Genomic DNA, 72,089 nt, shown 5'->3' with positions numbered 1-72,089 from the left:
TCTTCACATAAAAACTAGACAGAAGAATTCTGAGAAATTTCTCTGTGATGTGTGCGTTTATCGCCCAGATTTGAAACTTTCTTTTTATTGAGCAGTTTTGAAACCCTCTTTTTGTAGAATCTGGAAGTGGTCATTTGGAGCGCTTTGCAACCTATGGTAGTAAAGGAAATATCTTCACATAAAACCTAGACAGAAGCAATCTGAGAAACTTCTTTGTGATGTGTGCATTCATCTCACAGATTTAAACCTTTCTTTTGATTGAGCAGGTTTGAAACTCTCTTTTTGTAGAATCTGCAAGTGGACATTTGGAGCGCTTTGCATCCTAAGTTTGAAAAGTTAATATTGTCACATAAAATCTAGACAGAAGCCATCTGAGTAACTACTTTGTGATGTGTGCATTCATCTCACAGAGTTAAACCTTTCTTTTCATTGAGCAGTTTTGAAACTCTCTTTTTGTAGGACCTGCAGGTGGACATTTGGAGCACTTTGAGGCCTCCGACGGAAAAGGAAATATCTTCACATAAAGACTAGACAAAAGAATTCTGAGAAACTTCTTTGTGATGTGTGCATTCATCTCACAGACTTGAACCTTTCTTTTGATTGAGCAGTGTAGAAAAACTCTTTTTGTGATATCTGCAAGTGGACTTCTTGAGCACTGTCTGGACTACGGTAGAAAAGGAAATATCTTCACATAAAATCTATACAGAAACAATCGGAGAAACTTCTTTGTGATGCGTGCATTCAACGCACAGAATTAAACTTTTCTTCTGATTGAGCAGTTTTGAAACTCTCTTTTTGTAGTACCTGCAATTGGACATCTGGAGCGCTTTGAGGCGTATGGTGGAAAAGGAAATAGCTTCACATAAAAACTAGACAGAATAATTCTGAGAAACTTCTTTGTGATGTGTGCGTTCATCTCACTGAGTTGAACATTTATTTTGATTGGGCAGTTTGGAAACACTCTTTTTTTAGAATCGACAAGTGGACATTTGGAGTACTCAACAGCCTATGGTAGAAAAGGAAATATCTTCACATAAAATCTAGACAGAAGCAACCTGAGAAACTTCTTTGTGATGTGTGCATTCATCTCACAGAGTTAAACCTTTCTTTTGATTGAGCAGTGTTGAAACTCTCTTTTTGTAGGATCTGCAAGTGGACATTTGGAGTGCTTTGAGGCCTGTGGTGGAAAAAGAAATATCTTCACATAAAAACTAGATAGAAGCATTCCGAGAAACTTCTTTGTGATGTGTGCATTCATCACACAGAGTTAAAACATTCTTTGATTGAGCAGTTTTGAAACTGTATTTTTGTAGAATATACAAGTGGACATTTGGAGTACTTTGAGGCCTACAATGGAAAAGAAAATATCTTTCCATGAAAACTAGACAAAAGAATTCTGAGAAACTTCTTTTTTATGTGTGCGTTCATCTCCCAGATTTGAACCTTTCCTTTGATTGAGCAGTGTAGAAAAAATCTTTTTGTAGAATCTGCACGTGGACATTTGGAGCGCTTTCTGGCCTATGGTAGAAAAGGAAATATCTTCACATAAAACCTATACAGAAGCAATCTGGGAAACTTATTTGTGACGTGTGCATTCAACTCACAGAATTAAACTTTTCTTTTGATTGAGCAGTTTTGAAACTCTCTTTTTGTAGTATCTGCAGGTGGACATCTGGAGCACTTTGAGACCTATGGTGGAAAAGGAAATATCTTCACATAACAACTAGACAGAATAATTCCGAGAAACTTCTTTGTGATGTGTGCGTTCATCTCACCGAGTTCAACATTTATTTTGATTGGGCAGTTTGGAAACACTCTTTTTTTAGAATCGACAAGTGGACATTTGGAGCACTCTGCAGCCTATGGTAGAAAAGGAAATATCTTCACATAAAATGTAGACAGAAGCAATCTGAGAAACGTCTTTCTGATATGTGCATTCGTCTCACAGACTTAAACCTTTCTTTTGATGGAGCAGTTTTGAAACTCTCTTTTTGGAGAATCTGCAAGTGAACATTTGGAGCACTTTGAGGCCTATGGTGGAAAAGATAATATCTTCACATAAAAACTAGATAGAAGCATTCTGAGAAACTTCTCTGTGATGTGTGCATTCATCTCCCATAGTTGAAAATTTCTTTTTATGGACCAGTTTTGGAACACTCTTTTTGCAGAATCTGCAAGTGGACGTTTCGAGCACCTTGAGGCCTATGGTGGAAACTGCACTATCTTCACATAAAAACTAGACAGAAGAATTCTGACAAATTTCTTTGTGATGCTTGAGTTTATCTCCCAGAGTTGAACCTTCCTTTTGATTGAGCAGTTTGGAAACACTCTTTTTGTAGAATCTGCAAGTGGACATTTGGACCACTTTATGGCGTATGGTAGAAAAGGAAATACCTTCACGTAAAATGTAGACAGAAACAAACTGAGAGACTTATTTGTGATTGTGCATTTATCTCACAGAGTTAAAACTTTGTTTTGATTGAGCAGTGTTGAAACTCTCTTTTTGTAGAATCTGCAAGTGGACAATTGGAGCTCTTTGAGACCTAAGGTGGAAGCGGAAATATCTTCACATAAAGACCAGACAGAAGAATTCTGAGAATATTATTTGAGATGTGTGCGTTCATCTCGCAGGGTTGAAACTTTCTTTTGGTTTAGCAGTTTGGAAACACTCTTTTTGTAGAATCTGCAAGTGGACATTTGGAGCGCTTTGCGTCCTATGGTAGAAAAGGAAATATCTTCACACAAAACCTAGACAGAAGCAATCTGAGAAATTTCCTTGTGTTGCGTGCATTCATTTCACAGATTTAAAGCTTTCTTTTGATTGAGCAGTTTTTAAAATCTCTTTCTGTAGAATCTGCAAGTGTACATTTGGACCACTTTGTGGCCTATGGTAGAAAAGGAAATAACTTCACATAAAATCTAGACGGAAACAAACTGAGAAACCTATTTGTGATTGTGCATTCATCTCACAGAGTTAAATCTTTCTTTTGATTGAGCAGTGTTGAAACTCTCTTTTTCTAGAATCTGCAAGTGGACAATTAGAGCGCTTTGAGGCCTAAAATGGAAAAAGAAATATCTTCACATAAAGACTAGACAGAAGAATTCTGAGAATCTTATTTGTGATGTGTGTGCTCATCTCACAGGGTTGAAACTTTATTTTTATTGAGCAGTTTGGAAACACTCTTTTTGTAGAACCTGCATGTGGACATTTGGAGCGCTTTGCGGCCTATGGTACAAAAGGAAATATCTTCACACAAAACCTAGACAGAAGCAGTCTGAGAAACTTCTTTGTGTTGTGTGCATTCATTTCACAGATTTAAAGCTCTCTTTTGATTGAGCAGTTTTTAAAATCTCTTCTTGTAGAATCTGCAAGCAGACATTTGGAGCGCTTTGAGGCCTATAGTGGAAAAGGAAATATCTTCACACAAGAACTGGACAGAAGAATTAAGAGAAACTTCTTTGTGATGTGTGCTTTCATCTCCCAGAGCTGAAACTTTCTTTTGATTGAGCAGTCTGGAAACACTCTTTTTGCAGAATCTGCAAGTGGACATTGGAGTGCTCTGCGGCCTTTTGTAGAAAACGAAATATCTTCACATAAAATCTAGACAGAAGCAATCTGAAAAACATCTTTGCAAATGTGTAAATTCATCTCTATCCCCTCTTTTTGTAGAATCTTCAAGTGGACTTTTGGAGTGCTTTGAGGCCTATGGTAGAAAAGGAAATATCTTCACATAAAATCAAGACAGAAGCAATCTGAGAAACTTCTTTGTGATGTGTGCATACATCTCACAGAGTTGAACTTTCCTTTTTATTGAGCAGTTTGGAAACTCTCTTTTTGTAGAATCTACAAGTGGACATTTGGAGCGATTTGAGGCCTATGGTGTAAAAGGGAATATCTTTAAATAAAAACTAGACAGAAGAATTCTGAGAAATTTCTTTGTAATGTGTGTGTTCATCTCAGAGTTGAAACTTACTTTTGACTGAGCAGTGAGGAAACAATCTTTTTGTAGAATCTGCAAGTGGATATTTGTACCACTTTGCGGCCTATGGAAAAAAAGGATATATCTTCACATAAAATCTAGACAGAAGCAATCTGGGAAACTTCTTCATGATGTGTGCATTGATCTCACAGAGTTAAACCTTTCTTTTGATAGAGTAGTGTTGAAACACTCTTTTTGTAGAATCTGCAACTGGACATTTTGAGCACTTTGCAGCCTATGTTAGAACAGTGGATCTCTTGGCAGAAACTCTAGAAGCCAGAAGAGATTGGGTGCCAATATTCAACATTCTTAAAGAAAAGAATTTTCAACCCAGAATTTCATATCCAGCCAAACTAAGCTTCATAAGTGAAAGAGAAATAAAATACTTTACAGACAAGCAAATGCTGAGAGATTTTGTCACCACCAGGCCTGCCTTACAAGAGCTCCTGAAGGAAGCACTAAACATGGAAAGGAACAACCGGTACCAGCCACTGCAAAATCATGCCAAAATGTAAAGACCATCAGGACTAGGAAGAAACGGCATCAACTAACTAACAAAATAACCAGCTAACATCATAATGACAGGATCAAAGTCACACATAACAATATTTACTTAAATGTAAATGCACTAAATGCTCCAAATAAAAGACACAGACTGGTAAATTGGATAAAGAGTCAAGACCCATCAGTGTGCTGTATTCAGGAAACCCATCTCACATGCAGACACAGATAGGCTCAAAATAAAAGGATGGAGGAAGACCTACCAAGCAAATGGAAAACAAAAAAAAAGGCAGGGGTTGCAATCCTAGTCTCTGATAAAACAGACTTTAAACCAACAAAGATCAAAAGAGACAAACAAGGTCATTACATAATGGTAAAGGGATCAATTCAACAAGAAGAGATAAGTATCTTAAATATATATGCACCCAATACAGGAGCACCAAGATTCATAAAGCAAGTCCTGAGTGACCTACAAAGAGACTTAGTCTCCCACACATTAATAATGGGAGACTTTAATACCCCACTGTCAACATTAGACAGATCAATGAAACAGAAAGTTAACAAGAATACCCAGGAATTGAACTCAGCTCTGCACCAAGCAGATCTAATAGACATCTACAGAACTCTCCACCCCAAATCAACAGAATATACATTTTTTTCAGCACCGCACCACACCTATTCCAAAATTGACCAACTATGTGGTCCTCAGCAAATGTAAAAGAACAGAAATTACAACAAACTATCTCTCAGACCACAGTGCAATCAAACTAGAACTCAGGATTAAAAAACTCACTCAAAACCGCTCAACTACATGAAAACTGAACAACCTGCTCCTGAATGACTACTGGGTACATAATGAAATGAAGGCAGAAATAAAGATATTCTTTGAAACCAATGAGAACAAAGATATAACATACCAGAATCTCTGGGACACATGCAAAGCAGTGTGTAGAGGGAAATTTATAGCACTAAATGCCCACAAGAGAAAGCAGGAAAGATCCAGAATTGAAAACCTAACATCACAATTAAAAGAACTAGAAAAGCAAGAGCAATCACATTCAAAAGCTAGCAGAAGGAAAGAAATAACTAAAATCAGAGCAGAACTGAAGGAAATAGAGACACAAAAAACCCTTCAAAAATTAATGAATCCAGGAGCAGGTTTTTTGAAAGGATCAACAAAATTGATAGACCGCTAGCAAGACTAATAAAGAAAAAAAGAGAGAAGAATCAAATAGACACAATAAAAAATGATAAAGAGGATATCACCACCGATCCCACAGAAATACAAACTACCATCAGAGAATACTACAAACACCTCTACGCACATAAACTGGAAAATCCAGAAGAAATGGATAAATTCCTTGACACATACACTCTCCCAAGTCTAAACCAGGAAGAAGTTGAATCTCTGAATAGACCAATAACAGGAGCTGAAATTGTGGCAATAATCAATAGCTTACGAACCAAAAAGAGTCTAGGACCAGATGGATTCACAGCCGAATTCTACCAGAGGTACAAGGAGGAACTGGTACCATTCCTTCTGAAACTATTCCAATCAATAGAAAAAGAGGGAATCCTCCCTAACTCATTTTATGAGGCCAGCATCATTCTGATACCAAAGCCAGGCAGAGACACAACAAAAAAAGAGAATTTTAGACCAATATCCTTGATGAACATTGATGCAAAAATCCTCAATAAAATACTGGCAAAACGAATCCAGCAGCACATCCAAAAGCTTATCCACCATGCTCAAGAGGGCTTCATCCCTGGGATGCAAGGCTGGTTCAATATACGCAAATCAATAAATGTAATCCAGCATATAAACAGAACCAAAGACAAAAACCACATGATTATCTCAATAGATGCAGAAAAGGCCTTTGACAAAATTCAACAGCCTTCATTCTAAAAACCCTCAATAAATTAGGAATTGATGGGATGTATCTCAAAATAATAAGAGCTATGTATGACAAACCCACAGCCAATATCATACTGAATGGGCAAAAACTGGAAGCATCCCCTTTGAAAACTGGAAGAAGACAGGGATGCCCTCTCTCACCACTCCTATTCAACATAGTGTTGGAAGTTCTGACCAGGGCAATCAGGCAGGAGAAGGAAATAAAGGGTATTCAATTAGAAAAAGAGGAAGTCAAATTGTCCTTGTTTGCAGATGACTTGATTGTATATCTGGAAAACCCCATTGTCTCAGCCCAAAATCTCCTTAAGCTGATAAGCAACTTCAGCAAAGTCTCAGGATACAAAATCAATGAACAAAAATCACAAGCATTCTTATACACCAACAACAGACAAACAGATAGACAAACTATAAGTGAACTCCCATTCACAATTGCTTCAAAGAGAATACAATACCTAGGAATCCAACTTACAATGGACATGAAGGACCTCTTCAAGGAGAACTACAAACCACTGCTCAATGAAATAAAAGAGGATACGAAGAAATGGAAGAACATTCCATGATCATGGGTAGGAAGAATCAATATCGTGAAAATGGCCATATTGGCCAAGGTAATTATAGATTCAATGCCATCCCCATCAAGCTACCAATGACTTTCTTCACAGAATTGGAAAAAACGACTTTAAATTTCATATGGAACCAAAAAAGAGCCCCCATCACTAAGTCAATCCTAAGCCAAAAGAACAAAGCTGGAGGCATCAGGCTACCTGACTTCAAACTATACTGCAAGGCCACAGTAACCAAAACAGCATGGTACTGTTACCAAAAAAGAGATATAGACCAATGGAACAGAACAGAGCCCTCAGAAATAATGCTGCATATCTACAACTATCTGATCTTTGACAAACCTGAGAAAAACAAGCAATGGGGAAAGGATTCCCTATTTAATAAACGGTGCTGGGAAACCTGGCTAGCGATATGTTAGAAAGCTGAAAGTGGATCCCTTCCTTACACCTTATACAAAAATCAATTCAAGATGGATTAAAGACTTAAACATTAGACCTAAAACTATAAAAACCCTAGAAGAAAACCTAGGCATTACTATTCAGGACGTAGGCATGGGCAAGGAATTCATGTCTAAAACACCAAAAGCAATGGCAACAAAAGCCAAAATTGACAAATGGGATCTCATTAAACTAAAGAGCTTCTGCACAGCAAAAGAAACTACCATCAGAGTGAACAGACAACCTACAAAATGGGAGAAAATTTTTGCAACCTGCTCATCTGACAAAGGGCTAATATCCAGAATCTACAATGAACTCAAACAAATTTACAAGAAAAAAACAAACAACCCCATCAAAAAGTGGGTGAAGGACATGAACAGACACTTCTCAAAAGAAGACATTTATGCAGCCAAAAAAACACATGAAAAAATGCTCACCATCACTGGCCATCAGAGAAATGCAAATCAAAACCAGAATGAGATACTATCTCACACCAGTTAAAATGGCAATCATTAAAAAGTCAGGAAACAACAGGTGCTGGAGAGGATGTGGAGAAATAGGAACACTTTTACAATGTTGGTGGGACTGTAAACTAGTTCAACCATTGTGGAAGTCAGTGTGGCGATTCCTCAGGGATCAAGAACTAGAAATACCATTTGACCCAGCCATCCCATTACTGGGTATGTACCCAAAGGACTATAAGTCTTACTGCTATAAAAACACATGCACATGTATGTTTATTTGGCACTATTCACAATATTAACGACTTGGAACCAACCCAAATGTCAAACAATGATAGACTGGATTAAGAAAATGTGGCATATATACACCATGGAATACTATGCAGACATAAAAAATGATGAGTTCATGTCCTTTGTAGGGACATGGATGAAGCTGGAAACCATCATTCCCAGTAAACTATCACAAGAACAAAAAACCAAACACCGCATATTCTCACTCATAGGTGGGAATTGAACAATGAGAACGAATGGACACAGGAAGGGGAACATCACACTCTAGGGACTGATCTGGGGTGACGGGAGGTGGGAGGGATAGCATTGGGAGATACACCTAATGCTAGATGACGAGTTAGTAGGTGCACCGCACCAGCATGGCACTTGTATATATAAGTAACTAACCTGCACTCTGTAAACAAGTACCCTAAAACTTAAAGTATAATAATAAAAAAAGAAAACAAAATATCTTCACATAAAAACTAGACAGAAGCATTCTCATAAACTTCTTTGTGATGTGTGCATTCATCTCACAGAGTTGAAACTTTCTTATGATTCAGCAGTTTGGAAACACTCTTTTTGCAGAATCTGCAAGTGGATATTTGGAGTGCTTAGGAGCCTATGGTAGAGAAGGAAATATCTTCACATAAAATCTAGACAGAAGCAATCTGAGAAACTTCTTTGTGTTGTGTGCATTCATCTCACAGAGTTAAAACTTTCTTTTGATTGAGCAGTTTTGAAACTCCCTTTCTGTAGAATCTGCAAGTGGACATTTGGAGAACTTTGAGGCCAATGGTGGAAAAGGAAATATCTTCACATAAAAACTAGATAGAAGCATTCTGAAAAACTTCTTTGTGATGTGTGAATTCACCTCCCAGAGTTGAACCTTTCTTTTGAAGGACCAGTTTTGAAACACTCTTTTTGTAGAATCTGCAAGTGGACATTTCGAGCGCCTTGAGGCCTGTGGTGGAAAGGGAAATATCTTCATATAAAAACTAGACAGAAGAATTCTGAGAAACTCCTTTGTCATGTGTGCCTTCATCTCACAGAGTTGAACCTTTCTTTTGATTGAGCAGTATGGAAATACTCTTTTTGTAGAATCTGCTGGTGTACATTTGGAGCGCTTTACAGCCTATGGTAGAAAAAGAAATATCTTCACATGAAATCTAGACAGAAGCAATTTGAGAAACTTCTTTGTGATGTATGCATTCATCTCACAGAGTTAACCCTTTTATTTGATTGAGCAGTTTTGAAACTATCTTTTTGTAGAATATGCAAGTGGACATTCTGAGCACTTTGAGGCCAACAGTGGAAAAGGAAATATCTTCACGTAAAAACTAGATAGAAAAATTCTGAGAAACTTCTTTGTGATGTGTGCGTTCATCTCACACAGTTGGACCTTTCTTTTGATTGAGCAGTTTTGAAACACTCTTTTTGTAGAATCTGCAAGTGGACATTTGGAGAGTTTTCCAGCCTATGGTAGAAAAGGAAATATCTTCACATAAAATCTAGACAGAAGCAATCTGAGAAATGTCTTTGTGATGTGTGCATTTATCTCACAGAGTTAAACCTTTCTTTTGATTGAGCAGTTTAGAAACTCTCTTTTTGTAGAATCTGCAAGTGGATATATGGAGCGCTTTGAGGCCTATGGTGGGAAAGGAAATAACTTCACATAAAAACTAGACAGAAGAATTCTGTGAAACTTCTTTGTGATGTGTGCGTTCATCTCACAGAGCTGAAACTTTCTTTTGATTGAGCAGTTTACCAACACTCTATTTGTAGAATCTGCAAGTGGACATTTGGAGTGCTTTGCGGCCTATGGTAGAAGAGGAAATATCTTCACATAAAATCTAGACAGAAGCAATCAGAGAAACTGCTATGTGATGTGTGCATTCTTCTGACAGAGAAAAACATTTCTTTTGAATGAGCAGTTTTGAAACTCTCTTTTTGTGGAATCTGCAAGTGGACATTTGGAGCACTTTGAGTTCTGTGGTGGAAAAGGAAATATCTTCATGTAAAAACTAGACAGAAGTATTCTGAGAAACTTCTTTGTGATGCATGCATTCATGCCACAGAGTTGAACCTTACTTTTGATTGAGCAGTTTGGAAACACTCTATTTGTAGAATCTGCAAGTGGACATTTGCAGGGCTTTGCGGCTTATGGTAGAAAATAAAATATCTTCACATAAAATCTAGACAGAATCAATCTGAGAAATATCTTTGTGATGTGTGCATTCATCTCACAGAGTTAAAACATTCTCTTGATTGAGCAGTTTTGAAACACTATTTTTGTAGAATCTACAAGTGGACATTTGGAGTGCTTTGAGGCCTATGTTGTAAAAGGAAATATCGTCACATAAAAACTGGACATAAGAATTCTGAAAACCTTCTTTGTGATGTGTTCCTTCATCTCCCAGAGTTGAACCTTTCTTTTGAAGGACCAATTTTTAAATACTCTTTTTTTATAATTACAAGTGGACGTTTCGAGCGTCTTAAGGCCAGTGGTGGAAAAGGAAATATCATCACATAAAAACTAGACAGAAGAATTCTGAGAAACTTCTTTGTGATGTGTGCGTTCATCTCAAAGAGTTGAAACTTCCTTTTGATTAAGCAGTTTGGAAACACTCTTTTTGTAGAATCTGCAAGTAGACATTTGGAGCGCTTTGCGGCCTATGGTAGAAAAGGAAATATCTTCACATAAAATCTAGACAGAAGCAATCTGAGAATTTTCTTTGTGATGTGTGCTTTCATCTCACAGAGTTAAAATTTCTTTTGATTGAGCAGTTTTGAAAGTCTCTTTTTGTAGACTCTGCATGTTGACATTTGGTGCTCTTTGAGTCCTATGGTGGAAAAGGAAATATCTTCACATAAAAACTAGGCAGAAGAATTCTGAGAAACTTCTTTGTGATGTGTGCGTTCATCCCACAGAGTTGAAACGTTCTTTTGATTGAGCATTTTAAAACACCATTTTTGTAGAATCTGCATGGGTGGATTTGGAGCCCTTTGCAGCCTATGGCAGAAAAGGAAATAGCTGCACATAAATACTTGATGGAAGCATTCTGAGAAACTTCTGTGTGATGTGTGCTTTCATCTCACAGAGTTAAAATTTCTTTCGATTGAGCAGTTTTGAAAGTTGCATTTTGTATACACTGCATGTGGACATTTGGTGTGCTTTGAGGCCTATGGTGGAAAAAGAAATATCTTCACATAAAAACTAGGCAGAAGAATTCTGAGAAACTTCTTTGTGATGTGTGCGTTCATCTCAGGGTTGAAAGTTTTTTTTTGATTGAGCAGTGTAAAGCACTATTTTTGTAGAATGTGCAAGTGGATACTTGGAGCGCTTTGAGTCCTATGGTTGAAAAGGAAATATAGTCACATAAAATCAAGACAGAAGCAATCTGAGAACCTTCTTTGCGATGTGTGCATTCATCTCACAGAGTTGACCCTTTCTTTTGATTGCACTGTTTTGAAACTCTCTTTTTGTAGAATCTGCAAGTGGATATTTTGGAGCGCCTTGAGGCCTATGGTGGAAAAGGAAATATCTTCACATAAAAACTCGATGGAAGCATTCTGAGAAACTTCTTTGTGATGTGTTAATTCATCTCCTTGAGTTGAACCTTTCTTTTGAGGACCAGTTTTGAAATACTCTTTTTGTAGAATCTGCAATGGACATTTCGAGCACCTTGAGTCCTATGGTGGAAAAGGAAATATCTTCGCAGAAAAACTAGACAGAAGAATTCTGAGAAACTTCTTTGTGATGTGTGCGTTCATCTCACAAAGTTGAACCTTTCAGTTGATTGAGCGGTTTGGAAACACTGTTTTTGTAGAATTTGCAAGTGGACATTTGGAGCGCTTTTAGGCCTAAGGTAGAAAAGGAAATATCTTCAACTGAAATCTAGACAGAAGTAATCTGAGAAAGTTCTTTGTGATGTGTGCATTCGTCTCACAGTTAAAACTTACTTTTTATTGAGCAGTTTTGAAACACTCCTTTTGCAGAATCTGCAAGTGGATATTTGGAGAGCTTCGAGGCCTGTTGTGGAAAAGGAAATAACTGCAAATAAAAACTACACAGAAGCATTCTGAGAAACTTCTTTGTGATGTGTGCATTCAACTCACAGAGTTCAACCTTTCTTTTGATAGAGCAGATTTGAAACTCTTTTTGTAGAATCTGCAAGTGGACATTTGAAGCGCTTTGAAGCCTATGGTAGAAAAGGAATTATCTTCACATAAAATCTAGACAGAAGCAATATGAGAAACTTTTTTGTGATGTGTGCATTCATTTCACAGAGTTACACCTTCCTTTTGATTTAGCAGTTTTGAAACTCTTTTTTTGTAGAATCTAAAAGTGGACATTTGGAGTGCTTTGAAGCCTATGGTGGAAAAGGAAATATCTTCACATAAAAACTAGGCAGAAGAATTCTGAGAAACTTCTGTGTGATGTGTGCGTTCATCTCACAGAGTTGAAACTTTCTTTTGATTGAGCAGTTTAAAACACTGTTTTTGTAGAATATGCAAGTGGACATTTAGAGCACTTTGCTTCCTATGGTAGAAAAGGAAATAACGTCACATAAAATATAGACATAAGCAATCTGAGAAACTTGTTTGTGATGTGTGCATTCATCTCACAGAGTTAACCCTTTCTTTTCATTGAGCAGTTTTGAAACTCTCTTTTTGCAGAATCTGAAATTGGACATTTGGAGCGCTTTGAGGCCTATAGTGGAAAAGGAAATATCTTCACATAAAAACTAAAAAGAAGCATTCTGAGAAACTTCTTTGTGATGTGTGCATTCTTCTAACAGAGTTAAACCTTTCTTTTGATGGACAAGTTTTGAAATACTCTTTTTGTAGTGTGCAAGTGCACATTTGGAGCTCCTTGAGGCCTATGGTGGAAAAGAAAATATCTTCATATGAAAACTAGATAGAAGCATTCTGAGAAACTTCTTTGTGATGTGTACTTTCATCTCCCATGGTTGAACCTTTCTTTTGAGAGACCAGTTTTGAAATACTCCTTTTGTAGAATCTGCATGTGGACACTTCGAGTGCCTTGAGGCCTATGGTGGAAAAGGGAATATCTTCACATAAAATCTAGACAGAAGCAATGTGAGAAACTTCTTTGTGATTTGTGCATTCATCTCACATAGTTAAAACTTTCTTTTGATTGAGTAGTTTTGAAACCCTTTTTGGTAGATTCTGCAAGTGGACATTTGGAGCGCTTTGCTGTCCATGGTAGAAAAGGAAAAGTCTTCATATAAAATATAGACAGAAGCAATCTGAGAAACTTCTTTGTGATGTGTGCATTCACCTCACAGAGTTAAGCAACTCTGTTCATTTAGCAGTTTTGAAACTCTCTTTTTGTAGAATCTGCAGGTGGACATTTGGAGTGCTTTGAGGCCTATAATGTAAAAGGAAATATCTTCACATAAAAACTAGACAGAAGAATTCTGAGAAACTTCTTTGTGATGCATGCCTTTGTCTTACAGAGTTGAACCTTTCTTTGGATTGAGCAGATTGGAAACACTGTTTTTGTGGAATCTGCAAGTGGACATGTGGAGCGCTTTGCAGCCTATTTTAGAAAAGGAAATATCTTCACATAAAATCTAGATAGAAGCATTCTGAGAAACTTCTTTGTGATGTGTACATTGATCTCCCAGATTTCAGCCTTTCTTTTGAAGGAAGAGTTTTGAAATACTCTGTTTGTAGAATCTGCAGGTGGACATTAAGAGCACCTTTATGCCTATGGTGGAAAAGGAAATATCTTCACATAAAAACTAGGCAGAAGAATTCTGAGAAACTTCTTTGTGATGTGTGTGTGTTCATCTCACAGAGTTAACCCTTTCTTTTGATTGTGCAGTTTTGAAACTCTCTTTTTGTAGAATCTGCAAGTGGACATTTGGAGCTCCTTGAGGCCTATGGTGGAAAAGGAAATATCTTCACATAAAAACTCGATGGAAGCATTCTGAGAAACTTCTTTGGGATGTGTTAATTCATCTACCAGGGTTGAGCCTTTCTTTTGAAGGACCAGTTTTGAAATACACTTTTTCTAGAATATGCATGTGGACATTTTGAGCACCTTGAGGTCTATGGTGGAAAAGGAAATATCTTCACATAAAAACTAGACAGAAGAATTCTGAGAAACTGCTTTGTGATGTGTGTGTTCACCTCACAGAGTTAAACCTTCCTTTTGATTTAGCAATTTTGAAACTCTATTTTTGTAGGATCTGCAAGTGGACATTTGGAGCGCTTTGAGGCCTATGGTAGAAAAAAATTATCTTCACATAAAATCTAGACAGAAGCAACCTGAGAAACCTCTTTGAGATGTGTACATTCATTTCACAGAGTTAAACCTTCCTTTGGATTTAGCAGTTTTGAAACTCTCTTTTTGTAGAATCTGCAAGTGGACATTTGGAGTGCTTTGATGCTTACGGTGGAAAAGGTAATGTCTTCACATCAAAACTAGATAGAAACATTCTGAGAAACTTCTTTCTGAAGTGTGCATTCATCTCCCGGGGTTGAACCTTTCTTTTGAAGGACCAGTTTTGAAATACGCTTTTTGTAGAATCAGCAAATAGACATTTCGAGCCCCTTGAGGCCTACGGCAGAAAAGGAAATTTCTTCACAGAAAAACTAGACAGAATAATTCTGAGAAACTTCTTTGTGATGTGTGCGTTCATCTCACAAAGTTGAACCTTTCTGTTGATTGAGCGGTTTGGAAACACTGTTTTTGTAGAATTTGCAAGTGGACATTTGGAGTGCTTTTAGGCCTAAGGTAGAAAAGGAAATATCTTCAACTGAAATCTAGACAGAAGTAATCTGAGAAAGTTCTTTGTGATGTGTGCATTCGTCTCACAGAGTTAAAACTTACTTTTTATTGAGCAGTTTTGAAACACTCTTTTTGCAGAATCTGCAAGTGGATATTTGGAGAGCTTCCAGGCCTGTTGTGCAAAAGGAAATAACTGCAAATAAAAACTACACAGAAGCATTCTGAGAAACTTCTTTGTGATGTGTGCATTCAACTCACAGAGTTCAACCTTTCTTTTGATAGAGCAGATTTGAAACTCTCTTTTTGTAGAATCTGCAAGTGGATATTTGGAGAGATTTGAGGCCTATTGTGGAAAAGGAAATTTCTTCACAGAAAAACTAAACAGAAGCATTCTGAGAAACTTCTTTGTGAGGTGTGCAATCAACTCACAGAGTTGAACCTATCCTTTGATTGAGCAGTTTTGAATCTCTCTTTTTGTAGTATCTGCATGTGGATATTTGGAGACTTTTGGGCCCTATGTTGTAAAAGGTAACATCTTCAAATAAAAACTACACAGAATCATTCAGGGAAACTATTTTGTGATGACTGCACTCATCTCACAGAGTTGAACCTTTCTTTTTATTGAGTAGTTTTGAGAAACTCTTTTTACAGAATCTGCAAGTGGATATTTGGAGAGCTTTTAGGCCTATTGGGGAAAAGGAAATATCTCCAAATAAAAACTACACAGAAGTATTCTGAGAAACTTCTTAGTGATGTGTGTATTCAACTCACAGAATTGAACCTATCTTTTGATTGAGCAGTTTTGAATCTCTCTTTTTGTAGAAACTGCAAGTGGATATTTGGAACCCTTTACGGCCTATGGTGAAAGAGAAAATGTCTTCAAATAAAAACTACACAGAAGCATTCTGAGAAACTTCTTTGACATGTGTGCATTCATCTCACAGTGATAAACCTATCTTATGATAGAGCAGTTTTGAAACACTCTTTTTGTAGAATCTGCAAGGGGATATTTGGAGCGCTTTGAGGCCTACCGTGGAAAAGCAAATATCTTCACATAAAAACTACACAGAAGCATTCTGAGAAACTTCTTTATGATGTGTGTGTTTATGTCACAGAGTTGAACCTTTCTTTGTATTGAGCAGTTTTGAAACACTCTTTCTGCAGAATCTGCAAGTGGATATTTGGAGCCTTTGGAGGCCTAATGTTGAAAAGGAAATATCTTCACATAAAAGCTACACAGAAGCATTCTGAGAAACTTCTTTTTAAGTGTGCATTCATCTCAAACAGTTGAACCTTTCTTTTGTTTGAGGAGTTTTGAAACACTCATTTTGTAGAATCTGCAAGTGGATATTTGGAGCACATTGAGACCTACAGTGGAAAAGCAAATATCTTCACATAAGAACTATACAGAAACATTCCTTGAGGCTCCTTTGTGATGTGTGCATTTATTTCACAGAGTTGAACTTTTCTTTTGCTTTAGCACTTTTGAAACACTCTTTTTGTAGAATCTGCAAGTGGATATTTGGAGCACCATGATGCCTACAGTGGAAAAGCAAATATTTGAACATAGTAACTAAACAGAAGCAGTCTCAGAAACACTTTTGTGATGTGTGCATTTATCTCACAGAGTTGAACCTTTCTTTTGATTCAGCAGTTTTGAAACACTCTTTTTGTAGAATCTTCAAGTGGATATTTGGAGTGATTTGATGCCTACAGTGGAAAAGGAAGTATCCTCACATAAAAACTATGCAGAAGCATTCTGAGAAACTTCTTTGTGATGTGTGCATTCAACTCACACAGTTGAACCTACCTTTTGATTGAGCAGTTTCGAATCTCTCTTTTTGTAGAATCTGCAACTGGATATTTGGAGCCTTTTGTGCCCTATGGTGGAAAAGGAAATATCTTCAAGTAAATACAACACAGAAGTATTCACAGAAACTTCTTTGTGATAACTGCATTCATCAAACAGAGTTGAAGCTTTCTTTTGACTGAGCAGTTTTGAAACACTCTTTTTGTAGAATCTGGAAGTGGTTATTGGAGGGCTTTGTGGTCTATTTTGGAAAAGGAAATATCTTCTCATAAAAACTACACAGAAATATACTGAGAAACTTCTTTATTATGTGTGCATTAAACAAACTGGCTGAGGCCTACTGTGGAAAAGAAGAAATGTTCACATAAAAACAACACAGAAGAATTCTGAGAAACGTATTCGTGTTGTGTGCATTCAACTCACAGAGTGGAACCTATTTTTAGACTGAGCAGTTTCAAATCTCTCTTTTTGTAGAATCTGCAAGTGGATATTTGGAGCACTTTCAGACCAATGGTGTTAAACGAAGTATCTCCTCATAAAAACTAGACAGAAGCTTTCTCAGAAACTTCTTTGTGATGACTGCATTCAACTCATGGAGTTGAACCTTTCTTTTGATAAGGCAGCTTTGAAACACTCTTTTTCTAGAATCTGCAATTGGATATTTTGTTTCTTTGGAAGCCTATGTTGGAAATCGATATATCTTCACATAAAAACTACAGAGAAAATTTCTCAGAAACTTCTTTGTGATGTGTGCATTCAACTCACAGAGTTGAAACTTTCTTTTGATAGAGCAGTTTAGAAACACTCTTTTTGTAGAATCTGAAACTGGATATTTGGAGCACATTGATTCCTATTGTTGAAAAGGAAACATCTTCACATAAAAACTACACAGAAGCATTCTCAGAAACTTGTTTGGATGTGTGCATTCAACTGACAGAGCTGAACCATTTTTTTGACAGAGCTGTTTTGAAACTCCCTTTTTGTACCATCTGCAAGTGTATATTTGGAGTGCGATGAGGCCTATGGTGGAAAAGGAAATATCTTCAAATGAGAACTAGACAAGAGCATTCTCAGAAACTTCTTTGTGATGTGGGCATTCAACTCACAGAATTGAACCTTTCTATTGATAAAGCAGTTTTGAAACTCTCTTTGTGAATAAAATGCAAGTGAATATTTAGAGCGCTTTTAGGCCTAGGGTGGAAAAGGGAATATCTTCAAATAAAAACGAGACAGAAGCATTTTATGAAACTTCTTTGTGATGTGTGCATTCAACTCACAGAGTTGAACCTTTCTTTTAATAGAGCAGTTTTGAAACACTGTTTTTATAGGATCTGGAAGTGGATATTTGCAGCGCTTTGAGACCTAAGGTGGAAAAGGAAATATCTTCACATAAAAATTAGACAGAAGCATTCTCCGAAACTTCTTTGTTATGTGTGCACTCAACTCAAAGAGTTGAACCTTTCTTTTGATAGAGCAGTTTTGAAACAAGCTTTTTCTAGAATCTGCAAGTGGATATTTAGTTCCCTTGTAGGCCTATGTTGTAAAAAGAAATATCTTCACATAAAAACCAGACAGAAGCATTCTGAGAAACTTCTTTGTGATATGGGCATTCAAATCACAGAGTTGAATCTTTCTTTTGATAGAGCAGTTTTGAAACACTCTTTTTATAGAATCTGCAAGTGGATATTTGGAGCGCTTTGAGACATAAGCTGGAAAAGAAAATATCTTCACATAAAAACTGGACGGAAGCCGTCTCCGAAATTCCTTTATAATGTGTGCACTCACCTCACAGAGTTCCAACTTTCTATTGATACAGCAGTTTTGAAACACTCTTTTCCAGAATCTGCAAGTGGATATTTGGTGCCCTTTGTGGTCTATGTTGGAAACTGAAATATCTTCACATAAAAACTAGAAAGAAGCATTCTCAGAAACTTCTTTGTGATGTGTGCATTCAAATCACAGAGTTGACCCTTTCCTTTGATAGAGCAGTTTTCAAATACTCTTTTGTAGAATCTGCAAGTGAATATTCTGATCGCTTTGAGCACTATTGTGGAAAAGGAAATATCTTCACATAAAATCTAGACAAGCATTCTGCGAAACTTCTTTATCATGAGTGCATTCAGCTCACAGTGTTGAACCTTTTTTTGATAGAGCAGTTTTGAAACACTCTTTTTGTAGTATCTGCAAGTGGATTTTTTTTTCCATTGGAGGAATGTTGGAAAACGAAATATCTTCACAGAAAACTATACATAAGTCTTCTCCGAAACTTCTTTGTGATGTGTGCATTCAACTCACAGTGTTGAACCTTTCTTTTGATAGAGCAGTTTTGAAACACTCTTTTTGTAGAATCTGCATGTGGATATTTGGAGCCCTTTGAGACCTATGGTGGAAAAGGAAATATCTTCCAATAAAAAATACACATCAACATTCTCAGAAATTTCTTTGTGATGTGTGCATTCAACTCACAGATTTGAAACTTTCTTTTATTAGAGCAGTTTTGAAACACTCTTTTTGTATAATCTGCAAGTGGATAATTTGAGCACTTTGAGGCCTATCTTGGAAAAGGAAATATATTCACATTAAAACCAGACAGAAGCATTCTCCAAAACTTCTTTGTGATGTGTGTATTCAAATCACAGAGTTGAACCTTTCTTTTGATAGAGCACTTTTGAAACACTCTTTTTGTAGTATCTGCAAGTGGATATTTGATTCCCTTGGAGGTCTTCATTGGAAAACAAAATATCTTCACATAAAAACTAGACAGAAGCTTTCTCAGAAACTTCTTTGTGATGTGTGCATTCAATTCACAGAGTTGAATCTTTCTTTTGATAGAGTAGTTTTGAAACACTCTTTTTGTAGAATCTGCAAGTGTATATTCGAAGCACTTTGGGCACTATGGTTGAAAAGGAAATATCTTCACATAAAAACTAGACAGAGGCATTCTCTGAAACTTCTTGCTGATGAGTGCACTCAACTCACAGAGTTGAACCTTTGTTTTGATGGAGCAGTTTTGAAACACTTTTTTTGTAGAATCTGCAAGTGGATATTTTGTTCTCTTGGAGGCCTATGTTGGAAAACGAAATATCTTCACATAAAAACTAGACAGAAGCATTCTCAGAAACTTCTTTGTGATGTGTGCATTCATCTCACAGGGTTGAACCATTGTTTAGATAGAGTATTTTTGAAACTCTCTATTTGTACAATCTGCAACTGTATATTTGGAGTGCTTTGAGGCCTATTGTGGAAAAGGAAATATCTTCACATAAAAACTAGACAGAAGCATTCTCAGAAACTTCTTTGTGATGCATACATTCAACTCACAGAGTTGAACTTTTCTTTTCATAGAGCAGTTTTGAAACACTTTCTTTGTAGAATCTGCAAGTGTATATTTGGAGCAGTTTGACACCTATGTTAGAAAACGAAATATCTTCACAGAAAAACTAGACAAGAGCATTCTCAGAAACTTCTTTGTGATGTGTGCATTCAAATCACAGAGTTGAACCACTCTTCTGATAGAGCAGTTTTGAAACACTATTTTCGTAGAATCGGCATGTGGATAATTTGAGCGGTTTGAGGCCTATGGTAGAAAAGGAAATTTCTTCACATAAAAACTAGGCAGAAGCATTATCGGAAACTTCTTTGTGATGTATGTGTTCAACTCACAGAGTTGAACCAATCTTTAGATAGAGCCGTCTTGAAACTCTCTTTTTGTAGAACCTGCAAGTGGATATTTTGTTCCCTTGGAGGCCTATGGTGGAAAATGAAATATCTTCACATGAAAATTAGACAGAAACATTCTCAGAAACTTCTTTGTGATGTGTGCTTTCAACTCACAGAGTTGAACTTTTCTTTTGATAGAGCCTTCTGAAACACTCTTTCTGTAGTGTCTGCAAGTGGATATTTGGAGCGCTTCGAGCCCTATTTTGGAAAAGGAAATATCTTCACATAAAAACAAGACAGAAACAGCCTCAGAAAATTCTCTGTGATGTGGGCATTCAACTCACAGAGTTGAACCTTTCTTTTGATAGAGCAGTTTTGAAAAACTCTTTTTGTAGGATCTGAAAGTGGATATTTGGAGCACTTTGAGGCCTATGGTGGAAAAGGAAATATCTTCACATAAAAATTAGACAGAAGCATTCTCAGAAACTTCTTAGGATGTGAGCATTCAACTCACATATTTGAACAATTCTTTTGACATAGCAGTTTTGAAACTCTCTTTCTGAGAAAAATGCAAGTGGATATTTGGAGCGCTTTGAGGGCAATGTTGGAAAAGGAAATATCTTCACATAAAAACTAGACAGAAGCATTCTCTGAAACTTCTTTGTGATGTGTCGATTCAACTCACAGAGTAGAACTTTTCTTTTGATAGAGCACTTTTGAAGCACTCTTTTTGTAGAATCTGCAAGCAGATATTTTGTTCCCTCTGAGGCCTATGGTGGAAAAGGAAATATCTTCCCATAAAAACCAGACAGAAGCATTCTCAGAAACTTCTTAGTGATGTGTGCATTTAACTCACAGGTTTGAGCCATTCTTTTGATAGAGCAGTTTTGAAACTGGCTTTTTGAAGAAAATGCAAGTGGATATTTGGAGCGCTTTGAGGCCTATGGTGGAAAAGGAAATGTCTTCACATGAAAAGTAGAGAAAAGCATTCTCAGAAACTTCTTTGTGATGTGAGCATTCAACTGAGAGTGTTTGTTGAATCTTTCTTTTAATAGAGCAGTTTTGAAACACTGTTTTTGTAGAATCCGCAAGTGGATATTTGTAGTGCTATGAGTCGTATGGTGGAAAAGTAAATATCTTCACATAAAAACTAGACAGAAGCATTCTCAGTAACTTCGTTGTGATGTGTCCATTCAGCTCACAGTGTTGAACCTTTCTGTTGATAGAGTAGTTTTGAAATACTCTTTTTGTGGGATCTGCAAGTGTATATTTGGAGCGCTTTTAGGCCTATGGTGGAAAAGGAAATACCTTCACATAAAATCTAGACAGAAGCATTCTCAGAAGCTTCTTTGTGATGCGTACATTCATCTCACAGAATTGAACCTTTCTTTCAATACAGCAATTTTGAAACACTCTTTTTGTAGTATCGGCAAGTGGGTATTTTGTTCCCCTTGAGGCCTATGTTTGAAAAGGAAATATCTTCACATTAAAACTGGACACAAGAATTCTCAGAATCTTCTTTGTGATGTGTGCATTCAGCTCACAGAGTTGAACTTTTCTTTTGATAGAGCAGTTTTGAAACACTCTTTTTCTGGAATCTGCAAGTGGATATTAGTAGCGCTTTTAGGCCGGTGGTAGAAAAGGAAATATGTTAACACAAAAAGCAGACAGAAGCATTCTCAGCAACTTCTTTGTTATGTGTGCTTTCAACTCACAGAGTTTTAAATTTCTTTTGATAAAGCAGTTTTGAAACACTCCTTTTCTAGAATCCGCAAAGGAATATTTCATTCCCTTTGAGGCCTTCGTTGGAAAATGAAATATCTTTATGTAAAAACTAGACAGAAACATTACCAGTAACTTCTTTGTGATGTGTCTATTCAATGCACAGAGTTGAACCTTTCATAGATAAAGAAGTTTTGAAACACTCTTTTTGTAGAATCTGCAAGTGGATATTTGGAGCACTTTGAGGCCTGTGGTGGAAAACGAAATATCTTCATATAAAACATAGAAAGAAGCATTCTCCGAAACTTTGTTTTGATTTGTGAATTCAACTCACAGAGTTGAATCTTTCTTTTGATAAAGCAGTTTTGAAACACTCTTTTTGTAGTACCTGCAAGTGGATATTTTGTTCTCTTTTATTCCTATGGTGGAAAAGGAAATATCTTCACATAAAAACTAGTCAGAAGCATTCTCCGAAAGTACTTTGTGATGTGTGCATTAAACTCACAGAGTTGAACATTTCTTTTGATACAGCAGTTTTGAAACACTCTTTTTGTAGAATCTGCAAGTGGATATTTGTAGCGCTTTGAGGCCTGTGGTGGAAAAGGAAATATCTTCACACAAAAAGCAGACAGAAGCATTCTCAGCAACTTCTTTGATATGAGTGCATTCAACTCACAGAGTTGAAACTTTCTTTTGATAGAGCAGATTTGACCACTCTTTTTGGAGAATCGTCAAAGGGATGTTTGGTTCCGTTTGAGGAATACGTTGGAAAATGAAATATCTTCATTTAAAAACTAGACAGAAGCATTATCAGTAATTTCTTTTTGATGTGTGCATTCAATGCACAGAGTTGAACCTTTCTTTTGATAGAGCAGTTTTTAAACCCTTTTTGTACAATCTGCAAGTGGATATTGGGGGCGCTTTGAGGCCTATGTTGGAAAAGGAAGTATCTTCATATAAAAACTAGAAAGACGCATTCTCAGAAACTTGTTTGTGATGTGTGCATTCAACTCACAGAGTTGAACCATTCTTTAGATAGAGAAGTTTTGAAACTCTCTTTTTGTAGAATCTGCAAGTGGATATTTGGAGCGCTTTTAGGCCTATGGTGGAAATGGAAATATCTTCATATGAAAACTAGACAGAAGCATTCTCAGAAATTTCTTTGTGGTGTGGGCCTTCAACTCACAGAGTTGAACCTTTCTTTTGATAGAGCAGTTTTAAAACTCTCTTTTTGTAGAATCTGCAAGAGGATATTTGGAGCGCTTTGAAGCCTATGGTAGAAAAGGAAATATCGTCACATAGAAACTATACTAAAGTATTCCCATAAACTTCTTTGTGATGTCTGCATTCAACTCACGGATTTCAACCGTTCTTTTGATGGACCAGTTTGGAAACCCAATTTTTCTGGAATCTCAAAATGGATAATTGGAGCGCTTTGAGGCATATGATGGAAAAAGTAATATCTTCACATAAAAACTAGACAGAGGCATTCTCAGAAACTACTTTGTGATGTGCACATTCATCTCACAGAGTTGAAACATTCTTTTGATAGAGCACTATTGAAACACTCTTTTTGTAGAATCTGCAAGTGGGTATTTGGAGCGCTTTGAGGCCTATTGTGGAAAAGGAGATATCTTCACATAAAAACTAGACAGAAGCATTCTCAGAAACTTCTTTGTGATGCATGCATTCAACTCACAGAGTTGAACCTTTCTTTTCATAGAGCAGTTTTGAAACACTTTTTTTGTAGAATCTGCAAGTGTATATTTGGAGCGGTTTGATGCCTATGTTAGAAAATGAAATATCTTCACAGAAAAATTAGATAAGAGCATTCTCAGAAACTTCTTTGTGCTGTGTGCATTCAACACACAGAGCTGTACCTTTCTTTTGATAGAGCAGTTTTGAAACACAATTTTTGTAGAATCTACAAGTGCATATTTGGAGCTCTTTGAGGCCTATGGTAGAAAAGGAAATATCTTCACATAAAAACTACACAGAAGCATTCTCAGAAACATCTTTGTGATGTGTGCTTTCAACTCACACATTTGAACGTTTCTCTTGATAGAACATCTTTGAAACACTCTTTTTGTAGTTTCTGCAAGTGGATATTTGTTTCCCTTGGAGACCTATGTTGGAAAACAACATATCTTCACATAAAAACTAGAGAGAAGCATTCTCTGAAACTTCTTTGTTATGTGGCTTTCAACTCACACAGTTGAACTTTCTTTGATGGAGCAGTTTTCAAACACTCTTTGTAGAAGCTGTGAGTGGATTTTTTTTCTCTGGGAAGCCTATGTTGGAAACCGAAATATCTTCACATAAAAACTAGACAGAAGCATTCTCAGAAACTTCTTTGTGATTTGAGAATTCAACCCACAGAGTTGTATCTTTTTTTTATATATATACTTTAAGTTATAGGGTACATGTGCACATTGTGCAGGTTAGTTACATATGTATACATGTGACATGTTGGTGCACTGCACCCACTAACTCGTCATCTAGCATTAGGTATATCTCCATATGCTATCCCTCCCCCCTCCCCCCACCCCCCAACAGTCCCCAGAGTGTGATATTCCCCTTCCTGTGTCCATGTGATCTCATTGTTCAATTCCCACCTGTGAGTGAGATTATGCGGTGTTTGGTTTTTTGTTCTTGCGATAGTTTACTGAGAATGATGATTTCCAATTTCATCCATGTCCCTATAAAGGACATGAACTCATCATTTTTTATGGCTGCATAGTATTCCATGGTGCATATGTGCCACATTTTCTTAATCCAGTCTATCATTGTTGGACATTTGGGTTGGTTCCAAGTCTTTGCTATTGTGAATAATGCCACAATAAACATACGTGTGCATGTGTCGTTATAGCAGCATGATTTATAGTCCTTTGGGTATATACCCAGTAATGGGATGGCTGGGTCAAATGGTATTTCTAGTTCTAGATCCCTGAGGAATCGCCACACTGACTTCCACAATGGTTGAACTAGTTTACAGTCCCACCAACAGTGTAAAAGTGTTCCTATTTCTCCACATCCTCTCCAGCACCTGTTGTTTCCTGACTTTTTAATGATTGCCATTCTAACTGGTGTGAGATGGTATCTCACTGTGGTTTTGATTTGCATTTCTCTGATGGCCAGTGATGATGAGCATTTTTTCATGTGTTTTTTGGCTGCATAAATGTCTTCTTTTGAGAAGTGTCTGTTCATGTCCTTCGCCCACTTTTTTGATGGGGTTGTTTGTTTTTTTCTTGTAAATTTGTTTGAGTTCATTGTAGATTCTGGATATTAGCCCTTTGTCAGATGAGTAGGTTGCGAAAATTTTCTCCCATTTTGTAGGTTGCCTGTTCACTCTGATGGTAGTTTCTTTTGCTGTGCAGAAGCTCTTTAGTTTAATGAGATCCCATTTGTCAATTTTGTCTTTTGTTGTCATTGCTTTTGGTGTTTTAGACATGAAGTCCTTGGCCATGCCTATGTCCTAAATGGTAATGCCTAGGTTTTCTTCTAGGGTTTTTATGGTTTTAGGTCTAACGTTGAAGTCTTTAATCCATCTTGAATTGATTTTTGTATAAGGAAGGGATCCAGTTTCAGCTTTCTACATATGGCTAGCCAGTTTTCCCAGCACCATTTACTAAATAGGGAATCCTTTCCCCATTGCTTGTTTTTCTCAGGTTTGTCAAAGATCAGATAGTTGTAGATATGTGGCATTATTTCTGAGGGCTCTGTTCTGTTCCATTGATCTATATCTCTTAAAGACAAGAATTTTCAACCCAGAATTTCATATCCAGCCAAACTAAGCTTCATAAGTGAAGGAGAAATAAAATACTTTACAGACAAGCAAATGCTGAGAGATTTTGTCACCACCAGGCCTGCCTTACAAGAGCTCCTGAAGGAAACACTAAACATGGAAAGGAACAACCAGTACCAGCCACTGCAAAATCATGCCAAAATGTAAAGACCATCAGGACTAGGAAGAAACGGCATCAACTAACTAACAAAATAACCAGCTAACATCATAATGACAGGATCAAATTCACACATAACCATATTAACTTTAAATGTCAATGGACTAAATGTTCCAATTAAAAGACACAGACTGGCAAATTGGATAAAGAGTCAAGACCCATCAGTGTGCTGTATTCAGGAAACCCATCTCACGTGCAGAGACACACATAGGCTCAAAATAAAAGGATGGAGGAAGATCTACCAAGCCAATGGAAAACAAAAAAGGGCAGGGGTCGCAATCCTAGTCTCTGATAAAACAGACTTTTAACCAACAAAGATGAAAAGAGACAAAGAAGGCCATTACATAATGGTAAAGGGATCAATTCAACAAGAAGAGCTAACTATCCTAAATATATATGCACCCAATACAGGAGCACCCAGATTCATAAAGCAAGTCCTGAGAGACCTACAAAGAGACTTAGTCTCCCACACATTAACAATGGGAGACTTTAACACCCTACTGTCAACATTAGACAGATCAATGAGACAGAAAGTCAACAAGGATACCCAGGAATTGAACTCAGCTCTGCACCAAGTGGACCTAATAGACATCTACAGAACTCTCCATCCCAAATCAACAGAATATACATTTTTTTCAGCACCACACCACACCTATTCCAAAATTGACCACATACTGGGAAGTAAAGCTCTCCTCAGCAAATGTAAAAGAACAGAAATTATAACTGTCTCTCAGACCACAGTGCAATCAAACTAGAACTCAGGATTAAGAATCTCACTCAAAACCGCTCAACTACATGGAAACTGAACAATCTGCTCCTGAATGACTACTGGGTACATAACGAAATGAAGGCAGAAATAAAGATGTTCTTTGAAACCAACGAGAACAAAGACACAACATACCAGAATCTCTGGGACACATTCAAAGTAGTGTGTAGAGGGAAATTTATAGCACTAAATGCCCACAAGAGAAAGCAGGAAAGATCCAGAATTGAAAACCTAACATCACAATTAAAAGAACTAGAAAAGCAAGAGCAAACACATTCAAAAGCTAGCAGAAGGCAAGAAATATCTAAAATCAGAGCAGAACTGAAGGAAATAGAGACACAAAAAAACCTTCAAAAAATTAATGAATCGAAGAGCTGGTTTTTTGAAAGGATCAACAAAATTGGTAGACGGCTAGCAAGACTAATGAAGAAAAAAAGAGAGAAGAATCAAATAGATGCAATAAAAAATGATAAAGGGGATATCACCACCGATCCCACAGAAATACAAACTACCATCAGAGAATACTACAAACACCTCTACGCAAATAAACTAGAAAATCTAGAAGAAATGGATAAATTCGACACATACACTCTCCCAAGACTAAACCAGGAAGAAGTTGAATCTCTGAATAGACCAATTACAGGAGCTGAAATTGTGGCAATAATCAATAGCTTACGAACCAAAAAGAGTCCAGGACCAGATGGATTCCCAGCCGAATTCTACCAGAGGTACAAGGAGGAACTGGTACCATTCCTTCTGAAACTATTCCAATCAATAGAAAAAGAGGGAATCCTCCCTAACTCATTTTATGAGGCCAGCATCATTCTGATACCAAAGCCAGGCAGAGACACAACAAAAAAAGAGAATTTTAGACCAATATCCTTGATGAACATTGATGCAAAAATATTCAATAAAATACTGGCAAAATGAATCCAGCAGCACATCCAAAAGCTTATCCACCATGATCAAGTGGGCTTCATCCCTGGGATGCAAGGCTGCTTCAATATACGCAAATCAATAAATGTAACCCAGCATATAAACAGAGCCAAAGACAAAAACCACATGATTATCTCAATAGATGCAGAAAAAGCCTTTGACAAAATTCAACAACCCTTCATGCTAAAAACTCTCAATAAATTAGGTATTGATGGGATGTATTTCAAAATAATAAGAGCTATCTATGACAAACCCACAGCCAAGATCATACTGAATGGGCAAAAACTGGAAGCATTCCCTTTGAAAACTGGCACAAGACAGGGATGCCCTCTCTCACCACTCCTATTCAACATAGTGTTGGAAGTTCTGGCTAGGGCAATTAAGCAGGAGAAGGAAATAAAGGGTATTCAATTTGGAAAAGAGGAAGTCAAATTGTCCCTGTTTGCAGACGACATGATTGTATATCTAGAAAACCCCATTTTCTCAGCCCAAAATCTCCTTAAGCTGATAAGCAACTTCAGCAAAGTCTCAGGATACAAAATCAATGTACAAAAATCACAAGCATTCTTATACACCAACAACAGACAAACGGAGAGCCAAATCATGAGTGAACTCCCATTCACAATTGCTTCAAAGAGAATAAAATACCTAGGAATCCAACTTACAAGGGATGTGAAGGACCTCTTCAAGGAGAACTACAAACCACTGCTTAAGGAAATAAAAGAGGATACAAACAAATGGAAGAACATTCCATGCTCATGGGTAGGAAGAATCAATATCGTGAAAATGGCCATACTGCCCAAGGTAATTTACAGATTCAATGCCATCCCCATCAAGCTACCAATGACTTTCTTCACTGAATTGGAAAAAACTACTTTAAAGTTCATATGGAACCAAAAAGAGCCCGCATCGCCAAGTCAATCCTAAGCCAAAAGAACAAAGCTGGAGGCATCACACTACCTGACTTCAAACTATACTACAAGGCTACAGTAATTTTTTTTTTTGATAGAACAGTTTTGAAACACTCTTTTTGCAGAATCTGCAAGTGGATATTTTGAGGGTTTTGAGACCTTAGGTGGAAAAGGAAATATCTTCACATAAAAATTAGACAGAAGAATTCTCCGAAATTTCTTTGTGATATGTGCACTCAACTCACAGATTTGAACTTTTCTTTGGATACAGCAGTTTTGAAACACTCTTTTTGGAGAATCTGCAAGTGGATTTTTTTTTCCTTTTAGGCCTCTGTTGGAAAATGAATTATCTTCATATAAAACTAGACAGAAGCATTCTGAGAAACTGCTTTGTTATGTGTGCATTAAAATCACAGTGTTGATCCTTTCTTTTGATAGAGGAGTTTTGAAGCACTCTTTTTGTAGAATATGCAAGTGGATATTTGTAGCCCTTTGCGACCTGTGGTGGAAAAGGAAATATCTTCACATAGAAACTACACAGAAGCATTCTTAGAAACTTCTTTCTGATGTGTGCATTCAACTCACACATTTGAACCTTTCTTTTGATACAGCAGTTTTGAAACACTCTTTTTCTAGAATCTACAAGTGGATATTTGTTTCCACTGGTGGCCAATGTTGGAAAAAGTAATATCTTCACATAAAAACAAGACAGAAGCATTCTCAGAAACTTATTTGTGATCTCTGCATTCAACTCACAGTGTTGAACCTTTTCTTTGATAGAGCAGTTTTGAAACACTCTTTTTGTAGAATCTGCAAGTGAATATTTGGAGCGCTTTTAGCACTATGGTGGAAAAGGAAATATCTTCATATTAAAACTGGACAGAAGCATTCTCAGGAAGTTCTTTGCAATGTATGCATTCAACTCACAGTGTTGAACCTTTCTTTTGATAGAGCAGTTTTGAAACACTCTTTTTCTAAAATCTGCAAGTGGAGATATGGAGCACTTTGAGGCCTACGGTGGAAAGGGAAATATCTTCACATAAAAACTAGACAGAAGCATTCTCCGAAACTTCTTTGTGATGCGTCCATTCACCCAACAGAGTTGAAACTTTCTTTTGAGAGAGGAATTCTGAAACACTCTTTTTGTATAATCTGCAAGGTGATATTTAGTTCTCTTTGGGGCCTATGTTGGAAAACTATATATCTTTACATTAAAACTAGACAGAATCATTCTCAGAACCTACTTTGTGATGTGTGCATTTAACTCACAGTTTTGAACCTTCCTTTTGATAGAGCAGTTTTGAAACACTCTTTTTGTAGAATCTGCAAGTGTATATAAAGAGCGCTTTGAGTCCTATCTTGGAAAATGAAATATCTTCACATAAAAACTAGACAGAAGCATTCTCAGAAACTACTTTGCGATGCGTGCATTCAACTCACAGAGTTGAGCCTTTCTTTTGATAGAGCACTTTTGAAAACTCTTTTTGTAGAATCTACAAGTGCATATTTGGAGCGCTTTGAGGCCTATGGTGGAAAAGGAAATATCTTCACATAAAAACTACACAGAAGCATTCTCGGAAACTTCTTTGTGATGCGTGTCTTCAACTCACACATTTGAACGTTTCCTTTGATAGAGCAGTTTTGAAACATACTTTTTGTAGTATCTGCAAGTGGATAATTGTTTCCCTTGGAGACCTATGTTGGAAAGCAAAATATCTTCACATAAAAACTAGACAGAAGCATTCTCCAAAACTTCTTTGTGATGTGTGCATTCAACTCACGGAGTTGAACCTTTCTTTTGATAGAGCAGTTTTGAAAAACTCTTTTTGTAGAATCTGCAAGTGGATATTTTGTTCCCTTTGAGGCCTATATTGGAAAACGAAATATCTTCACATAAAAACTAGACAGAAGCATTCTCCGAAACTTCTTTGTGAATTGTGCATTCAACTCACAGAGTTGTACCTTTCTTTTGATAGAGCAGTTTTGAAACACTCTTTTTGTAGAATCTACCAGTGGATATTTTGAGGGCTTTGAGACCTAAAGTGGAAAAGGATATATCTTCACATAAAAATTAGACAGAAGAATTCCCCGAAACTTCTTTGTGAGGTGTGCACTCAACTCACAGAGTTGAACTTTTCTTTGGATAGAGCAGCTTTGAAACACTCTTTTTGTAGAATCTGCACGTGGATTTTTTTTCCCTTGAAGGCCTCTTTTGGAAGACGAAATATCTTCACATAAAAACTAGACAGAAGCATTCTCAGAAACTGCTTTGTGGTGTGTGTATTCAACTCACAGTGTTGAACCTTTCTTTTGATAGAGCAGTTTTAAAACACTCTTTTTGTAGAATCTGCAAGCGGATATTTTGAGCGCTTTCAGGCCTATGGTGGAAAAGGAAATATCTTCACATAAAAGCTACATAGAAAGGTTCTCAGAAACTTCTTTGTGATGTGTGCATTCCACTCACAGATTTGAACCTTTCTTTTCATAGAGCAGTTTTGAAACACTCTTTTTGTAGCATCTGCAAGTGAATATTTGAAGCACTTCGAGGATTATAGTGGAAAAGGAACTCTGTTCCCATTAAAACTAGACAGAAACATTCTCAGAAACTTCTTTGTGATGTGTGCATTCAAATAACAGTGTTGAACCTTTCTTTTGATAGAGCAGTTTTGAGGCACTCTTTTTGTGGAATCTGCAAGTGGATACTTGGAGCGATTTGAGGCCTATGGTGGAAAAGGAAATATTTTCACATAAAAACTAGACAGAAGCATTCTCAGGAACTTCTTTGTAATGTGTGTATTCAAGTAACAGATTTGAACCTTTCTTTTGATAGAGCAGTTTTGAAATACTCTTTTTCTAGTATCTGCAAGTGGATATTTTGTTCCTTTGGAGGCCTATGTTGGAAACCGAAATATCTTCACATAAAAACTAGACAGAAGCATTCTATGAAACTACTTTGTGATGTGTGCATTGAACTCACAGAGTTGAAACTTTTCTTTGATAGAGCAGTTTTGAAACACTCCTTTTGTAGAATCTGCAAGTGGATATTTGGAGCGCTTTGGGGCCTATGGTGGAAACGGAAACATCTTCACATAAAAACTAGACAGAAGCATTCTCAGAAGCTTCTTTGTGATGTGTGCATTCAACTCACACAGTGGAACCTTTCTTTTGATAAAGCAGTTTTGAAACACTCTTTTTGTAGAGTCTGCAAGTGGATATTTGGAGCCCTTTGCACCCTGTGGTGGAAAAGGAAATGTCTTCAAATAAAAACTACACAGAAGCATTCAGAGAAACTACTTTGTGATGTATGCATTCTTCTTGCAGAGTTGAACCTATTTTGAATCTCGCTTTTTACAAAATCTGCAGGTAGATATTTGGAGCCCTTTTAAGCCTATTGTGGAAAAGGAAATATCTTCACATAAAAACTAGAGAGAAGCATTCTGAGAAACTTCTTTTTGATGTGTGCATTCATCTGAAAGATTTGAAATTTGCTTTTGATTGAGCAGTTTTGAAACACTCTTTTTGTAGAATCTCCAAGTGGGTAATTGGAGCCCTTTGAGGCCTGTTGTGTAAAAGGTAATATCTTCACATAAAAACTAATCAAAAGCATTCCGAGAAACTTTTTTGTGATGTGTGCATTCAACTCACAGAGTTGAACCTATCTTTTGATTGAGCGATTTAGAATCTCTCTTTTTGTAAAATCTGCAAGTTATATTTGGAGAGCTTTGAGGTCTACTGTGGAAAAGGAAATATCTTCACATAAAAACGACACGAAGCATTCTGAGAAACTTCTTTGTGAGGTGTGCATTCAACACAGAGACTTGAACTTATCTTCTCATTGAGCAGTTTTGAATCTATCTTTTTGTAGAATATGCAAATGCATAATTGGAGGCCTTTGAAGTCAACTGTGGAAAAACAAATATCTTCACACAAAAACTACACAGAAGCATTCTGAGAAACTTCTTTGTGATGTGTTCATTTATGTGAAAGAGTTGAACATTTCTTGCGATTGAGCTGTTTTGAAACTTTCTCTTTCTAGAATCTGCAAGTGGATATTTGGAGCTCTTTGAGGCCTATGGTTGAAAAGGAAATATGTTCACATAAAAACTAGACAGAAGCATTCTCAGAAACTTCTTTGTGATGTGTGCATTCAACTCACAAAGTTGAGCCTATCTTTTGATTCACCAGTTTTGAATCTCTCTTTTTGCAGAATCTGCAAGTGGATATTTGGAGCCCTTTCCGGCCTATGGTGGAAAAGAAAATATCTTCAAATAAAACTACACAGAAACATTCTGATAAACTTCTTTGTGATGTGTGCATTCAACTGACAGGGTTGAACCTATCTTATGATTGAGCAGTTTTGAAACACTCTTTTTCTAGAATCTGCAAGTGGATATTTGGAGCTCTTTGAGGCCTATGGCGGAAAAGCAAATATCTTCAGATAAAAACTACACAGAAGCATTCTGAGAAACTTCTTTGTGATGTGTGCATCCATCTCTTAGAGTTGAACCTTTCTTTTGATTGAGCAGTTTTAAAACTCTCATTTGTAGAATCTGTAAGTGGATAATTGGAGCCCTTTGAGGCCTATTGTGGAAAAGGAAATATCTTCACATAAAAACTACACAGAAGCATTCTGAGAAACTTCTTTGTGATGTGTGCATTCATCTCACAGAGTTGAAACTTTCTTTTGATTGAGCAGTTTTGAAACACTTTTTTTGTGGAATCAGCAAGTGGATAATTGGAGCCCTTGGAGGCCTATTGTGGAAAAGGAAATATCTTCACATGAAAACAACTCAGAAGAATTCTGAGAAACTTCTTTGTGATGTGTGCATTCAACTCACAGAGTTGAACCTATTCATTTTTTTGAGCAGTTTAGAATCTCTCTTCTTGTAGAATCTGCAAGTGGATATTTGGAGCACTTTGCACCCTATGATGGAAAAGAAAATATCTTCACATTAAAACTACACAGAAGCATTCTGAGAAACTTCTTCGCGATGTGTGCATTCAACTCACAGAGTTGAACCTATCTTATGATTGAGCAGTTTTGAAACACTCTTTTTATAGAATCTGCAAGTGGATATTTGGAGTGCTTTGAGGCTTACCGTGCAAAAGCAAATATCTTCAGATAAAACTACACAGAATCATTCTGAGAAACTGCTTTTTGATGTGTGTATTCATCTCACAGAGTTGAAATTTTCTTTTGATTGAGCAGTTTTGAAACACTGTTTTTGCAGAATCTGCAAGTGGATATTTGGAGCCCTTTGTGGCCTATGGTGGAAAGGAAATATCTTCAAATAAAAACTAAACAGAAGCATTCTGAGAAACTTCTTTGTGACGTGTGCATTCATCTCACAGGGTTGAACCTATCTTATAATTGAGCAGTTTTGAAACACTCTTCTTGTAGGATCTGCAAGTGGATATTTGGAGAGCTTTGAGGCCAATTGTGGAAAAGGAAATACCTTCACATGAAAACTACACAGAAGCATTCTGAGAAACTTCCTTGTGATGTGTGCATTCATCTCACAGAGTTGAACCTTTCTTTTGATTGAGAAGTTTCGAAACTCTCTTTTTCTGGGATCTGTAGGTGCATAATTGGAGCCCGTTGCGGTCTATGGTGGAAAGGGAAATGTCTTCAAGTAAAAACTACACAAAAACATTCTGAGAAATTTCTTTGTGATGTGCGCATTCATCTCACAGGGTTGAACCTATCTTATGATTGAGTAGGTTTGAAACACTCTTTTTGTAGATCTCCAAGTGGATAATTGGAGCACTTTTAGGCCTATTTTGGAAAAACAAATATCTTCACATAAAAGCCACTCAGAAGCACTCTGAGAAACTTCTTTGTGATGTGTGCATTCAACTCAGAGAGTTGAACCTGTCTTTTGATTGAGCAGTTTAGAATCTCTCTTTCTGTAGAATCTGCCAGTGGATATTTGGGGCCCTTTGTGCCCTATGGTGGAAAAGGAAATATCTTCAAATAAAAACTAGCATTCTCAAAACTTCTTCGTGATGGGTACATTCAACTCACAGAGTAGAACCAATCTTTTGATTGAGCAGTTTTGAATCTCTCTTTTTGCAGAACCTGCAGGTGGATATTTGGAGCTCTTTGGGGCCTACTGTGGAAAAGCAAATATCTTCACATACAAACTACACAGAAGCATTCTGAGAAACTTATTTGGGATGTGTGCATTCAACTTCCAGAGTTGAACCTATCTTTTGATTGAGGAGTTTTGAATCTCTCATTTTGCAGAATCCGCAAGTGGATATTTGGAATCCTTTGTGGCCTATGGTGGAAAAGGAAATATCTTCAAATAAAAACTACACAGAAACATTCTGAGAAACCTCTTTGTGATGTGCGCATTCATCCCACAGGGTTGAACCTATATTCTGATTGAGCAGTTTTGAAACACTCTTTTTGTAGAATCTGCAAGTGGATATTTGCAGCGCTTTGAGGCCTACCGTGGAAAAGTAAATATCTTCAGATAAAAACTACAAAGAAGCATTCTGAGAAACTTCTTTGTGATGTGTGCATTCATCTCACAGAGTTGAACCTTTCTTTTGATTGAGCAGTTTTGAAACACTCTTTTTGTAGAATCTGAAAGTGGATAATTGGAGCCCTTTGAGGCCTATTGTGGAAAAAGAAATATCTTCACATAAAAACTACTCAGAAGCCTTCTGAGAAACTATTTTGTGATGTGTACTTTGAACTCACAGAGTTGAACCTGTCATTTGACTGAGCATTTTTGAATTTCTCTTTTTTTAGAATCCGCAAGTGGATATTTGGAGCACTGTGAGGCCTACTGTGGAAAATCAAGTATGTTCACATAAAAACTACACAGAAGCATTGTGAGAAACTTCTTCATGATGTGTGCATTCAACTCACAGAGTTGAACCTATCTTCTGATTGAGCAGTTTTGAATCTCTCTTTTTGCAGAATCTGCAAGTGGATGTTTGGAGAGCTTTGAGGCCTATTGTGGAAAGGAAATATCTTCACATTAAAACTACACAGTGGCATTCTGAGAACCTTCTTTGTGAGGTGTGCATTCAACTCACAGAGTTGAACTTATCTTCTCATTGAGCAGTTTTGAAACTCTCTTTTTGTGGAATCTGCAAGTGGATATTTGGAGCCCTTTGTGGCCTATGGTGGAAAAGGTAATATCTTCACATAAAAACTACACAGAAGCATTCTGAGAAAAATCTTTGTCATATGTGCATTCATCTCACAGAGTTGATCCTTTCTTTTGATTGAACAGTTTTGAAACACTGTTTTTGCAGTCTCTGCAAGTGGATATTTGGAGCGCCTTGAAGCCTACTGTGGAAAAGTGAATATCTTCACATAAAAACCACACAGAAGGATTCTTAGAAACTTTTTTGTGATGTGTGCATTCATCTCACCGAGTTGAACCATTATTTTGATTGAGCAGTTTGAATCTCTCTTTTTGCAGAATCTGCAGGTGGATAACTGGAAAGCTTTGAGGTCTATTGTGGAAAAGGAAATATCTTCACATAAAAACTACACAGAAGAATTCAGAGAAACTTCTTTGTGATAAGTGCATTCATCACACAGAATTGAACATTTCTTTTGATTGAGCAGCTTTGAAACACTCTTTTTGCAGTATCTGGAAGTGGATATTTGGAGGGCTTTGAGGCCTATTATGGGAAAGGAAATATCTTCACATAAAAACTACACAGAAGCATTCTGAGAAACTTCTCTGTGATGTGTGCATTCAACTCACAGAGTTGAACCTATCTTTTCATTGAGCAGTTTTGAATCTCTTTTTGAATAATCTGCAAGAGGATATTTGGAGCGCTTTGAGGCCTACAGTGGAGAAGCGAATACCTTCACATAATAACGACACGGAAGCATTCTAAGAAACTTCTTTGTGAGGTGTGCATTGAACTCAGAGAGTCGAACCTATCATTTGATTGAGCAGTTTTGAATCTCTCTTTTTGCAGAATCTGCAAGTGGATATTTGGAGGGCTTTGAGGCCTATTGTGGAAAAGGAAATATCTTCCGAGAAAAAATACACAGAAGCATTCTGAGAAACTACTTTCTGATGTATGTATTCAACTCACAGAGTTGTACGTATCTTTTGCTTGAGCAGTTTTGAATCTCTGTTTTTGTAGAATCTGCAAGTGGATATTGGGAGCCCTTTGCATTCTATGGTGGCAAAGGACATATCTTTAAATAAAAACTACACAGAAGGATTCTGAGAAATTACATTGTGATGTGTGCATTCATCTCACAGGGTTAAACCTATCTTATGATTGAGCAGTTTTGAAACACTCTTTTTGTAGAATCTGCTGGTGGATATTTGTAGCGTTTTGAGGCCTATTGTGGAAAAGGAAATATCTTCACATAAAATATACACAGAAGCATTCTGAGAAACTTCTTTGTAAGGTGTGCATTCAACTCACAGTGTCGATGCTATCTTTTGATTGAGCAGTTTTGAATGTCTCTTTTTGCAGAATCTGCAAGTGGATATTTGGGGAGCTTTGAGGTCTACTGTGGAAAAGCAAATATCTTCACATAAAAACTACACAGAAGCATTCTGAGAAACTTCTTTGTGATGTGTGCATTCAACTTACAGAGTTGAACTTATCTTTTGATTGAGGAGTTTTGTATCTCTCTTTTTGTAGAATCTGCAAGTGGATATTTGGAGCCGTTTGCAGTCCATGGTGGAAGAGGAAATAACTTCAAATAAAACTACACAGAAGCATTCTCAGAAACTTCTTCGTGATGTTTTCATTCATCTCATAAGGTTGAACCTATCTTTTGATTGAGCAGTTTTGAATCTCTCTTTTTACAGAATCTGCAAGTGGATATTTGGAGAGTCTTGAGGCCTACTGTGGGAAAGGAAATAAATTCACATAAAAACTTCCCTGAAGCGTTCTGAGAAACTTGTTTGTGATGCATGCATTCATCTCTCAGAGTTGATCTCTTGTTTTATTGAGCAGTTTTGAAACACTGCTTTTGTTGAATCTGCAAGTGGATATTTTGAGCACTTTGAGGCCTACTGTGGAAAAGCAAATATCTTCACATAAAAACTACACAGAAGCATTCTGAGAAACTTCTTTGTTATGTGTGCATTCAACTCACAGAGTTGAACCTATCTTTTGATTGAGCACTTTTGAATCTCTCTTTTTGCAGAATCTGCAAATGGATATTTGCAGTGCTTTGAGGCCTACTTTGGAAAAGGAGATATCTTCACATAAAAACTACACAGAAGCATTCTGAGAAACTTCTCTGTGATGTGTGCATTCATCTCAAAGAGTTGATCCATTCTTTTGATTGAGCAGTTTTGAAACACTGTTTTTGTAGTATCTGCAAGTGGATATTTGGAGCACTTTGAGGCCTACTGCAGAAAAGCAAATATCTTCACATAAAAACTACACAGAAGCATTCTGAGAAACTTCTTTGTGATGTGTGCATTCATCTCACAGATTTTAACCCTTCTTTTGATTGAGGAGTTTGGAAACACTCTTTTTGTAGAATCTGCCAGTGGATATTTGGAGCGATTTGAGGCCTGTTTTGGAAAAGCATATATCTTCTCATAAATACTACACAGAAACATTTTTCGAAACTTCTTTGTTACCTGTGCATTCAACTCACAGAGTTGAACCTATCTTTTGACTTAGCAGTTTTGAATCTCTCTTTTTGTAAAATCTGCTAGTGGATATTAGGAGCCCTTTGCGCCCTATGGTGGAAAAGGAAATATCTTCAAATAAAAACTACACAGAAGCATTCTGAGAAGCTTCTTTGTGATGAGTGCATTCATCACACAGAGTTGAAACTTTCTTTTGATTGAGTAGTTTTGAAACACTCTTTTTGTAGAATCTGGAAGTGGATATTTTAAGGGCTTTGAGGCCTATTTTGGAAGAGGAAATATCTTCACATAAAAACTACACAGAAACATTCTTGGAAACTTCTTTGTGATGTGTCCATTCAACTGACAGAGTTGAACCTATCTTTTGATTTAGCAGTCTCAAGTCTCCCTTTTTGCAGAATCTCTATGTGGATTTTTGGAGCGCTTTTAGACCTACTATGGAAAGGTAAATATGTGCACATAAAAACTACACAGAAGCATTCTGAGAAACTTCTTTGTGAGGTGTGTATTCAACACACAGAGTCGAAGCAATCTTTTGATTGAGCAGTTTTAAATCTCTCTTTAGGCAGAATCTACAAGTGGATATTTGGAGAGCTTTGAGGTCTATTGTGGACAAGAAAATATCATCACATTAAAACTACACAGAAGCATTCTGAGAAATTTCTTTGTGATATGTGCATTCAACTCACAGAGTTGAACCTATCTTTTGATTGAACAGTTTTGTATGTCTCCTTTTAAAGAATCTGCAAGTGGATATTTGGAGACATTTTCGGTCTGTGGCGGAAAAGAAAATATATTCAAGTAAAAACTACACAGAAGCATTCTGAGATACTTCTTTGTGATGTGCGCATTCATCTCATAGGGTTCAACCTATCTTTTGATTGAGCAGTTTTGAATCTCTCTTTTTGCAGAATCTGCAAGTGTATATTTGGAGAGCTTTGAAGCCTACTGTAGGAAATGAAATAAATTCACATAAAAACTTCATAGAAGCATTCTGAGAAACTTCTTTGTGATGTGTGCGTTCATCTCACAGAATTGATCCCTTTTTTTATTGAGCAGTTTTGAAACACTGTTTTTGTTGAATATGCAAGTGGATATTTGGAGCGACTTGAGGCCTACTGTGGAAAAGCAAATATGTTCACATAAAAACTACACAGAAGCATTCTGACAAATTTCTTTGTGATGCGTGCATTGATCTGACAGGTGTGCACCTATCTTATGGTTGAGCAGTTTTGAAGCACTCTTTTTGCAGAATTTGCAAGTGGATATAAGGAGTGCTTTGAAGCGTATTGTGGAAAAGGAAATATCTTCACATAAAAACTACACAGAAGCATTCTGAGAAACTTCTTTGTGATGTGCGCATTTATCTAACAGAGTTGAACCTGTCTTTCGATTGAGCAGTTTTGAAATTCTCCTTTTTTTAGAATCTGCAAGTGGACATTTGGAGTGCTTTACTGTCTATTGCAAAAAAGAAAATGTCTTCACATAAATCCAGACAGAATCAATCTGAGAAACTTCTTTTTGACGTGTGCATTCATCTCACAGAGTTGAAACTTTCTCTTATTGAGCAGTTTTGAACTCCCTTTTTGTAGAATTTACAAGTGGACATTTGGAGCAGTTTGAGGCCTATGGTAGAAAGGGAAATATCTTCACATAAAAACTACACAGAAGCAAGCTGAGAAACTTCTTTGTGATGTGTGCATTCAGATCACAGAGTTGAACCTTTCTTTTGATTGAGCAGTTTTGAAACTCTCTTTTTGTAGAATCTGCAAGTGGACATTTGGAGTACTTTGAGGCCTATGGTGGAAAAGGAAATATGTTCACATAAAAACTAGACAGAAGAATTCTGAGAAACTTCTTTGTGATGTATGAGTTCATCTCACAGAGTTGAAACTTTCTTTTGATTGAGCAGTTTGGAAACACGCTTTTTGTAGAATCTGCAAGTGGACATATGGAGCGTTTTGCAGACTATGGTAGAAAAGGAAATATCTTCACATAAAATCGAGACAGAGGCAATCGGGGAAACTTCTTTGTGATATGTGCATTTAACTCACAGAATTAAAATTTCCTTTTGATTGAGCAGTTTTGAAACTCTCTTTGCATAAAATCTGCAAGTGGACATTGGGAGCCTTTTGAGGCCTAGGGTGGAAAAGGAAATATCCTCATATAAAAATTAGACAGAAGAATTTTGAGAAACTTCTTTGTGATATGTGCGTTCATTGCACAGAGTTGAACCTTTCTTTTGATTGAGCAATTTGGAAACACTCCTTTGTAGAATCTGCAAGTGGACATTTGGAGTGCTTTGCGGCCTATAGTAGAAAAGGAAATATCTTCACAGAAAATCTAGACAGAAATAATCTGAGAAACTTCTTTGAGATGTGTGCATTCATGACATAGTGTTTAACGTTTCTTTTGATTGTGCAGTTTTGAAACTCTCTTTTTGTAGGATCTGCAAGTGGACATTTGGAGCACTTTGGCGCCTGTGGTAGAAAAGGAAATATCTTCACATAAATTCTACACAGGATTAAACCTTTCTTTTGATTTAATAGTTTTGAAACTCTCTTTATGTAAAATCTGCAAGGGGACATTTGGAGCCTTTTGAGGTCTATGGTGGAAAAGGAAATATCTTCACATAAAAACTAGACCAAAGAATTCTGATAAACTAATTGTGTTCATCTCACAGAGTTGAAACTTTTTTTTTGATTCAGCAATTATGAAACTCTTTTTTTGCAATCTGCAAATGAATATTTGGAGCGCTTAGGGGCCTACTGTAGAAAAGGAAGTATCTTCACATAAAATCTAGACATAAGCAATCTGAGAAACTACTTTGTGATGTGTACATTCATCTCACAGAGTTAAGCCTTTCTTTTGATTGAGCAGATTTGAAACTCTGTTTTTGTAAAATCTGCAAGTGGACATTTGGAGCACTTTGAGGCCTATGGTGGCAAAGGAGATATCTTCACATAAAAACTAAACAGAATAATTCAGACAAACTTCTTTGTGATGTGTGCGTTCATCTCACAGAGTTGAACCTTTCTTTTGATTGAGCAGTTTGGAAGCACTCTTTTTGTAAAATCTGCAAGTGGACATTTGGAGCGCTTTGCACCCTTTGGATGAAAAGGAAATATCTTCACATGAAATCTAAACGGAAGCAATTTGAGAAATTTCTTAGTGATGTGTGCATTCATCTCACAGAGTTAAACCTTTCTTTTGATTGAGCAGTTTGAATCTCTCTTTTTGTAGAATGTGCAAGTGTACAGTTGGAGCGCTTTTAGGCCTATGGTGGAAAAGGAAATATCTTCACATAAAAACTAGATAGAAGCATTCGGAGAAACTTCTTTTTGATGTGTGCATTCATGTCACAGAGTTGAAACTTTCTTTTGATGGACCTGTATTGAAATACTCCTTTTGTAGAATCTGCAAGTGGACATTTGGTGCACCTTAAGGACTATGGTGGAAAATGAAATATCTTCAAATAAATACTAGATAGAAAAATTCTGAGAAACTTCTTTGTGATGCGTGCATTCATCTCACAGAGTTGAACCATTTTTTTCATCGAGCAGTTTGGAAGCACTCTTTTTGTAGAATCTGCAAGTGGACATTTGGAGCGCTTTGAGGCCTATGGTGGAAAAAGGAATATCTTCACATAAAATCTAGACAGAAGCAATCTGAGAAACTTCTTTGTGATATGTGCATTCATCGCACAGGGTTAAACCTTTCTTTTGATAGAGCAGTTTTGAAACTCTCTCTTTGTGATGTGAAGATATTTCCTTTTCTACCGTAGGCTGAAAAGCGCTCCAAATGTCTACTTGCAGATTCTACAAAAAGAGTGTTTCCAAACTGCTCAATCAAAAGAAAGGTTCAACTCAGTGAGATGAACGTACACGTCACAAAGAAGTTTCTCAGAATTCTTCGGTCTAGTTTTTATGTGAAGATACTTCCTTTCCCACCATAGGACAAAAAGCGCTCCAAATGTCCACTTGCACATTCTACAAAAAGACAGTTTAAAAACTGCTCAACGAAAAGAAAGGTTTAACTCCGTGAGATGAATGCACACATCACAAAGATGTTTCTCAGATTGCCTCTATCTAGGTTTTATGTGAAGATATTTCCTTTTCTAACATAGGCCTCAAAGAGCTCCCAATGTCCACTTGTAGATTCTACAAAAAGAGAGTTTCAAAACTGCTCAATCAAAAGAAAGGTTTAACTCTGTGAGATGAATGCACACATCACAAAGATGTTCCTTGGATTGCTTCTGGCTAGATTTTATATGTAGATATTTCCTTTTCTACTATAGGCCGCAAGGTGCTCCAAATGTCCACTTATAGATTCTACAAAGAGAGAGCTTCAAAACTACTCAATCAAAAGAAAGGTTCTGCTGTGTGAGATGAACGCGCTCATCACAAAGAAGTTTCTCAGAATTGTTCTGAGTAGTTTTTATGTGAATATATTTCCTTTTCCACCATAGGCCTCAAAGCGCTACAAATGTCCACTTGAAAATTCTACAAAAAGAGGAGTTTCGAAACTGCTCAATCAAAAGGTTTAACTCTGTGAGATGAATGCACACATCACAAGGAAGTTTCTCAGATTGCTTCTGTCTAAATATTATGTGAAGATATTTCCTTTTCTACCATAGGTCGCAAAACACTGCAAATGTCCACTTGCATATTCTACAAAAAGAGTGTTTCCAAACCGCTCAATCAAAAGAAACGTACAACTCTGTGATATAAACGCACACATCACAAAGAAGTTTCTCAGAATTATTCTGTCTAGTTTTTATGTGAAGATATTTCCATTTCCAAAATAGTCCTCAAGACGCTCAAAATGTCCACTTGCAGATTCTAAAAAAGAGTATTTCAAAACAGGTCCTTCAAAAGAAATTTGAAGTCTGGGAGACGAATGCACACATCACAAAGAAGTTTCTCAGTTGGCTTCGGTATAGATTTTATGTGAAGATATTCCCTTTTCTAACATAGGCCACAAAGTGCTCCAAATGACCACTTGCAGATTCTACAAAAAGAGTGTCTCCAAACTTCTCAACAAAAAGACAAGTTCAACTCTGTGAGATGAATGCACATATCACAAAGAAGTTTCTCAGAATTCTTCTGTCTAATTTTTATGTGAAGATATTTCCTTTTCTTCCATATGCCTCAAAGCGCTTCCGATGCCAACTTGCTTATTCTGCAAAGAGATATTTAAAACTGCTCAATCAAAAGAAAGGTTTAACACTGTGAGATGAATGCACACATCAGAAAGAAGTTTCTCAGATTGCTTCTGTCTAGATTTTATGTGAAGATATTTCCTTTTCTACCATAGGCTGCAAAGCACTCCAAATATCCACTGGCAGATTCTGCAAAAACAGTGTTTCCAAACTGCTCAATCAAAAGAAACGTTCAACTCTGTGATATGAACGCATGCATCACAAAGGAGATTCTCAGAATTATTCTGTCCAGTTTTTATGTGAAGATATTTCCTTTTCCAAAATAGGCCTCAAGGCTCTCAGAATGTCCACTTGCAGATTCTACAAAAAGACTATTTCAAAACTGGTCCTTAAAAAGAAAGCTTTAACTCTGCGAGACGAATGCACACATCACAAAAAAGTTATTCAGATTTCTTCTGTGTAGATTTTATGTGAAGATATTTCCTTTTCCACCGTAGGCCTCAAAGCGCTGCAAATGTCCACTTCCAGATTCTACAAAAAGAGACTTTCAAAACTGCTCAATGAAAAGAAAGGCTTAACTCTGTCATAGGTGGGAATTGAACAATGAGAACACAATGGACACAGGAAGGGGAACATCACACTCTGGGGACTGTTGTAGAGTGGGGGTGAGGGGGGCGGGATAGCATTGGGAGATATACCTAATGCTAGATGACTAGTTAGTGGGTGCAGCACACCAGCATGGCACATGTATACATATGTAACTAACCTGCAGATTGTTCACATGTACCCTAAAACTTAAAGTATAATAATAATAAACTAAAAAAAAAGAAACACACTTTAAAAAAAAAGAAAACACACGTCACAAAAAAGTTTCTCAGATTGCTTCTGTCTAGGTTTTATGTGAACATATTTTCTTTTCTACCATAGGCCACAACGCACTCCAAATGTCCACTTGCAGATTATACAAAGTAGTGTTTCCAAACTGCTCAATCAAAAGAAAGGTTCAACTCTGTGAGATGAACGTACACATCACAAAGAAGTTTCTCAGAATTCTGTCTAGTTTTTATGTGAAGATATTTCCCTTTCCACCATAGGCCTCAAATCACTCCAAATGTCCACATCCAGATTGTACAAAAAGAGAGGTTCAAAACTGCTCAACGAAAAGAAAGGTTTAACTCTGTGAGATGAATGCACACATCACAAAGATGTTTCTCAGATTGCTTCTGTCTAGGTTTTATGTGAAGAGATTTCCTTTTCTAACATAGGCCGCAAAGTGCTCCCAATGTCCACTTGCAGATTCTACAAAAAGAGAGTTTCAAAACTGCTCAATCAAAAGAAAGGTTTAACTCTGTGAGCTGAATGAACACATCACAAAGATGTTTCTTGGATAGCTTCTGGCTAGATTTTATGTGTAGATATTTCCTTTTCTACCATAGGCCGCAAGGCGCTACAAATGTCCACTTATAGATTCTACAAAGAGAGAGTTTCAAAACTGCTCAATCAAAAGAAAGAGTTAACTCTGTTATTTGAATGCACAAATCACAAAGATGTTTCCCAGGTTGCTTTTTTCTAGATTTTATGTGTAGGTATTTCCTTTTCTACCATAGGCCGCAGAGCGCTCCAAATGTCCACTTGCAGATTCTACAAAAAGAGTGTTTCAAAACTGCTCAATCAAAAGAAAGGTTCTGCTGTGTGAGATGAACTCACTCATCACAAAGAAGTTTCTCAGAATTGTTCTGAGTAGTTTTTATGTGAATATATTTCCTTTTCCACCATAGGCCTCAAAGTGCTACAAATGTCCACTTGAAAATTCTACAAAAAGAGTGTTTCAAAATTCTCAATCAAAAGGTTTAACTCTGTGAGATGAATGCACACATCACAAGGCAATTTCTCAGATTGCTTCTGTCTACATATTACATGAAGATATTTCCTTTTCTACCATAGGCTGCAAAACACTGCAAGTGTCCACTTGCATATTCTACAAAAAGAGTGTTTCCAAACTGCTCAATCAAAAGAAACGTTCAATTCCGTGATATGAAAGCACACATCACAAAGAAGTTTCTCAGAATTATTCTGTCTAGTTTTATGTGAAGATATTTCGATTTCCAAAATAGTCCTCAAGGCGCTCGAAATGTCCACTTGCAGATTCCACAAAAAGAGTATTTCAAAACTGGTCCTTCAAAAGAAAGTTTTGACTCTTGGAGACGAATGCACACATCACAAAGTAGTTTCTCAGAATGCTTCTATCTAGTGTTTATGTGAGGATATTTCCTTTTCCACTGTAGGCCTCAGAGCACTCCAAATTTTCACTTGCAAATTCTACAAATAGAGAGTTTCAAAACTGCTGAATCAGAAGAAAGGTTTAACTTTGTGAGATGAATGCACACATCACAAAGAAGTTTCTCAGATTGCTTCTGTCTAGATTTTACGTGAAGATATTTCCTTTTCTAACATAGGCCGCAAAGCGCTTCTAATGACCACTTGCAGATTCTACAAAAAGAGTGTTTCTGAACTCCTCAATCAAAAGAAAGGTTCACCTCCATGAGATGAACACATGCATCGCAAAGAAGTTTCTCAGAATTCTTCTGTCTAGTTTTTATGTGAAGATATTTCCATTTCCAACAAAGGCCTCAAAGCTCTCCAAATGACCGCGTGAAGATTTTACAAAAAAAGAGATTCAAAACTGCTCAAACAAAAGAAAATTTTAACCCTGTGAGATAAACACACACATCACGAAGATATTTCTCAGAATGCTTTTGTCTAGTTATTATGGGAAAATATTTCGTTATCCACCATAGGCCTCAAAGCGCTCCAAATGTCCCCTTGCAGATTCTCCAAAAAGAGGGTTTCAAAACTGCTCAATCAAAAGAAAGGCTCAACTCTGTGAGATGAAACCACACATCACAAAGAAGTTTCTGAGAATTCTTCTGCCTAGTTTTTATGTGAAGATATTTCCTTTTCCACCATAGGCCTCAAAGTGCTCCAAGTGTCCACTTACATATTCTACAAAAGAGGGTTTCAAAACTGCTCAATCAAAAGAATGGTTTAACTCTGTGAGATGAATGCACACGTCACAAAGTAGTTTCTCAGATTGATTCTGTGTAGTTTTTATGTGAAGATATTTCCTTTTCTACTATAGGTGCAAAGTGCTCCAAATGTCCACTTGCAGATTCCACAAAAAGAGTGTTTCCAAACTGCTCAATCAAAAGAAAGGTTCGACTCCATGAGATGAATGCACACATCAAAAAGAAGTTTCTCAGAATTCTTCTGTCTAGTTTTTATGTGAAGATATTTCCTTTTCCACCATAGGTTACAAGGCGCTCCAAATGTCCACTGGCAGATTCTACAAAAAGAGAGTTTCAAAACTGCTCAATCAAAAGAAAGGGATAACTCTGTGAGATGAATGCACACATCACAAAGAAGTTTCTCTGATTGCTTCTGTCTAGATATTCTGTGAAGATATTTACTTTTCTACCACAGGCCGCAAAGCACTCCAAATGTCCACTTGCAGAGTCTACAAAAAGAGGGTTTCCAACTGCTCAATCAAAAGAAAGTTTCAATTCCGTGGGATGAACGCACACACCACAAAGAAGTTTCACAGATTGCTTCTGTCTAGATTTTATATGAAGATATTTCCTTTTTTACCTTAGGCCGCAAATCGCCCCAACGGTCCACTTGCAGATTCTACAAAAACAGTGTTTCCAAAATGCTCAATCAAAAGAATGATTCAACTCTGTGAGATGAATGCACACAAAACAAAGAGGTTTCTCAGAATTCTTCTGTCTAGTTTTTATGTGAAGATATTTCCTTTTCCTCCACAGGTTTCAAAGGGCTCCAAATGTCCACTTGTAGAATCTATAAAAAGAGAATTTCAAAACTTCAAAATCAAAAGAAAGTTTTAACTCTGTGAGAGGAATGCACTTATCACAAAGAAGTTTCTCAGAATTCTTCTGTGTAGTTTTTATGTGAAGATATTTCCTTTTCCATCATATTCCTCAAAGCCCTCCAAATGTCCACTTGCAGATTCTACAAAAAGAGAGTTTCAAAACTGCTCAATCAAAAGAAAGGGTTAACTGTGTGAGATGAATGCACACAATACAAGGAAGTTTCTCAGATTGCTTCTGTCTGGTATTTATGTGAAGATATTTCCTTTTCCACCATAGGCCTCAAAGCGCTCCAAATGTCCACTTGCAGATTCTACAAAAAGAGAGTTTCAAAACTGCTCAAAAGAAAGGTTTAACTCCGTGAGATGAATGCACACATCACAAAGAAGTTTCTCAGATTGCTTCTGTCTAGATTTTATGTGAAGATATTTCCGTTTCGACCATAGACTTCAAAGCGCTCCAATGTCCACTTGCAAATTCTAGAAAAAGAGTGTTTCCAAACTACTCAATCAAAAGAAACCTTCAACTCTGTGAGATGAATGCACATATCAAAAGAAGTTTGTCAGAATTCTTCTGTCTAGTTTTTATGTGAAGATATTTCTTTTCCACTATAGGCCTCAAGGAGCTCCAAATGTCCAATTGCAGAATCTACAAAAAGAGTGTTTCAAAACTCTTAATCAAAAGGAAGTTTTAACTCTGTGATATGAATGTACACATCACAAAGCAGTTTCTCAGATTGCCTCTGTCTAGATATTATGTGAAGATATTTCCTTTTCTAACATTAGCAGCAAAGCGCTCCTAATGTCCACTTGCAGATTATACGAAAAGTGTGTTTCCAAAATGCTCAATCAAAAGAAAATTTCAACTCTTTGAGATGAATGCAAGCATCAGAAAAGAAGTTTCTCAGAATTCTTCTCTCTAGTTTTTATGTGAAGATATTTCCTTTTCCACCATATTCTTCAAAGCGCTCCAAATGTCCACTTGCATATTCTACAAAAAGAGAGTTTCAAAACTGTTCAATCAAAAGAAACGGTTAACTCTTTGAGATGAATGCAAACATCAAGAGGAAGTTTCTCAGACTGCTTCTGTGAAGATTTTATTTGAAGATATTTCCTTTTCTACTATCGGCCGCAAAACGCTCAAAATGTCTATCTGCAGATTCGACAAAAAGAGTGTTTCCAAACTACTCAATCAAAAGAAAAGTTTCAACTCCATGAGATGAATGCACATATCAGAAAGAAGTTTGTCAGAATTCTTCTACCTAGTTTTTATGTGAAGAGATTAAGTTTTCCACAATAGGCCTCAAAGCGCTCCAAATGTCCAATTGCAGATTCTACAAAAAGAGAGTTTCAAAACTACTCATTCAAAAGAAAGGGTTAACTCTGTGAGATGAATACACACATCATAAAGTAGTTTCTCAGATTGCTTCTGTCTAGATTTTATGTGACGATATTTCGTTTTCGACCCTAGGCCGCAAAGCACTCCAAATGTCCACTTGGAGATTCTTCAAAAATAGTGCTTCCAAACTGCTCAGTCAAAAGAAAGGTTCAACTCTGTGAGATGAACGCACGCATCACAAAGAAGTTCTTCAGAATTCTTCTATCTTGTTTTTATGTGAAGATATTTCCTTTTCCACCATAGGCCTCAAAGCACTCCAAATGTCCATTGCAGATTCTACAAGAAGAGAGTTTCAAAACTGCTCAATCCAAAGAAAGGTTTAACTCTGTGAATGAATGCACACATCACAAATAAGTTTCTCAGACTGCTTCTGTCTAGATTTTATGTGAAGATACTTCCTTTTCTAGCATAGGCCGCAAAGTACTCCAAGTGTCCACTTGCAGATTCTACAAAAAGAGTGTTTACAAACTGCTCAACGAAAGAAAGGTTTAACACTGTGAGATGAATGCATACATCACAAAGTACATTCTCAAATGGCTTCTGTGTAGATTTGATGTGAAGATATTTCCTTTTCTACTGTAGGTCACATAGCGCTCCAAATATACACTTGCAGATTCTACAAAAAGAGTTTTTCCAAACTGCTCAATCAAAAGAAAGATTCAACTCTGTGAGATGAACGCACACATCACAAAGTTGTTTCTCAGAATTCTTCAGTCTCATTTTTATGTGAAGATATTTCTTTTTTCACCATAGGCCTCAAAGTGCTCAAAATGTCCACTTGCAGATTCTACAAAAAGAGTAATGCAAAACTCGTCCTTCAAAAGAAATGTTCAACTCTGGGAGATGAATGCACACATCACAAAGAAGTTTCTCAGAATGCTTCTATCTAGTTTTTATGTGAAGATATGTCCTTTTAAACCATAGGTCTCAAAGCTCTCCAAATGTCTACTTGCAGATTCTACAAAAAGAGAGATTCAAAACTGCTCAATCGAAAGAAAGGTTTAACTCTGAGATGAATGCACACATCACAAAGCATTTTCTCAGATTGCTTCTGTCTAGATTTTAGGTGAAGATATTTCCTTTTCTACCATAGGCCACAAAGCACTCGAAATGTCCACTTGCAGACTCTACAAATAGAGTGTTTCCAAACTGCTCAATCAAAAGAAAAGTTCAACTCTGTGAGATGAATGCACACATCACAAAGTAACTTCTCAGAATTCTTCTGTCTAGTTTTCATGAGAAGATATTTCCTTTTCTAACATAGGACTCAAAGCGCTCCACATGTCCACTTGCAGATACTACAAAAAGAGTGTTTCCAAACTGCTGAATCTAAACAAATGTTCAACTCTGTGAGATAAACACACCCATCACAAAGAAGTTTCTCAGAATTCTTCTGTCTATTTTTTATATGAAGATATTTCATTTTCCACCACAGGCCTCAAGGTGCTCGAAATGTCCACTTGCAGATTCTACAAAAAGAGTATTTCAAAACTGGACCATAACTCTGGGAGATGAAGGCACACATCACAAAGAAGTTTCTGAGAATGCTTCTATCTAGGCTTTATGTGAAGATATTTACTTTTCCACGTTAGTCCTCAAAGCGCTCCGAATGTCCAATTGCAGATTCTACAAAAAGAAAGTTTCAAAACTACTCAATCAAAAGAAAGGTTTAACTCTGTGAGATGAATGTACCTATCACAAAGAAGTTTCTCAGAATGTTTCTGTCTAGATTTTATGTGAAGATATTTCCTTTTCTACTATAAGCAGCAAAACACTCCAAATGTCCACTTGCATATTCTACAAAAAGACTGTTTCAAAACTGCTCAATCAAAAGAAAGGTTGAACTCTGTGAGATGAACGCGCACATCACAAAGAAGTTTCTCAGAATTCTTCTGCCAGGTTTTTATGTGAAGACATTTCCTTTTCCACCATAGGCCTCAAAGGGCTCCAAATATCCACTTGCAGTTTCTACAAAAGGAGAGTTTCAAAACTCCTCAATAAAAAGAAAGGTTTAAGTCTTTGAGATGAATGCACACATCACAAAGAAGTTTCTCAGATTGCTTCTGTCTAGATTTTATTTGAAGATATTTCCTTTTCTACAATAGGCCACAAAGAGCTCCAAATGTCAGCTTGCAGATTCTACAAAAAGAGCGTTTCCAAAATGCTCAATCAAAAGGAAGTTTCCACTCTGTGAGATGAATGCACACATCACAAAGAAGTTTCTCAGAATGCTTCTTTCTAGTTTTTATGTAAAGAAATTTCCATTTCCACCTAGTCCTCAAAGAGCTCAAAATGTCCACTAGTGGATTTTATAAAAAGAGTGTTTGAAAGCTGCTCAATGAAAAGTAAGGTTGAACTCTGTGAGATGAATGCACACATCACAAAGAAGTTTGTCAGAATGCTTCTGTCTACTTTTTATGTGAAGTTATTTTCTTTTCCACCATAGGTCTCAAAGCGCTCCAAATGTCCTCATGCAGATTCTACAAAAAGAGTGTTTCAAAGCTGTTCAATCAAAAGAAATGTTCAACTCTGTGAGATGACAGCACACATCACCAAGAAGTTTGTCAGAATGCTTCTGACTAGTTTTTATTTGAAGATACTTCCTTTTCCACCCTAAGCCTCAAAGTGCTCCAAATGTCCTCATGCAGATTCTACAAAAAGAGTGTTTCAAAACTGTTCTATCAAAAGAAAGGTTCAACTCTGTGTGATGAATACTAACATCACCAAGATGTTTGTCAGATTGCTTCTGTCTAGTGTTTATGTGAAGATATTTCCTTTTCCACCATAGGCCTCAAAGCGCTCCAAATGTCCACTTGCAGATTCTACAAAAGAGTGTTTCCAATCTGCTCCATCAAAGAAAAGTTTCAACTCTGTGAGACGAATGCACACATCACAAAGAAGTTTCTCAGAATGCTTCATTCTAGTTTTTATTTGAAGATATTTCCTTTTCCACCAAACCCTTCAAACAGCTCAAAATGTCCACTTGTAAATTCTACAAAAAGTGTGTATGAAAACTGCTCTATCAAAAGAAAGTTTCAACTCCGGGAGATGAGTGCACACGTCAAAAAGAAGTTTCTCATAATGCCTCTGTCTAGTTATTATATGAAAATATTACGTTATCCACAATAGACTTCAAAGCACTCCAAATGTCCACTTACAGATTCTACAAAAATAGTGTTTAAAAACTCCTCAATGAAAAGTAAGGTTCAACTCTGTGAGATGAATTCACACATCACAAAGAAGTTTGACAGAATGCTTCTGTCTAGTTTTTATGTGAAGATATTTCCTTTTCCACCATAGGCCTCAAAGCTCTCCAAATATCCACTTGCAGATTCTACAAAAAGAGAGTTTCAAAACTGCTCTATCAAAAGAAATTTTCACCTCTGTGACTTGAATGCACACATCACAAAGAAGTTTCTGAGAATGCTTCTGTCTAGTTATTATGTGAAGATATTTCATTTTGCAACATAGGCCTCAAAGGGAACAAAATATCCCCTTGCAGATTCTACAAAAAGAGTGTTTCAAAGCTGCCCAATAAAAAGTAAGGTTCAACTCTGTGAGATGAATGCACACATCACAAAGAAGTTTCTCAGAATGCTTCTGTCTTGTTTTTACATGAAGATATTTCCCTTTCCACCATAGACCTCAAAGGGCTCCAAATGTCCTCTTCCAGATTCTACAAAGACTGTTTCAAAGCTGGTCAATCAAAAGAAAGGTTCAACTCTGTGGGATGAATGCACACATCACAAAATAGTTTCTCAGAATAACTCTGTCTTGTTTTTATGTGAAGATTTTTCCTTTTCCACCATTGGCCTCAAAGCGCTACAAATGTCCACTTACAGATTCCACAAAAAGAGTGTTTCAACGCTGCTCAATCAAAATAAAGGTTCAACTCTGTGTGAGATGAATGCACTCATCCCAAAAAGTTTCTCATAATGCTTCTGTCTATTTAATATAGGAAGTTATTTCATTATCCGCCATAGGACTCAAAGCGCTCCAAATATCCACTTGCAGATTCTAGAAAAAGAGTCTTTCAAAAGTGCTCAATTGAAAGTAAGGTTCACCTCTGTGAGATGAATGCGCACATCACAAAGGAATTTCTCAGAATGCTTCTGTCTAGTTCTTATATGAAGATATTTCATTATCCACCATAGGCCTCAAAGCACGCCAAATGTCCACTTGCAGATAGTACAAAAACGGTGTTTCAAAACTGCTCAATCAAAAGTAAGGTTCAGCTCTGTGAGATGAATGCACACATCCAAAGGCATTTGTCACAAAGCTTCTGTCTAGCTTTTATTTGAAGATACTTCCTTTTCCACCATAGGCCTCAAAGCGCTCCAAATGTCCACCTGTAGATTCTACAAAAAGAGTGTTTCAAAACTCTTCAATCAAAGGTAGCTTCAACTCTTTGAAATGAATGCACATATCACAAAGAAGTTTGTCCGAATGCTTGTCTCATTTTTATGTGAAGATATTTCCTTTTCCACCATTGGCCTCAAAGTGCTCCAAATGTCCACTTGCAGACCCTACAAAAAGAGTGTTCCAAAGCTGCTCAATGACAGGTACATTTCAACTCTGTGGATGAATGAACACATCACAAAGAACTTTGTCAGAATGCTTCTTTCTAGTTTTTATGTGAAGATATTTCCTTTTCCTCCCTAGGCCTCAAAGCGCACCAAATGTCCACTTACACATTCTACAAAAAGAGAGTTTCAAAACTGCTCGATCAAAAGAAAGGTTGAACTCTGTGAGATGAATGCACACATCACAAAGAAGTTTTCAGAATGCTTCTGTCTATTTTTTATGTGAATATATTTCCTTTTCCAACATAGGACTCAAAGGGCTCCAAATGTCCACTTGCAGATTTTAAAAAAAGAGGTTTTCAAAACTACTCAATGAGAAGTAAGGTTCAACTCTGTGACATGAATGCACACATCATAGAGAACTTTGTCGGAATGCTTCTGTCTAGTTTTTATATGAAGATATTTTCTTTTCCACCATAGGCCCAAAAGCGCTCCAAATGTCCTGTTGCAGATTCTACAAAAAGACTGTTTCGAAACTGCTCAATGAAAAGAAAAGTTCAACTCTGTGAGATGAATGCACACATCACAAAGATGTTGATCAGAATTCTTCCGTCTAGTTTTTATGTGAAGATATTTGCTTTTCCACCATAGACCTCAAAGCGCTCCAAATATCCACTCACACATTCTACAAAAAGGGTGCTTCAGAGCTGCTCAATCAACAGAAATGTTCAACGCTGTGAGATGAATGCACATATCACAAAGGAGTTTTTCAGAATGCTTCTGCCTAGTTTTTATGTGAAGATATTTCCTTTTCCACCACAGGCCTCAAAGCGCTCCAAATGTCCACTTGCAGATTCTACAAAAAGAGTGTTTCAAAACTGCTTTATGAAAAGAAAGGTTCAATTCTGTGAGTTGAATGCACACACCACAAAGAAGTTTCTGAGAATGCTTCTGCCTAGTTTTTATGTGAAGATATTCTGGTTTCCAACGAAGGCCTCAAAGCGGTCCAAATATCCAATTGCAGATTCTACAAAAAGAGTGTTTCAAAGCTGCTCAACGAAAGGAAAGGTTCAACTCTGTGAGATGAATGCACACGTCACAAAGAAGTGTGTCAGAATGCTTCTGTCTAGTTTTTATATGAAGATATTTCCTTTTCCACAAAAGGACTCCAAGTACTCCAAATGTCTGCTTTCAGATAGTACAAAAAGTGTGTTTCAAAACTGCTTAATCAAAAGTAACGTTCAACTCTGTCACATGAATGCACATATCACTAATAATTTTCTCAGAATGATTCTGTGTAGTATATATCTGAAAATATTTCTTTTTCCACCTTAGGCCTCAAAGTGCTCCAAATATACACTTGCAGATAATACAAATAGAGTGTTTCAAAACTGCTCAATGAAAAGAAAGTTTCAACTCTGTGAGATGAATGTACACATCACGAAGTAGTTTGTCAGAATGTTTCTCTACAGTTTTTATTTGAAGATATTACCTTTTCCACGATCGGCCTCAAAGCGCTCCAAACGTTCACTTGCAGATTCTACAAAAAGAGAGTTTCCAAACAATTCAAGCAAAAGAAATGTTCAACTCTGTGAGATGAACGGACACATCACAAAGTAATTTGCACAATTCTTCTGTCTACTTTTTATGAGAAGCTACTTCCTTTTCCACCATAGGCCACAAAGCACTCCAAATGTCCACTGGCAGATAGTACAAAAAGGCTGTTGCAAAACTGCTCAATCAAAAGAAAGGTTCAACGCTATGAGATGAATGCACTCATGACAAAGAGGTTTTTCAGGATGCTTCTGTCTAGGTTTTATGTGTTGATATATCCTTTTCCATCGTAGGTCTCAAAGCACTTCACTTGTCCACTTGCAGATCCTGCAAAAAGATTGCTTCCAAACTGTTCAATCTGAACAAAATTTCAAGTCTGTGAGATGAATGCAAACATCACGAAGTATTTTCTCTGAATGATTCCGTCTAGTTTTTATGTGAAAATATTTCCTTTTCTACCATAGGCCTCAAAGCCCTCCAAATGTCCACTTGTAGATTCTACAAAAAGAGGGTTTCAAAACTGCTCTATCAAAAGAAAGGTTCAACTCTGTGAGTTGAATGCACACATCACAAAGAAGTTTCTGAGAATTCTTCTGTCTAGTTTTCTTCACATGTAATATCTTCACATAAAAACTAGACAGAAGAATTCTGAGAAATTTCTTTCTGATGTGTGCATTCATCTCACAGAGTTGAAACGTTCTTTTTATTGAGCAGTTTGGAAACCCTCTTTTTGTGGAATCTGCATGTGGACATTTGGAGGGCTTTGCAGCCTATGGTAGAAAAGTAAATACCTTCACATAAAATCTAGACAGAATCAATCTGAGAAACTTCTTTATGATGTGTTCATTCATCTCACGGAGTTAAATCTTTCTTTTGATTGAGCAGTTTTGAAACTCTCTTTTTGTAGAATTTGCATTTGGATATTTGGAGTGCTTTGAGGCCTGTGGTGGAAAAGGAAATATCTTCACATAAAAACTAGACAGAAGCAATCTGAGAAACCTCTTTGTGATGTGTGCATTCATCTCACAGAGTTAAATCTTTCTTTTGATTGAGCAGTTTTGAAGCTCTCTTTTTGTAGGATCTGGAAATCGACATTTGGAGTTCTTTGAGGATTATGGTGGAAAAGGAAATATCTTCACATAAAATCTAGACAGAAGCAATCTGAGAAATTACTTTGTGATCTGTAAATCATATCACAGAGGGAAACTTCATTTTGTTTGAGCAGCTTTGAAACACCCTATTTGTACTATCTGCATGTGGACATTTGGAGTACTTTGAGGCCTATGGTGGAAAAGGAAATATCTTCATGTAACAAGTAGACAGAAGCATTCTGAGAAATTTCTTGGTAATCAGTGCATTCATCTCACAGAGTTGAACCTTACTTTCGATTTAGCAGGTTTGATACAGTCTTTTTGTAGAACCTGCAATTGGACTTTTGGAGTGATTTGAGGCCTATGGTAAAAAAGAAATATCTCCACATAAAAAGCAAACAGAAGCATTCTGAGAAGTTACTTCGTGATGTGTGCCGTCATCTCACAGAGTTGAACTTTTCTTTGGATTGAGCAGCTTTAAATACTCTTCCTGGAGCATCTGCCAGAGGACATTTGGAGAGCTTTGTGGCATATGGTGGAAAAGGAAATATCTTCACATAAAAACTAGACAGAAGCATTCTGACAAACGTCTTTGTAATGTGTGCATTCATCTCACAGAGTTGAAACTTACTTTTCATTGAGCAGGGGGAAACACTCTTTTTGTAGAATCATTAAGTGGACATTTAGAGTGCTTTGAGGCCTATGATGGAAAAGGAAATATCTTCACATTAAAACTACACAGAAGCATTCTGACAACCTTCTTTGTGATATGTGCATTTGTCTCACCAAGTTGAACCTTAACTTGACTGAGCAGTTTTGAAACACCCTTTTTGTACTATCTGCAAGTGGACATTTGGAGTGCTTTGAGGCATATGGTGGAAAAGGAAATATCTTCACATAAAAACTAGACAGAATCATTCTGACAAGCTGCTTTGTGATGTGTGCATTCATCTCAGAGGGTTTAAGTTTTCTTTTGATTGAGCAGCTTTGAAAAACTCTTTTTGTGGCATCTGCAAGGGGACATTTGGAGCGCTTTGAAGCCTATGGTGAGAAAAGAAATATCTTCACATAAAAACTAGACAAATGCATTCTGAGAAACTTCTCTGTGATGTTTGCATTTATGTCACAGAGTTGAACCTTCCTTTTGTTTGAGCAGCTTTGAAACACACTTTTTGTACAATCTGCAAGTGGACATTTGGAGCGCTTTGAGGACTATGGTGGAAAACGAAATATCTTCACATAAAAACTAGACAGAAGCATTCTGACAAACATCTTTGTGATGCGTGCATTCATCTCACAGAGTGGAAACTTACTTTTCATTGAGGAGTTTTCCAGCACTCTTTTTGTAGAATCTGCAATTGGACATTAGGAGCACATTGAGGCCAACGGAGGACAAGGAAATATCTTCACATAAAATCTAGACAGAAGCAATCTGATCACCTTCTTTGTGAAGGGTGCACTCATCTCACAGGGTTAAACCTTTCTTTTGATAGAGCTGTTTCAAAACACTCTTTTTGTAAAACCTGCAAGTGGACATTTGGAGCGCTTTGAGGCCTACGGTGGAAAAGGTTATATCTTCACATAAAAACTAGACAGAAGAATTCTGAGAAACATCTTTGTGATGTGTGCGTTCATCTCACAGAGTGGAACATTTCTTTCAATAGAGCAGTTTGGAAACACTCTTTTTGTAGAATCTGCAAGTGGACATTTAGAGCCCTTTGCAGCCTATGGTACAAAAGGAAATATCTTCAAATAAAATCTAGACAGAAGCAATCTGAGAAACCTCTTTGTGATGTGCGCATTCATCTCACAGAGTCAAAACTTTCTTTTGATTGAGCAGTTTTGAAACACTCTTTTTGTAGGATCTGCAAGTGGATATTTGGAGCACTTTGAGGCCTATGGTGGAAAGTGAAATATCTTCACATGAAAACTAGACAGAAGAATTCTGAGATAGTTTTTGGGATGCGTGCGTTCATCTCACAAGGTTGAAACTTTCCTTTGATTGAGCAGTTTGGAAACACTCTTTTTGTAGAATCTGCAAGTGGACATTTTGGGCATTTTGCAGCCTATGTTAGAAAAAGAAATATCTTCACATGAAATCCGGAAAGAAGCAATCTGAGAAACTTCTTTCTGATGTGTGCATTGATCCCACAGAGTTAAAACTTCTTTTGATTGAGCAGTTTTGAAATTCTCTTTTTGTAGAATCTGCAAGTGGACATTTGGAGCACATTGAGGCCTATGGTGGAAAAGGAAATATGTTCATATAAAAAGTAGACAGAAGCATTCTGACAATCTCCTTTGTGATGTGTGCATTCATCTCAAAGCATTGAAAATTTCTGTTTATTGAGCAGCTCTGAAACAACCTTTTTGTAGAATCTGTGAGTGTATATTTGGAGAGTTTTGAGGCCTATGGTAGAAAAGGAAATATCTTCACATAAAAACTAGACAGAAGAATTCTCAGAAACTTCTTTGTGATGTGTGCGTTCATCTCACAGAGTTGAACCTTTCTTTTGATTGAGCAGTTTGAAAATAGTCTTTTTGTAGAATCTGCAAGTGGACATTTGCAGTGATTTATGGCCTACGGAATAAAAGAAAATATCTTCACAAAAAATCTAGACAGAAGCAATCTGAGAAACTCCTTTGTGATGTGTGCATTCATCTCACAGAGTTAAACCTTTCTTTTGATTGAGCAGCTTTGAAACTCTCTTTTTGTCGAATCTGCAAGTGGACATTTGAAGCACTTTGCAGCCTAAGGTAGAAAAGGAAATATCTTCACATAAAATCTAGACAGAAGCAACCTGAGAAACTTCTTTGTGATGTATGCATTCATCTCACTCAGTTAAACATTTCTTTTGATAGAGCAGTTTTGAAAGTCTCTTTTTGTAGAGTCTGCAAGTGGACATTTGGAGCGCTTTGCGTCCTATGGTAGAAAAGGAAACATCTTCACATAAAAACTAGACAGAATTCTGAGAAACTTCTTTGTGATGTGTGCGTTAATCTCACAGAGTTCAAACTTTCTTTTGACTGAGCAGTTTGGAAACACTGTTTTTGTGGAACCTGCAAGTGGACATTTGGAACGCTTTGCCACCTATTGTAGAAAAGGAAATATTTTCATATAAAATCTAGACAGAAGCAATCTGAGAAACTTCTTCGTGATGTGTGCATTCATCTCACAGAGTTAAACCTTTCTTTGGATTGCGCAGATTTGAAACTCTCTTTTTGTAGAATCTTCAAGTGGCCATTTGGAGTGCTTTGAGGCCTATGGTAGAAAAGGAAATATCTTCGCATAAAAACTAGAGAGAAGAATTCTGAGAAACTTCTTTGTGATATGTGCATTCACCTCACAGAGTTGAAACTTTCTTTTGATTGAGCAGTTTGGAAACATTCTTTTTTTAGGAACGGCAAGTGGACATTTGGAGCGCTTTGCAGCCTATGGTAGAAAAGGAAATACCTTCACATAAAATCTAGACAGAAGTAACCTGAGAAACTTCTTTGTGATGTTTGCATTCATCTCTCTGAGTTAAACCTTTCTTTTGATAGAACAGTTTTGAAACTCTCTTTTTCTGGAATCTGCAAGTGGACATTTGGAGCGCTTTGCGTCCTATGGTAGAAAAGGAAATATCTTTGCATAAAAACTAGGCAGAAGAATTCTGAGAAACTTCTTTGTGATGTGTGCGTTCATCTCACAGAATTGAAACTTTCTTTTGATTGAGCAGTTTGGAAACTCTCTTTTTGTGGAATCTGCAAGTGGACATTTCGAGTGCTTTGCCATCTATGGTAGAAAAGGAAATATTTTCATATAAAATCTAGACAGAAGCAATCTGAGAAACTTCTTTGGCATGTGTGCATTTGTCTCACAGAGTTAAACCTTTCTTTGGATTGAGCAGTTTTGAAAGTCTCTTTTTGTAGTATCTGCAGTTGGACATTTGGAGCGCTTTGAGGCCTATGGTGGAAAAGGAAATATCTCCACCTAAAAACTATACAGAAGTATTCTGAGAAACTTCTTTGTGATGTGTGCGTTCATCTCACAGAGTTGAACCTTTCTTTTGATTGAACAGTTTGGAAATACTCTTTTTGTAGAATCTGCAAGTGGTTATTTTGAGCGCTTTATGGCCTATGTTAGAAAAGGAAATATCTTCACATAAAAACTAGACAGAAAAATTCTGATAAACTTCTTTGTGGCATGTTTATTCATCTCACAGAGTTTAACCTTTCTTTTGATTGAGCAGTTTGGAAACAGTCTCTTTGTAGGATCTGCAAGTGGACATTTGGAGTGCTTTTCAGTCTATGGTAGAAAAGGAAATATCTTCACATAAAATCTACGCATAAGCAATCTGAGAAACTTCTTCATGATGTGTGCATTCATCACAGAGAGTTAAACATTTCTTTTGATGGAGCAATTTTGAAACTCTCTTTTTGTAGCATCTGAAAGTGGACATTTGGAATGCTTTGAGGCCTATGCTGGAAAGGGAAACATCTTCACTTAAAAACTAGACAGAAGAATTCTGAGAAACTTCTATCTGATGTGTGCCTTCACCTCGCAGAGTTGAACCTTCCTTTTGTTTGAGAAGTTTGGAAACTCGGTTTATGTGGAATCTGCAAGTGGACATTTGGAGCGCTTTGCGGCCTACGGTAGAAAGGGAAATATCTTCACATAAAATCTAGACAAAAGCAATCTGAGAAACTTCTTTGTGATGTGTGCATTCATCTGACGGAGTTAAACCTTTCTTTTGATTGAGCAGTTGGGAAACACTCTTTTTGTAGAATCTGCAAGTGGACATTTGGAGCGCTTTGCAGCCTATGGTTGAAAAGGAAATATCTTCACATACAATCTAGACAGAAGCAATCTGAGAAACATCTCTGTGATATGTGCATTCATCTCACAGAGTTAAACCTTTCTTTGATTCAGTGGTCTTGAAACTCTCTTTTAATGGAATCTACAAATGGACATTTGGAGCTCTTTGAGACCTATGGTGGAAAAGGAAATATCTTCACATAAAAACTAGATAGAAGTACTCTGAGAAACTTCTTTGTGATGTGTGCATTTATCTCCCAGAGTTGAACATTTCTTTTGATGGACCAGTTTTGAAATACTCTTTTGGTAGATTCTGCCAATGGACATTTTGAGTGTCTTGAAGCCTAAGGTGGAAAAAGAAATATCTTCACATAAGAACTAGAAAGAAAATTCTGAGGAACTTCTTTGTGATATGTGCGTTCATCTCACGGATTTGAAACTTTCTTTTGATTGAACAGTTTGAAAACACTCTTTTTGTAGAATCTGCAAGTGGACATTTGGAGCACTTTGCGGCCTACGTTAGAAAAGGAAATACCTTTACATAAAATCTAGACAGAAGCAATCTGAGAAACTTCTTTGTGATGTGTGCATTCATCTCACAGAGTTGAACGTTTCTTTTGATTGAGCAGTTTGGAAACTCTCTTTTTCTAGAATCTGCAAGTGGACAATTGGAGCGCCTTGAGACCTAAGGTGGAAAAAGATATATCTTCTCATAAAAATTTAACATAAGAATTATGAGAAACCTCTTTGTGATGAGTGCATTCGTCTCACATAGTTGAACTTTCTTTTGATTGGGTAGTTTGGAAACACTCTTTTTGTAGAATCTGCACGTCGACATTTGGAGCACTTTGCGGCCTATGGTAGAAAAGGAAATATCTTCAAATAAAATCTAGACAGAAGCAATCTGAGAAACTACTTTGAGACGTGTCCATTCATTTCACAGAGTTAAACCTTTCTTTGCATTGAGTGGTTTTGAAACTCTCTTTTTGTAGAATCTGCAAGTGGACATTTGGATCGCTTTGAGGCCTATGGTGGAAAAGGGAATATCTTTACCTAAAAACTAGACAGAAGAATTCTGAGAAACTTCTTTGTGATGTGTGTGTTCATCTCACAGAGTTGAACCATTCTTTTGATTGAGCATTTTGGAAACACTCTTTTTTTAGAATCTGCAAGTGTACATTTCGTGTGCTTTGAGGCCTATGGTGGAAAAGGAAATATCTTCACATAAAATCTAGACAGAAGCAAACTGAGAAACTACTTTGTGATGTGTGCATTCATCTCACAGAGTTAAATCTTTCTTTTGATAGAGCAGTTTTGAAATACTCTTTTTGTAGAACCTGCAAGTGGACATTTCGAGCCCCTTGAGGCCTATGGTGGAAAATGAAATATCTTCACATAAAAAATAGACAGAGGAATTCTGAGGAACTTCCTCCAGATCCATGCGTTCATCTCACTGAGTTGAACCTTTTTTTATGATTGAGCAGTTTGGAAGCACTCTTTTTGTAGAGTCTGCAAGAGAACATTTGGAGCGCTTTGGGGTCTATCGTAGAAAAGAAAATATCTTCACATAAAATCTAGACAGAAGCAATCTGAGAAACTTCTTTGTGATGTGTGCATTCATCTCACAGAGTTGAACCTTTCTTTTGATTGAACAGTTTTGAATCACTCTTTTTGTAAAATCTGCAAGCGGATATTTGGAGCCCTTTGAGGACTCTTGTGGAAAAGGAAATATCTTCACAGAAAAACTATGCAGAAGCATTCTGAGAAACTACTTTGTGATGTGTGCATTCAACTCACAGAGTTGAACCTATTTTTTGATAGAGCAGTTTTGAAACTCACTTTTTGTAGGATATGCAAGTGTTTATTTGGAGCCCTTTGTGGCCGATGGTGGAAAAGGAAATATCTTCCCATAAAAACTACACAGAAGCATCCTGAGAAGCTTCTTTGTGATGTGTGCATTCATTGGACAGAGTTGAACCTTTCATTTGTCTCAGCAGTTTTGAAACACTCTTTTTTTAGAATCTGCAGTTGGATATTTGGAGCCCTTTGAGGCCTATTGTGGAAAAAGAAATATCTTCACATAAAAATCCACAGAAACATACTCAAAAAATACATTGTTTTGTGTGCATTCGTCTCACAGAGTTGAACCTTTCTTTTGATTGAGCAGTTTTGAAACACTCTTTTTGTAGAATCTGCAAGGGAATATTTGGAGCACTTTGAGGCCTATGGTATAAAAGGAAATATCTGCACATAAAAACTACACAGAAGCATTCTGAGAAACTTCTTTGTTATTTGTACATTCAACTCGCAGATTTGAACCTATCTTTTGATAGACCAATTTTGAAACTCTCTTTTTGTAGAATCTGCAAGTGGATATTTGGAGCCCTTTGTGGCTGATGATAGAAAAGGAAATATCTTCACATAAAATCTAGACAGAAGCAATCTGAGAAACTTCTTTGTAATGTGTGCATTCATGTCACAGAGTTAAACCTTTCTTTTGATTGAGCAGTTTTGAAAGCCTCTTTTTGTAGAATCTGCAAGTGGGTATTTGGAGCACTTTGAGGCCTATGATGGAAATGGAAATATCTTCACATAAAAATTTCACAGAAGCATTCTGAGAAACTTCTTTGTGATATGTGCACTCAACTCACAGATTTAAACCGATCTTTTGATAAAACAGCTTTGAAACTCCTTTTTGTAGAAACTGCAAGTGGATATTTGGAGCCCGTTGCGGCCTATGGTAGAAAAGGAAATAATTTCACATTAAAAAGTAAACAGAAGCATTCTGAGAAACTTCTTTGTGATTTGTGCATTCATCTCACAGAATTGATCCTCTCTTTTGATTGAGCAGTTTGGAAACACTCTTTTATTAGAATCTGCAAGTGTATACTTGGAGAGCTTTGAGGCCTAATGAGAAAAGGAAATATCTTCACATAAAAACTACACAGTAGCATTGTGAGAAACTTCTTTGTGATGTATGCATTCATCTCACAGAGTTGAACCTTTATTTTGATTGAGCAGTTTTGAAACACTCTTTGTAATATCTGCAAGCAGATATTTGGAGCGCTTTGAGGCCTATGGTGGAAAAGGAAATATCTTCACATAAAAACTACACAGAAACATTCTAAGAAACTTCTTTGTGATGTATGCGTTCATCTCACAGGGTTGAAGCTCTCTTTTGATTGAGCAGTTTTGAAACACACTTTTTTTAGATATCTGCAAGTGGATATTTGGAGCACTGTGAGGCCTGTTGTGGAAAACGAAGTATGTTTACATAAAAACTACGTAGAAGCATTCTGATAAATTTCTTATGATGTGTGAATTCATTTCACAGAGTTGAACCTTCCTTTTGATTCAGCAATTTTGAAACACTCTTTTTGTAGAATCTGCAACAGTATATTTTGAGCACTTTGAGGCCTCTGGTGGAAAAGGAAATATCTTCACATTAAACCTACACAGAAGCATTCTGAGAAACTTCTTTGTCATGTATGCATTCATCACACAGAGTTGAAACTTTCTTTTGATTGCACAGATTTGAACCAATCTGCTTGTAGAATCTACAAGTTCATAATTGGAGCGCTTTCAGGCCTATTGTTGAAAAGGAAATATCTTCACATAAAAACTACAAGGAAGCATTCTGAGAAACCTTTTTGTGATGTGTGCATACATCTAACAGAGTTCAACCTTTCTTTAGATCGAGCAGTTTTGAAACACTCTTTTTGTAGATTCTGCAAGTGTATGTTTGGAGCACTTTTATCCTATTGTGGAAAATGAAATATCTTCACATAAAAACTATACAGAAAAATTCTGAGAAACTTCTTTGTGATGTGGGGATTCATCAGACAGAGCTGAACCTTTCTTTTGAATGAGTAGTATGGAGACACTCTTTTTGTAGAATCTGCATGAGGATATTTGGAGCGCTTTGAGGCCTATGGTGGAAAAGGAAATATCTTCACATAAAAACTACACAGAAGCATTCTGAGAAACTTCTTTGTGAGTTGTGCATTCAACTCACAGAGTTGAACTCATCTTCTCATTGAACAGTTTTGAATCTCTCTTTTTGTAGAATCTGCAAGTGGATCTTTGGAGTCCTTTGCCCCCTATGGTGAAAAAGGAAATATCTTCACATAAAAACTACACAGAAGCATTCTCAGAAACTTCTTTGTGATGCGTGCATTCATCTCGCAGAGTTGAACCTTTCTTTTGATTGAGCAGATTTTAAACTCTATCTTTGTTGAATGTGCAAGTGCATATTTGGGGTCCTTTGAGGTCTATTGTGGAAAAGGAAATATCTTCACATAGAAACTAAAACGAAGATTAATGAGAAATCTTTTTGTGATGTGTGCATTCATCTCACAGAATTCAACCTTTCTTTTGATCGAGCAGTTTTGAAACACTGTTTTTGTAGAATCTGCAAGTGGATATTTGGAGCGCTTTGAGGAGTATTGTGGAAAAGGAAATATCTTCACATAAAAACTACACAGAAGCATTCTGAGAAACTTCTTTATGATGTGTGCATTCAACTCACAGAGTTGAACATATCTTTTGAAGGAGCAGTTTTGAAACTCTCTTTTTGTAGTATCTGCAAGTGAATATTTGGAGCCCTTTGTGGCCTACGGTTGGCAAGGAAACATCTTCATATAAAATCTACACAGAAGCATTCTGAGAAACTTCTTTGTGATGATTCCATTCCTCTCATAGAGCTGAACCTTTCTTTTGACTGAGCAGTTTTGAAACACACTTTTTGCGGAATCTGCAGGTGGATATTAGGTGCACTTTGAGGCCTATGGTGGAAAAGGAAATATCTTCACATAAAAACTACACAGAAGCATTCTGTGAAACTTCTTTACGAAACGAGCATTCAACTCACAGAGTTGAAACTATCTTTTGATAGAGCAGTTTTGAAACTCTCTTTATGTAGAATCTGCATGCGGATATTTGGAGACCTTAGCAGCCTATGGTGGAAAAGGAAATATCTTCACATAAAAAGTACACAGAAGCATTCTGGGAAACTTCTTTCAGATGTGTGCATCATCTCACATAGTTGAGCCTTTCATTTGATTGAACACTTTTGAAAAATTCCTTTGTAGAATATGCAAGTGAATATTTGGAACGCTTTGTGGCCTATAGTGTAAAAGGAAATATCTTCAAATAAAAACTACACAGAAGCATTCTGAGAAGCTACTTTGTGATGTGTGCATTCAACTGACAATATTGAACCTATCTTTTGATAGAGGAGTTTTGAAACTCTATTTTTGTAGAATCCACAAGTGTATATTTGTAGCTCATTGCGGCCTATTGTAGAAAAGGAAATATCTTCACTTAAAAACTACACAGAACCATTCTGAGAAACTTCTTTGTGATGTGTGCATTCATCTCACACAGTTCAAACTTTCTTTCGATTGAGCAGTTAGGAAACACTCTTTTTATAGAATCTGCAATTGGGTATTTGAAGTGCTTTGAGGCCTATTGCGGAAAGGGAAATATCTTTACATAGAAACTACACAGAAGCACTCTGAGAAACTTCTTTGTGATCTGTGCATTCATCTCACAGAGTTGAACCTTACTTTTGATTGAGCAGTTTGGAAACACTCTTTCTGTAGAATCTACCAGTGGATATTTGGAGCGCTTTGAGGACTATGCTGGAAAAGGAAATATCTTCACATAAATACCACGCAGATGCATTCTGAGAAACTTCTTTGTGATGTGTGATTTCATCCCCCAGAGTTGAACCTTTCTTTTGAATTACCAGTTTGGAAAGACTCTTTTTGTAGAATCCGCAAGTGGATATTTGGAGCTCTTTGAGGCCTATAATGGAAAAGGAAATATCTTCACATAAAAACTAGACAGAAACATTCTCAGAAACGTCTTTGTGATGTGCACATTCAACTCACAGAGTTGAAACTATCTGTTGATAGAGGAGTTTTCAAACTCTCTTTTTGTATAATCTGCAAGTGGATATTTGGAGCCCTTGGGGGTCTAAGGTGGAAAAGTAAATATCTTCACATAAAAACTACACAGAACTATTCAGAGATACTCCTTTGTGATGTGTGTATTCATCTCACAGTGTTGAAAATTTCCTTTGATTGAGCAGTTGCAAAACACTCTTTTTGTAGAATCTGCAAGTGGATGTTTAAAGCGCTTTGAGGACCATTGTGGAAAAGGAAGTATCTTCGCATAAAACTACACGGAAGCATTCTGAGAAATTTCTTCTGATGTGTTCATTCATCTCACAGAGTTGAAACTTTCTTTTGATTGAGCAGTTTTGAAACACTCTTTTTCTAGAATCTGCAAGTGGATATTTGGAGCGCTTTGAGGCCTACGGTGGAAAAGGAAATATCTTCACATAAAAACTAGACAGAAGCATTCTCCAAAACTTCTTTGTGATGTGTGCACTCAACTCACGGAGTTCAACCTTTCTTTTGATAGAGCAGTTTTGAAACACTCTTTTTCTAGAATCTGCAAGTGGATATTTGGAGTGCTTTGAGGGCTATGATGGAAAAGGAATTATTTTCACATAAAAACTAGACAGAAGAATTCTGAGAAACTTCTCTGCCATGTGTGCGTTCATCTCACAGAGTTGAATCTTTCTTTTGATTGAGCAGTTTGGAAATACTCTGTAGAATCTGCAAGTGGAAATTTGGAGCACTTTGCTGCCTATGGTAGGAAAGGAAATATCTTCACATAAAACCTAGACAGAAGCAATCTGAGAAACTTCTTTGTGATGTTTGCATTCATCTCACAGAGTTGAACCCTTCTTTTGATTGAGCACTTTCAAAACTCTCTTTTTGAAGAATCTGCAAGTGGACATTTGGAGCTCTTTGAGGCCTATGGTGGAAAAGGAAATATCTTCACATAAAAACTAGACAGAAGAATTCTGAGAAACTTCCTTGTGATGCATGCCTTAATCTCACAGAGTTGAACCTTCTTTTTGATTGAGTAGTTTGGAAACACTCTTTTTGTAGATTCTGCAAGTGGATATTCGGAGCGCTTTACAGCCTATGGTAGAAAAGGAAATATCTTCACATAAAATCTAGACAGAAGCAATCTGAGAAATTTTTTGTGATGGGTGCATTCATGTCACAGAGTTAAAACTTTCTTTTGATTGAGCAGATTTGAAACTCTCTTTTTGTAGAATCACCAAGTGGACATTTGGAGTGCTTTGAGGCCTATGGTGGAAAAAGGAATATCTTCACATAAAATCTAGACAGAAGCAATATGAAAAACTTCTTTGTGATGTGTGCATTCATCTCACAGACTTAAACCTTTCTTTTTATTGAGCAGTTTTGAAACTCTCTCTTTCTGATGTGAAGATATTTCCTTTTCTACCATAGGCTGCAAAGCACTCCAAATGTCCACTTGCAGATTCCACAAAAAGAGTGTGTCAGAGCTGCACAATCAAAAGAAAGTGTAAACTCTCTGAGATGAATGCACACATCACAAAGCAGTTTGTCAGAATGCCTCTGTCTATTTTTTATATGAAGATATTCCCTTTTCAACCATAGGCCTCAAAGCACTCCAAATGTCCACTTGCAGATAGTACAAAAAGGGCGTTTCAAAACTGCTCAGTCAAAAGTAAACCTCAACTTTGTGAGACGAATGCACATATTGCAAAGGAGGTTGTCAGAATGTTTCTGTCTAATTTTTATGTGAAGATATTTCCTTTTCCACCATAGGACTCAAAGTGCTCCAAATGTCCACTTGCAGATTCTACAAAAAGAGTTTTTCAAAACTGCCAAATAAATAGAAAGTCTCAACTCTGTGAGATGAATGCACACATCAAAAAGAAGTTTGTCAGAATGCTTCTAATTTTTATGTGAAGATATTTCCTTTTCCACCATAGGCCTCAATGCGCTCCAAATATCCACTTGCAGATTCTACAAAAAGAGTGCTTCAAAGCTGCTCAATCAAAAGAAAGCTTCAACTCTCTGAGATGAATGCACACATCACAAAGAAGTTTGTCTGAATGCTTCTGTCTGGTTTTTATGTGAAGATATTTCCTTTTCCACCATAGGCCTCAAAGCACTCCAAATGTCCACCTGCAGATTCTACAAAAAGTGTGTTTCAAAGCTGTTCAATCAAATAAAGCTTCTACTCTCTGAGATGAATGCACACATCACAAAGAAATTTCTCAGAATGCTTCTGTCTAGTTTTTATGTGAAGATATTTCCTTTTCCTCCATAGGCCTCAAAGAACTCCAAATGTCCACTTGCAGATAGCACAAAAAGGATGCTTCAAAACTGCTCAGTCAAAAGTAAGGTCCAACTTTGTGAGATGAATGCACATATCACAAAGAAGATTGTCAGAATGCTTCTGTCTGGTTTTTATGTGAAGATATTTCGTTTTCCAACATAGGCCAAAAAGCACTCCAAATTTCTACTTGCAGATTCTAGAAAAAGAGTATTTCCAAACTGCTCAATCAAAAGAAAGGGTAAACTCTGCAAGACGAATGCACACTTCACAAAGAAGTTTCTCAGAATGCTTCTTCCAGTTTTTATGTCAAGATATTTCCTTTTCCACCACAGGATTCAAATCCCTCCAAATGTGCAATTCCAGATTCTACAAAAAGAGTGTTTCACACTGCTCAATGAAAAGTAAATTTCAACTCTGTGAGATGAATGCACACATCAGAAAGACATTTGTCAGAATGCTTCTGTCTAGTTTTTAGGTGAAGAAATTTCCTTTTCTACCATATGTCACAAAGCTCTCCAAATGTCCGCTTGCAGATGCTACAAGAAGAGTGTTTCAAAGCTGCTCAATCAAAAGAAAGCTTCAACTCTCTGAGATGAATGCACACATCACAAAGAAATTTCTCAGAATGCTTCTGTCTATTTTTTATGTGAAGATATTTCTTTTTCCATCATAGGACTCAAAGCGCTCTAAATGTCCCTTTGCAGATTCTACAAAAAGACTGTTTCAAAACTGTTCAATCAAAAGTAAGGTTCAACTTTGTGAGATGAATGCACGTATCACAAAGAAGGTTGTCAGAATGCTTCTGTCTAGTTTTTATGTGAAGGTATTTCCTTTTCCACCATAGGACTCAAAGTGCTCCAAAAGCCCACATGCAGATTCTACAAAAAGAGTGTTTCAAAACTGCTGAATAAATAGAAAGTCTCAACTCTGTGAGATGAATGTACACATCACAAAGAAGTTTGTCAGAATGCTTCTGTCTAGTTTTTATGTGAAGATGTTTCCTTTTCCACCATAGGCCTCAAAGCGCTCCAAATGTCCACTTGCAGATTCTACAAAAAGAGTGTTTTAAAGCTGCTCAATCAAAAGAAAGCTTCGACTCTATGAGATGAATGCACACATCACAAAGAAATTTCTCAGAATGCTTCTGTATAGTTGTTACATGAGGATATTTCCTTTTCCAACATAGGCCTCAAAGCACTCCAAATGTCCACATGCAGATAGTTCAAATAGGTTGTTTCAAAGCTGCTCAAACAAAATGAAATTCCACTCTGTGAGAAGAATGCACAGATCACAAAGAAATTTCTCAGATTGCTTTTGTGTAGATATTATTTGAAGATATTTCCTTTTCCACCATAATCCTCAAAGCACTCCAAATGTCAATTTCCAGATTGTACAAAAAGAGAGCTCCAAAACTGCTCAATCAAAAGAAAGGTTTAACTGTGTGAGGTGAATGCAAACCTCACAAAGAAGTTTCTCAGATTGCTTCTGTCTAGATTTTATGTGAATATATTTCCTTTTCTACCATAGTTCGCAAAGCGCTCCAAATGTCCACTTGCGGATTCTACAAAAAGACTGTTTCCAAAGTGCTCAGTCAAAACAAACATTCAACTCTGTGAGATGAAAGCACACAGACAAGGAAGTTTTTCAGAATTCTTCTGTCTAGTTTTAATGTGAAGATATTTCATTTCCACCATAGGCCTCAAGGCACTTAAAATGTCCACTTGCAGATTTTACAAAAAGAGAGTTTCAAAACTGGCCCATCAAAAGAAAGGTTCAACTATGGGAGATGAATGCACACATCACAAATAAATTTCTCAGAATCCTTCTATCTAGTTTTTATATTAAGGGTTTCCTTTTCCACGATAGGCCTCAAGGTGATCCAAATGTCCACTTGCAGATTCTACAAAAAGAGAGTTTCAAAACTGCTCAATAAAAAGAAAGCTTTAACTCTGTGAGATGAATGCACACATCACAAAGAAGTTTCTCAGATTGCTTCTGTCTAGATTTTATGTGAAGATATTTCCTTTTCTACCACAGGACGCAAAGCGCTCCAAATGACCCCTTGCATATTCTACAAAACGAGGGTTGCCAAACTGCTTAATCAAAAGAAAGGTTCAACTCTATGAGACGAATGCAAACATCACAAACTAGTTTTCCAGAATTCTTCTGTGTAGTTTTTATGTGACGATATATCTTTTTCCACCATAGGCCTCAAGGCACTCCAAATGTCCACTTGCAGATTCTACAAAAAGAGATTTCCATACTGCTCAATCATAAGAAAGGTTCAATTCTGTGAGATGAACACAGAAATCACAAAGAAGTTTCACAGAATTCTTCTGTCTTGTTTTTTTGTGAAGATATTTCCTTTTCCACCACAGGCCTCAAAGCGCTCCAAATGTCCAATTGCAGATTTTACAAAGAGAGAATTTCAAAACTGCTTAATCAAAAGAAAGTTTTAACTCTGTGAGATGAATGCATGCATCACAAAGAAGTTTCTCAGATTGCTTCTGTCTAGATTTTATGTGAAGATATTTCCTTTTCTATCATAAGCCCCAAAGCACTCCAAATGTTCACTTGCAGATCCTACAAAAAGAGTGTTTCCAAACTGCTCAAAGAAAAGGTTCAACTCTGTGAGATGAATGCAAGCACCACAAAGAATTTTCGCAGAATTCTTCTGTCTGGTTTTTATGTGGAGATATTTCATTTTCCACCATAGGCCTCAAGCGCTCAAAATGTCCACTTGCAGATTCTACAAAAAACAGTATTTCAAAACTGGTCCATCAAAAGAAAGGTTCAACTCTGGGAGATAAATTCGCATATCACAAACAAGTTTCTCAGAATGCTTCTATCTAGTTTTTATGTGAAGGTATTTCCTTTTCCACCATAGGCCTCAAAGCTCTCCAAATGTCCACTTGCAGATTCTACAAAAAGAGAATTTCCATACTGCTCAATCAAAAGAAATGTTCAACTCTGTGAGAAGAACGCACACATCACAAAGAAGTTTCCAAGACTCTTCTGTCTAGTTTTTATGTGAAGAAATTTCCTTTTCCACCAAAGGCCTCAATGCACTCCAAATGTCCACTTGCAGATTCTACAAGAGAGTTTCAAAACTGCTCAATCGAAAAAAGGTTTAACTCTGTAAGATGAATGCACACATCACAAAGAAGTTTCTCAGATTACTTCTGTCTAGATTTTATGTGAAGATATTTCCTTTTCTGCCATAGGCC

General features: G+C 36.8%; 5 annotated features.

The window, feature by feature from the left end:
- Positions 32,410-33,195: an enhancer, noted in NCBI's record as "OCT4-NANOG hESC enhancer chr7:57997400-57998185 (GRCh37/hg19 assembly coordinates)". NCBI's record gives its function as "activates a minimal SCP1, AML or CMV promoter by ChIP-STARR-seq in primed H9 embryonic stem cells {active_cell/tissue: H9 hESC(primed)}" and the evidence as "EXISTENCE:reporter gene assay evidence [ECO:0000049][PMID:30033119]".
- Positions 35,557-36,342: an enhancer, noted in NCBI's record as "OCT4-NANOG-H3K27ac hESC enhancer chr7:57994253-57995038 (GRCh37/hg19 assembly coordinates)". NCBI's record gives its function as "activates a minimal SCP1, AML or CMV promoter by ChIP-STARR-seq in primed H9 embryonic stem cells {active_cell/tissue: H9 hESC(primed)}" and the evidence as "EXISTENCE:reporter gene assay evidence [ECO:0000049][PMID:30033119]".
- Positions 36,343-37,129: an enhancer, noted in NCBI's record as "OCT4-NANOG-H3K27ac hESC enhancer chr7:57993466-57994252 (GRCh37/hg19 assembly coordinates)". NCBI's record gives its function as "activates a minimal SCP1, AML or CMV promoter by ChIP-STARR-seq in primed H9 embryonic stem cells {active_cell/tissue: H9 hESC(primed)}" and the evidence as "EXISTENCE:reporter gene assay evidence [ECO:0000049][PMID:30033119]".
- Positions 37,130-37,916: an enhancer, noted in NCBI's record as "OCT4-NANOG hESC enhancer chr7:57992679-57993465 (GRCh37/hg19 assembly coordinates)". NCBI's record gives its function as "activates a minimal SCP1, AML or CMV promoter by ChIP-STARR-seq in primed H9 embryonic stem cells {active_cell/tissue: H9 hESC(primed)}" and the evidence as "EXISTENCE:reporter gene assay evidence [ECO:0000049][PMID:30033119]".
- Positions 37,917-38,703: an enhancer, noted in NCBI's record as "OCT4-NANOG hESC enhancer chr7:57991892-57992678 (GRCh37/hg19 assembly coordinates)". NCBI's record gives its function as "activates a minimal SCP1, AML or CMV promoter by ChIP-STARR-seq in naive H9 embryonic stem cells {active_cell/tissue: H9 hESC(naive)}" and the evidence as "EXISTENCE:reporter gene assay evidence [ECO:0000049][PMID:30033119]".

Source organism: Homo sapiens, chromosome 7 (genome assembly GCF_000001405.40).
Source record: "Homo sapiens chromosome 7, GRCh38.p14 Primary Assembly".
Lineage (NCBI taxonomy): Eukaryota > Metazoa > Chordata > Mammalia > Primates > Hominidae > Homo > Homo sapiens.
This window is presented reverse-complemented; position numbering and strand designations above follow the sequence as displayed.